At 44.0% G+C, this 60948-nt stretch overlaps 2 protein-coding genes across 5 annotated transcripts; both read right to left on the reverse strand.

Moving 5' to 3' along the window:
• Nucleotides 1-12045: 12045 nt before the first annotated feature.
• LOC144741987 (glycine receptor subunit alpha-2-like) lies at nucleotides 12046-40865 on the reverse strand. 2 transcript variants are annotated; one of them, XM_078624592.1, is made up of 9 exons: nucleotides 40709-40865; nucleotides 37423-37517; nucleotides 33977-34044; nucleotides 31758-31987; nucleotides 29729-29811; nucleotides 29014-29151; nucleotides 20880-21094; nucleotides 15728-15883; nucleotides 12046-14510 (listed from the first exon to the last, which is right to left on the reverse strand). In XM_078624592.1, exons 1-9 carry the CDS (start codon nucleotides 40756-40758, stop codon nucleotides 14367-14369), a joined length of 1179 nt encoding a protein of 392 aa, XP_078480718.1. In that variant the 5' UTR covers nucleotides 40759-40865; the 3' UTR covers nucleotides 12046-14366. The 2 variants fall into 2 exon arrangements, with proteins under 2 accessions (XP_078480718.1, XP_078480643.1); XM_078624517.1 differs by lacking the exon at nucleotides 12046-14510 and having other exon boundaries at nucleotides 15413-15883.
• Nucleotides 40866-41693: 828 nt separating this feature from the next.
• LOC144741742 (NXPE family member 2-like) lies at nucleotides 41694-59957 on the reverse strand. Of its 3 annotated transcripts, none has more exons than XM_078624345.1 (6): nucleotides 59859-59957; nucleotides 53453-53573; nucleotides 49889-50577; nucleotides 47602-47660; nucleotides 42628-42846; nucleotides 41694-42427 (listed from the first exon to the last, which is right to left on the reverse strand). In XM_078624345.1, exons 2-6 carry the CDS (start codon nucleotides 53531-53533, stop codon nucleotides 41874-41876), a joined length of 1602 nt encoding a protein of 533 aa, XP_078480471.1. In that variant the 5' UTR covers nucleotides 53534-53573; nucleotides 59859-59957; the 3' UTR covers nucleotides 41694-41873. The 3 variants fall into 3 exon arrangements, with proteins under 3 accessions (XP_078480471.1, XP_078480403.1, XP_078480540.1); XM_078624277.1 differs by lacking the exon at nucleotides 59859-59957 and adding an exon at nucleotides 54861-55000; XM_078624414.1 differs by lacking the exons at nucleotides 53453-53573; nucleotides 59859-59957 and adding an exon at nucleotides 50845-50932.
• Between the last annotated feature and the right edge of the window lie 991 nt (nucleotides 59958-60948).

The raw sequence follows: 60948 nt of genomic DNA on the forward strand, positions 1-60948 counted from the left end.
CCGACGTCCTGGACGGGCCAGTGGTCAGGGACCCACCGGACCAGCGGTGGGTCAGCCTCCCCTTGGTCTAGCCAGCCGGAGGGCTAGAGAAGTCAGAGTGACTAGGTATGATACCCCAGAGGCTGTACCTCTCCAGGTTGTGGGTGAAAGGGGCCACTACCCCTTTGTGTTAGGGATTAAGTGTACCTTGTTATATTATATATAAACCGTGTTGCCTCTACGACTCCATACAAGAACATTACACATTTATTAAATGACACAACGGGGTAACTCTACCCATTAACGAGACAACAATCTAAGGTGGTGACCACCCTGGCTAACTAAACAGGTTACAAGGTAACTAACAAACTCGGACCAGGACAACCAACACACCGCGTGGTCCGCGTGCCCGAAGATCAAAGAACGTGGACGAAGAGTTTCTTCCCCGGGATGGACAGCCCCGATCCCTTCCGGGACTCGGCTTATATTTCCTGTGGCATGGCCGAGCTCCGCCCCTGGCTACGCCCTCTTTCCAGAACCCTCTCGAGGAACCTCGGTCCTCATCACATGACCCTCGCACCCCCTTCTCGGGGGCCCCCCTGTCATCCCGTCCGGTCACGTGTCCTCTCGGGTCACCCAGGCTTCCATGACCTTACCCGACCTTCTCTTCAGGCCGGCACACACAGACCGTGCTCCTCTAGGGCCGGTACTGTACTACAATATTATGTCACTACACGTGTATAAGTAGCTTTAATTACACAAATTTGGACTTATATCGCACAAAATATGTAGAAACGTGTCGAGCCAGTGTGAACTTGGACATTCTGGTTGCATTACACTGTATGCTGAAATACTATACCTTTGCAAGATAATTTAATTTGAATGCTAAATCTCATGACGAGCTGGTCTATGAAAAAGTGTCTCAGTCAAAGACAATCCACTACTGTATGCAGGCCTCTCAAAGCCATTGCCGTCTCTCACATTCGTGCAATATCATACACATATATAATAGCCAATATCTGTCCTTCTGTGACTGTGATTAACGCCCCCGGATTGGTTGAAGTGCGTCACGTGACCGGGAGCTGCCCACTTCGAGAAACAGCAATTTCATGGCCAAAGCTCTAGAGACGCAGCTACAGAAAGCTGACGGTCGATCCATTCACACACGGCTCACTCATACACACAGCTCACACTCACTCACACACAATCGCATGCAGCTCAGAGGAGACGGGTGAGTCAGAGTGAGGAAGCTGACGGTCGAACTACTCACACACGGCTCACTCATACACACAGCTCACACACAATCGCATGCAGCTCAGAGGAGACGGGTGAGTGAGAGTGAGGCAGAGCCGTGCTCCGTCCACTGCTGCCCTGAGGAACCCCCGTGCTCTCCACTGCTGGCTTTGAGGGAGAGCCGCGCTGTCTCCACTGCTGCCGTGAGGGAGCCAGACGCACTCTCTCCACTGCTGCCCTGAGGGAGAGCCATGCTCACTCCACTGCTGCCCTGAGGGAGAGCCGTGCTCTGTCCACTGCTGCCCTGAGGGAGAGCCGTGCTTGCTCTGCTTCTGCCCTGATGTAGAACCGTGCTCTGTCCACTGCTGCCCTGAGGGAGAGCCGTGCTCTGTCCATTACATTAGTACTCGAGTTTTTTTGGTGCTTAAATCCACTGCTGGATGAAGGCCCACCGCACACTGTGCGAGTGGATCGTAAGGATTTACTTGACCAGTCTGTTGGGGGCCGCCGCACGCTGTGGTTGTTGGGGGGTGCCGCAGGCTGTGGTTGTTCGGGGACGCTGCAGGCTGTGGTTGTGCGGGGGTTCGCCTGCGGCGCACCCCAACAACCTAGTAATTATAATAATACGCGCAGCACCTGCACACAACATGGTTTCATTGCTGTCTCCTCAGTGGTCATCCCCTTACATGTGATACGTTCCTTGGCTGCCACTCCGTCTACCACTCCTATAATTATATCTAATCCACGTGTTCATATTTATGCCTCTCATTGTAATTCCACGCATTAATTTCTCCGTGATTATTTTCTTACTTTAAAATGTTTGTTAACTTTTTTTTGTAATGACCATTTTTTGAATCATATGTCATATCCGACAGTACGCACAAATGAAATGTTTTTTCTTATGAAGGTTGGTATGTTACTTTTCAAAATCAAGTTTAGCATTCCTAAAGCACTCCAACCTATTGTTCACCTCTTTATTTTTATTTGTTCAGTCTACATTCAATAACTGCCAAAGGTACGCATACTGTGCTGTGCTTTCCAACGGAAAGCACAGTTTTTCTGCCTCGGGCCTAACATTTATGTATTGCCAATCATCAACTTTAGTTTTGCTGCATGATGTCTTCACTTAGTTACATGCTGTGGTCTCTTATTTATTTTCTTATTCATAAGTTATTATTCTTAATAGAAGTCAAAGACTCTCACACTGTCCTCTTTGTTCTTTTACTCTATTGCAAACTTCATCATCGGTTGTTTGAGAATAAGGACATTTTGTCTTCTTCATGAAGCGTATAACATTCCATCTTCTTTTAGCTTTTTTGTTCGTGATAAGATCTCTGGGGCACCTCCTTCAATGACATAGAACGCTGATGCACGCAGCAATCTGATCTTGATTACCGTACAGTACTGTAGAACATTTTTTCAAATGACACTCCACAGTATTTGCTCGTTCTCGAAGAAAGAGGCACAAGGAACCACAGATAAGCGGGAAAGGCAGCCAAACTTTTAGTCGGCATAAAGTAGGGGTGTCCAAACTTTTTGCAAAGAGGGCCAAATTTGATAAAGTGAAGATGCCCGGGGGCCAATAGTTCCTTCTGACATTTTTTTAACCACAAAAGTTACGTGAAAATACACACTGTTATAAAACAATTTTCATTGTCACAATTACCTTTATTTTTCAAATGACAATGTCACCAAATATAAGCCACTCAGGCAGACGTGAACAACTCTAAACACACAATTCTGCCTTTTATTCAGTCAGATAACATTGAACAAACTGTAAAGAATACCTTAAATTTCCATGAGTTAAATATCTTTGCCTCATGAACATTTTAAACAGGAGTTATAAGTAATGCAAAGTGGTCTGTTATCATTAAACTTTTAAACGAGTTAATTTTGCACTTCTCTTTTACAAGATTTTTCAGAAAGCAATAGTTTATGTCACATCTACAGGTACATAACATCAACAGTTATAACCAAATCTTATTCAAGAGTTTAATAAAACAAGTGCCATAAGTCCAAGTGCATTAGTGTGCTTTAGGCTTTTCCCTGTTAATAGTGACAGATGTTACCGTTCAAACACTCAATTTCCGATTGATTAAGGAACAGATAACTTGCTGACACTAATGAGAATGGTGATGCTGAGATCTAGATTTCAGTGAAGAGACCAGGTCTGGCTTGAGGGCAGTGGTTGAGATGCGTAAAATGCCACGCAAGTGGGAGTCACTCATCCTTGACCTCAATCGGTTCTTGTTTAAGTTCATGACTGAGAATGTTTGCTCACACAAATATATGGAGCCGAATAAGCTCAGCATTTTCTTAGCGAATGACCGCATTTCTGGAAACCTGCTTTTGTCCAGCTGCCGTTAAAAGTCAACAAGAGAACACTGCTGGTGTTTTCCGCGGCACTCATCATCACACTGCAGCTCAATGAGCTCCAGCTGCAGCTGTGGAGGAGCATCATCAGGGTCCACGCAGAAGAGAGAAGAGAAAAGCAACGTCCTTTTCAATAACTGCAAAGTCCCGAAAGCGTTTGTTAAATTCCACAGAAAGAGATGCGATAGCTGTTGCATAACTCTTCATTTGCGCACCGATGTTGTCCTGTGGGAAACTGTCAATGACCTCTTTCAAAGCTGGGAAGTGCGCGGTGCAGGGCTCTGTTTGGGACAAGTGTCTTTGGAAAAGTTGCAGTTTGGTTCCAAAGGCCTTGATGTGAGCATATAGCTGGCTCACCACTGCATTTTTTCCTTGAAGATTAACATTCAGCGCATTCAGATGCTTCGTTATGTCAATCAAAAAAGCCAGATTTGCCAGCTATACAGGATCGGACAGTTCTTCCATTGGTTGTCCCTTCTCACCCAAAAAATGCCCAATTTCCTCTTTGAGAGAGAAAAATCGCTGCAGTGCGGACCCCCGACTTAGCCACCTCACATCGTTGTGATGTATTACATCACCGTATTCAGCCTGGATGTCACGCAAGAACGGCTGAAACTGTCAGCGTTATAGAGCTTTAGAGCGAATAGAATCGATTGCCTTTGCCACTGGTTTCATAACATCGTCAAATTTGAGATGTTTGGCGCAGAGAGCCTGCTGGTGAATGATACAGTGACGTTTAATAGCGTTACCTGCTTCTTCGCTGACTTTATTGCAGATCAGTGTGGACAATCCACTTCGCTCACCAGCCGTGGCAGGCGCACCATCAGTAATGATCCCAGAAACTTTACTCCATGGTAGTTTAATATCATCAACAGCTTCACAAACAGAAACAAATAAATCTGTTCCTTTGGTTTGCCCTTTAATGCTTTTAAGGTCAAGCAGCTCCTCTGTCACGTTCATGTTGTCATCAACTCCTCTTAAAAAATAAGTAGTTGTGCAGTGTCAGATGCATGGTGCTTTCATCGCAGGCTAATGAGAAATAATCAAAAGCCATTCCCCTGTCCCCCAGTTGTCTCTGAATATCTGACGATATGTCCTCAACTCTCCGTGCCACAGTGTTGCGTGCCAGGCAAACATTCCTAAATTCTTTCTTCTTCTCGGCGTAAATGTTCTCCACCATTTTCATGACAGTCTTTGATAAACGCACCTTCAGTAAAAGGTTTGCCATGTTTAGCTATTAACATGGCCACTTCATAGCTGGCTTTGGTGATGTTTTCCTTTGACTCACAGGCCCGCATGAAGAATCGCTGTTGCGATGCCAGAGCAGCTGGGAGTTGCTTAACTTTTTCAGCGCGGTCACTCCCTGTTAGCTTGTCGTATGTTGTAGCATGTTTAGTCTCGTAGTGTCTCTTTACGTTGAAATCCTTAAACAAAGCAACCGTCTTCCCCTATCTCTGGTTGTAGCCAACGTTTTCATGGAGAAATTTGAGACTGACGCCATCCAGACTGCCACTCTACGCCCGACCTTATGGAAGAGGTATGTAGATGACACTTTTGTCATCTGGCCACATTGCCGGTCTGCTCTAGACCAATTCCTCGACCACATCAATTCCATACACTCAGCCATCAGATTCACCATGGAAGTCGAAAAAGATGGCAAGCTACCATTTTTGGATGCCCTAATTAAAAGGAGACCTGATGGTTCAATGAGCCACTCTGTCTACAGGAAAGCTACCCATACGGATGCTTACCTAAAACCGGTATCCCACCACCATCCATCCCAGAAGAATTCTCTCATCAAGACTCTACACCAGGGGTCTGCAACCTTTAAGACATAAAGAGCCACTTGGACCCGTTTCCGAAGGAAAAAATAAACTGGGAGCCGCAAAACCATTGCAACATTTAAAACAAATATAACACTGCATATATTGTTTCTTACCTTATTGCTATATACAGGATCGTGCAGTCAGCTGTCAATCTGAATAAAAAAAGGACTTTTTCACTTAACAATGTAAAATATATTTTTGCAAATTAATAGCTAAATTACCTGGTTAATGGGATTTTTGCTCCTGAACCTCAGTGCACAGTGTCTGCACATCAGGGCTGTAAGACGTCACCTTCATTTTCACACAGGCTTGCAAGCTGTCATCTGTGAGGCGTGATCGATGTTTGTTTTTAATATAGTTCATGTTGGAGAAGACCTGCTCACATACATATGTGGAGCCGAAGATCGACAGGACTCCAAATGCATACTTTTTCATGTTTATATAAGTGTTGGGGATGGCATTCCATGTTTCGAATACAAGTTTGTCCTGTTTGGGAAGGTTTTCAATATCACTCCATTTATGATTCTGAGCCAGAATGGCCTTCTGACGGGCAACATCCTCAAGAGTAGCGGTCAAGCATTTGAACTTGGACACCCATATATCTTTGTCGGCTATATCGGCCAGTTCCATCTCAAGATCAGGTTGATATTCAATAGGGATGGATCGATCGCCAGGGGAGTGACAGGGAAGGATAATGTCGTTTTTTCCTCTCTGAACTCACAGAATCGTTTCCCAAACGAACTTTGCATTGTGGTGATTGCAGACTTGAAATATTCCAAATTTATCGTATCATGACTTTGTTTGAACTCTCTCAAAGAGGGAAAGTGAGACAGTGTACCTCTCTGTAAATCTTTGACAAACACTGTCAACTTGCGCTCGAATGCCAAAACCTCCTCCAGCATGTGCAGGGATGTGCCTCCTTTCCCCTGAAGGGTTGTATTTAGCGTGTTTAGATGTGCTGTCATGTCTACCATAAAATGTAATTTTTCCAGCCACTCTGGCTGTTCCAGCTCAGCAAAGGTGAGCTCTTTGCTGCCCAGGAAGGTTTTTACTTCTTCCAAACATGTGACAAAGCAACGGCAACGTTATTGCCTGTCACCGGGCGGGCAGTGTGGAGCGGAGCGGCGACCTGTCAGCAGCGGCAACGCCAGAGCAGGTGTCACAGTGCGCCTCCTCCCCTCGCTAGCATCCGCCCCGGAGCCGCGGTCAAGGTTCAAAAGAGCCGCATGCGGCTCCGGAGCCGCAGGTTGCCGACCCCTGCTCTACACCATAGAGCCCAATGCATCTCCGACCAGGAACACATTGCCAGTGAACTCAAGCACGTACACCAAGCTCTTAAGGCTAATAGTTACTCCGATTACACAATCCGCAAAGCCATCACTCCAACCATCAAGAAAGATCCTGTTGAGGAGCCATTCAAAACCATCACCTTACCCTACATTGCGGGGGTCACAAAAAAGATCTCCAAAATCCTGAATAAACACAAGATCCAGGTCCGATTCAACACAGTACATACAATCCGTGATCTGGTCCCGTCTGTAAAAGATGTGGTTCCAGACATACAGTACCCTGGTATCTACAAACTTAGTTGCCTCTGTGGTAGCAGTTACATTGGAGAAACCAAACGACATGTCTCGGACCGCATCCGTGAACATAAAGCAGACCTGAAACACGGTAGGACAAACACCTCAGCCGTGGCAGATCACTGTTATAATTCAGTGGGCTCACATGACATTGACTTCTCCAAGACAGAGGTTCTCTGCAAGCCATCTGGCTACCATGAGAGATTCGTTCATGAGGCGATCCACATATACAAAAACAGACAATTTCAACCGAGAAGATGTATTCTGGCTCAGCAATCATTGGAAGGACGTAATAAACCATTTCGGGTCTTAACTGATTGTGTTCACGTTTACGGTGACTTTCAGACCGCAGTCCACTCACTGGCATTGTATTCTCCGCAGGGAATGGAGTCTTTGCTCCGCTGCAAGTCTCCTGTCACCACTCTCCCATTGCCATATTTCGTTGCTTCCTCTTAGTACCTTTCACGCAATGGTCACTGGTATAGTTTTTAGCAGATTGTATAATAATAAATAGTATTAAAGTGTAATGTTTAATATAATGTATAAGGTAATATATAGTATCGTAATTGTATAGTGAATATACAGCAGTGTGGTATACAGTAGGGTGGGTAGAATAATACATAGTGTAATATTACAATGTATAGTCTAAGTTATAGGGTGGTGTATAGTAATGCAGTGTATAATTTAATGTTGGGTTTCTCTATGGCAGTATATAGTATGGGGTATATCCGTGTGATGTAAGAAAAAAGTTTAGCTGGAGGCATATTATATATTTTTTTGCCACATAGAATTGTAATGTATGACTTACTGTTAGTAGCTCAGCTTATTGGAGAGTATTTTGAGTATATTGATGATATTGATGTAGTTCATATTTTAGTTTTTTACGTGGTGGTTTGGCTGCTGCAGCTCCTTACTATTAAAATTCGTTCCCTTTATTACTGCTAATACTACTTCCTCCCTTTATTACTGCTAATCCTACATAATACACGAGCATAATATGACTTTGAGACCCCCCCCTTCACCTACACATTCCACAAGTAGTGACTAATCCCATATCTGCATTTTCCATAAATATGCTAAATTCCTGTTGATATGCAAATTCCTTTGTCAAGGCTCCCTCCTCCTCTAACCCAGCTTAAATATACGCTGCCAAGCATGGTGGTGTTCATTCAGACGCTGTCTTTCCGACAGCCCTGTTCTTCACCTAAGGACGGCTGCTTGCGTTGTGGCCGAAACGTCGTGAGAATTGTATTTTATTATGTTTTATTTTTATAATTTTATTATTTCCCTTCTACGTGACTTTACCGAAAGAACCAAGAAGAAGTTCTGTGGCATTTTGACGTTCTGGTTAGGAGGGGAGTATCGGACCCAAGGGCTTCCACATTGATCTCCAGAACCAATACCTGTCAACCCATACCGTTTACCCCGTATTCTTGAACAGGGAAATTTTGTTTTAGGTCCGAATAGCAAATAGTTTTTTTGTCTGTTTGTGTTTCTCCCTTGTAATGGGACTTTGTAGGATAAACGTTGAGATTCATAAGGGCACGGGTTTACCAATAAGGTCTGAATTGGTCTGTAATAATGTAGGCACTGATAAGGGGTTGACAGGTATGAGAACCCACAAGTAATATCGCAAATGTGAAGAAAAAAAAACCCAAATACAATCCGATGTTTTCTGACGTATAGTGAGGACTTCCCCCCCAACACCCAGAGGACTGTCCAATACAGCCATGGTGCCCAGTGGAGGATGAGGCAACCTTGTTTGAAATGACTGTAGGTGTGAGTTTTGGCATGTGCTCGGGCGTATGCGTGAGCGAGTTTGTATGTGTGCTCAGGTGTCCTTGAGGGTTTTTTTGGCGAGATGGGGGGGGGGGAAATCCACTTTTCCGCTCGCGATATAAAACTGCACTTCCCGGTGAACTTTTATGGTGATCTATCTAAAAAAATAAAAAAAAACCACCCTGACAAGAGTGCGACTCCACCGATCGTACATACTCAGGTGACCTGGCTATCCAAATGAAATGGTGACGCCTGCGATGTTATCTAAACGGAAGCACCCTTCAAGGTTGGCGTAATGCATGATGAATTACCCTCGGCTACTTGCACAAGGTGAGTACGTTCATACAAATGAAATTCGATACTTCCAAAGACAAACGCACGTTGGAAGGTGCTACAGAATCCATACGTTGGCATGAATTTTCGCATTGTTCGGTGGAAATGAACATGGAGAAACGTAATTGAAGACCTGTTTATACGAGTTCACGGTTACCCTGAGCAGCACATGTTGGAATATTTACTTCTCTCCGATGCCTGTGTGCTTTCACAGCAACGGCGTTATGTCGTATTTTTAGCCACCAATGCCGCAACCTAAACTCCTAAAGTCAACGCTCCAATGTAACAATATCTTGAACCGTAAACACACGCGCACATGGGCGTACATACGATTATGCAGGTACGTGTGAGCGGACATTTGCTCTATGGTTTTGTGGCACAAGTAATGGAAGTCGCCTATTCACATGTTTTATAAAAAATAAATTGCCTCAATTTTAAAAGGTAAAGGTTGCAGCCCTGCAATTATTTGCTCTAGCCACAGCTGGCAGAAGGAGCTCCCACTCGAGGCAGCTCTATAGAGGGCTTCTTTAGCAGTGGTTTTCAACCGGGGGTACGTGGCAATGTATCAGGGGGTACTTGAGGTGATTTTACAATTGTGTGAATTTATACCATACGTGAGTAATCATGTATGAATCTGCCGATATAAAATAACTGGGATCGATTTTAAATCCATGTGGTAACCTAGAATGATATATAAGACCTATCTAAACTCAATGATCTAAATAATGTGATTTGAAGCTTTCGTGACTGCAGGAATTACTCTTTGGTTTTTTCGGTAAAGTCAAGTAGAAAATAAGTAATTTAAATGATAGAATACGACGTTTCGATTGCAACACAAGCAACATAGAGGCGTTGTGTCTCTGTGTGTATATGTGTGTCTCTCTCTGTGTCTCTGTATTGTCTCTCTCTGCTTGTGTGTCTGTCTGTGTCCCCCCGTGTCTGTGTTTTGTCTCTCTCTCAAATTTTGCAATCTTTGGAAGAACATAATCAACCAGGTAGGGTGTTGACTGTTGTGTTAGCCGACTCTGTGTTGTATTGCATTATATTTCTAAGTTTACTTGGTTTGTTTTCGACCTGATGACGATTGCTTGTGTTGCAATCGAAACGTCGGATTCTATTATTTATTTTATTTTCTTTCTACGTGACTTTACCGAAAGAACCAAAGACTAAATAATGTGGTTTCTCAGAGTAACCAGCGAGCACGAACAAAGAACCTTGTGCACGCAGAGCGTCCGTTGAATTTGTATTCGCTTGCAGGTACTCGCTAGTTAGGGATACCTCACAAAATTGAGAATTGGTTAAATTATTGATGCTCATTATTCATACATTTATTTCTCACATTGGGCCAGACTTGGAAAATGTGGCCATATCCACACTTTTATGTCTTCCAAAGGGTTAAATTTAATTTTCCATTCGATATTCTTTTAGCATTTGAGGTTTGTAGTACTTTGCGTCAGTATTGATACTTATCCGATGATCAAGTATTCCAACATGTGATTGCGTACTCTTTCAGTGGCGGCTCGTCAATAGAGGGCGCAGGGGCGCCGCCCCCATCAAGATTATACATATACAAAAATTATATAAAAATACATAAATAAAATATTTTTTTCATACGATGTGCCGGCTGGTAGTAAGAAAAGCATCAGCATTTAATAAAAACTGGCTTTAATCGGTCAACTATTTTCTATGTTTTTCAATGTGTTTCATGCGGGGCGCCGGACAAATGGATGTCTATGTGAGACTTTAAATTTTCGGACAGCATGTGACCTGAAGCTGGTCTCTAATTGGTTTCTTAAAGATTCTCCTCGGGGCGCAAGTCGTTGCGTCCCTGGCCAATCAGAATTGGATACATGTTATTTTATCCAATCAGATTGGTTCTCGTCACCTGTCATTCAAATTTACGCTCTGGGCCACTACTGCGAGTGCGCAGGCGACACTTGCTAGGCTGATCAAATTTTTTGTGTAAACAATGGCAGCAGTTCATCCAAATTCTGTAATTTATTTACAAAAAAACCCTTTCACAAGGCTTTCGCTGGAAGAAATAAAAAAGATAAAGGATCTCGGACCGGACCAGCCCGATTTACAAATCCAGCAGCAGGCCAGTGACAGAGGACGAAGCTACACACGAAGCTTCACCCACGCTTGTTATGAGAAACGGAGGTGGCTGGCTGGATGTGATGTTAGCAATTCTCTTTTTTGTTTTCCCTGTCTTTTATTTCAAAGTGTCGGCACTGACGTTTTGTGGACAACGACGGGGGTAAGAGACCTCAAACATCTCTCTGACAAATGCAAACGTCATGAAAGTAGCCGCAGCCATATTGATAATAGCATGAAACTAACGTTTTTATGTTCAAGTAGGAAACATGCTTTTTGGTACTTTGGTCTGAAATGTATATAAAAGAGAAACATTTATGTTCAAGTAGGAAACATGCTTTTTGGTACTTTGGTCTGAAATGTATATAAAAGAGAAACATTTATGTTCAAGTAGGAAACATGCTTTTTGGTACTTCTTTTGGTCTGAAATGTAAATAAAGAGCATCAAAATTGATATTCAAGTAGTCAAAATGGTTTTTGGTACTGCTTTATATTTATTTGCCCCCCTCAATAAAATAAAAAAAATGCGCCCCCCCCAAAAATAAATATCACCTGCCGCCACTGTACTCTTTGATTCTTTCGGTAAGTCACCTAACCAAATTTTTTCTTGCTGTGGTTGTCCCACCTGATGACGATTGCTTGTGTTGCGATCGAAACGTCGTGATCTATTATTTCTATACCTACATGACTTTACCGAAAGAACCAAAGAGTATGGATTCCTGCAGTCACGAAAGCTTCAAATCAAGATTTGATTGCATGATTCACACAAACATCTAATTAGTCTCATCAATCTACCTGTTACATCATAGCTATTTGCTGATATAACACATGAGTCAGAAAAAGTGTTTATACTTGTATAATAGTTTAATGTAGTAGGTAAACACAAGCTTAAATATGGATATAATAATGTAGAGCAATCCTTCTCAAACTCTAGATCTCACCCTACCATCAGCATTCACACATAAATAAAACATTGAGTGGTTACACATTTCAATCATTTGATGATTGTAAAATATGAAATACTACTTAAATTAAAACGCAGGTAATTCACCAAAAACGATTCTGTCTCTTCAGGGGTAACTTGAAAGTTCAGCGTAGACTGACATTTCACCCAGACTGCCTGAATTATTTGGACAAGTCATTCAAATGGTCTGAAAATGTGGAATTTTGGCAGAATCTTTGTTGTCTTTCAACTGGCTGAATGTTTTTAGTGTCCACGATTTCGAAAACCCATGGAAGAAATTAATAAAATACCATCAAACGTATACACTTTAAATCATGGGAGTTTGTAAAAAAGAATGCTTACAAGTTGATTACATGAGACTAAATACAAGCATTGAGTCTCACAAGTTCACAACTATACACCAACCCTTATATACCCAATTTGGAATAGTCAAATATTTTGATGGGAGTTTTGTAAACTACGTTTAACGAAAACAAAAACATACGATGGAAAGCTAAGTGATTCTTGACTATAACCTACAGTTTATCACAGAACTGGGTCCCCAGGCATGATTTCATCAATCTTAATGAACATTTATATAATCAAGTACCACTGCGTCACTGCCTTAATATTATTCATGTCTGCATGCCAATATTAATGAAGGTAAAATAAAACTGAACATAATGTGTATACCGGAATGTTGTGACCACTTCGACACTTCAAATGGTCCCAAAATGCAATGTCGCCGCCAGGAAGTGGCGAATGGTGTATTTTGTTATGAGACTAGTTTTATTACTTACCAACTGAACACGCAATATTTATCTTTACCGAGGTCCCATTAAGTTAAACACAAACAGCAACAGATGTCAAATAGTAATGGTTATTTTGTTTTTGACATAGTGCCCTCCTATATGCCAAGGCGCCTCGGAATTCTACAACACATCTCACCTCAAACATTTGAAAAGACACCCCCAGTGGCAGCTGTCCCTGTGGGGACAAATGTGACTTGGTGCCTTTGCCTGAAAACGAGCTTAGTCTGCCATTAGGGGTTGATGATTTGGTCTGAAACACGACTAGCTTGTTTTATCAACGGAGCGGAAACAGAACAATGCTGGGAGAACACGTCATTGGCGTTGAACTTCTGCTTTTTACGCATGCCAATATGTTCAGGAGCTAAATGGCAATGTCGAGGTCTACTCGCCACGAAAGGGCCTTAGAAGAGAGTTCGTGTAGTCTTGTTAATTCTTCCGTGGTTTACTATTTGTGCCATCGTTTGGGTCTCATGGCCACAGTTGTAGTGTGGCTTGTTTTTTTTTACTCGAGCGAATGGGTAAAATAGAGATAAGGAACACCTTGATCTTCACTCACAGCAACATGAGCTCTTGGCTTGTTTAATAGCTCACAAAGCAGGCTGCCGTACACGAGCAAACATATCTCATGGCTCTTAACACTATTGTACAGAAACTAGCCTTATACGCAATCGCACACACGTTAACGAAATAATATTTCATCAGGTAATTTCAGAATGTTATATTGTCATGTAAGTCAAGGAAACCAGCGATCATTGTGAAGACATCTGTTGTCAAGTTGCTGTTTGAGACACCTTCGAATATGAATAATGTGTTAATTAAAACTCACGTGGTTTTATTCTCACTTTCTTCCATATGAAAGTTAACAAACACATGTAAATAAAGCTATCTGCTCAACGTTTATTCTATTTTAATAGATAAGTTATGTTTCCAATGCCCCATCTCCACCATGCGTTCTCTTCCCTCCCCCCCTTATTCACCGTGCTTGACGTCATTTCTTTGGTATGTAACGTTATTGTGTGGTCAGGCCAATGGAGCGTAACAAGTCACACGGGAAACATCAACATCAGCCATGTCGGAGTACCTGCATGGAGATATGTGGAGGCAAGGCTGGGTGAGTGGGGGAGTGTTGTTCCCATCGATCATTTTGTTACCACAAACGACGAATGAATGCGTTCATGTTTATGTCATATACATTCAGCCTTAACTGAGTTTTCATAACGTAAAAAACCCAGTGGAAGATGAAATGACCACTTACAGGTGCTAATACCCCCCAACATTTAATTTTATCTTTTTGGTTTAATGGTATTATTTTTTAAAAACATCAGCGATTCACCAGTAACATATGAAACATGCAAGTGCTCTCAAGATTTTCTTGGAAGCTTAGTGATAAGCAAGGTTGGATATGTCTTCTCTAGCGGAACTTGAGCACCACTTTGTAGAAGACCCAATAGAAAATGTTGAGAATGAGGAAGGTGGTAGGGAACACAATGCGGGAGATGCGGTCAATGGTCTGTGCTTGTGTGACGAACGTGTTCTTCAGCTCTTGCTCATCCGGCTAAAGAAGGTGAGGTGGGTAAGGCAGAGGCGTAAAGTTACTGTTTTCGTGCAGCCAGAAAAGCTAAATAATTGGGCATGATTTAACAACTTTGATTCTCTATTTATCTCTATGGAAAACTAACAGTGGTTCTTATGGGGAATAACCCCACCATAGCAATGTGAACTTTCCACCACTGGCTCAAGCTCATCAACAAACATGTCGTGCTTGAGTTGGGAGACATGCGCTGAATCTGTAAGATATTTGACTCTTTTCCTGACTCGTATTCCACAACGAAATTAATTCAATGTCTGTAGACTTTAAATAAATATACATTCAGCTTCACGAACACGTGCATACTCAGTCCAATAAAGATTTTGGATATGGTTGTGGGCATCGAGTAAAACCGAGTTGACTAAGAGAGGCTGCCGCTCTGGCAAAAAAACATGGGAATTAACATCACAATTTCATCACTTCAACAAGAACTTCGCCAAAATATCAAGTGACACCTTAAAGGAAGTGCAGCAAGCAAGGAAAAACCAGTGCAAATGGCAATGGGTTATTTGAGTAGATGAGAGGCAATCCAGCAGGATGGAGGCAAGGGTTGGTGGGTCATGCAGATTTATGAAACTCCCAGGCCTGTAGGCTATTGGGGAACAAAACATTTCAATACAGCAAATATACAGCAACTGGATTCATGGCTTCACAACCCATCGGTATGGAACGTGGAGCATTATCCTCGAACTGTAGTGGGGTTTCTTCAAGTACACTGGTTTCCTCCCACAGGTATATGACGCCTTGAAATAAAATAAAAATATGGTCAAACACCCCAATATCCTTTTGAAATAAAATATTTACACTCAGTAAGGCTTATCTGGAAAAGAGAAAGAACATTTTGAATATATTTGTATTACCCAGGATTGATTCACTGAGTCTCAAGACAATTTTTTCAGGAGGATTCTGCCAAGTTTTTGTACTTGGGGGTGATGTGGCTATATGAAATCCCAAATGAGTTATTTGCAGGTATTTTTTTAAAAACATATTCGGTCATTACCAATAAAATTGTGTTTTTTGTTTCTTACAATGGGAGGAAATTGGAGAACCCAGAGGATACCCATACAGAACAGGATGGAAACATTAACTCCACAAAGAAAGGTTCCCGAGTCTGGAATTAAACACGGGAACTTATTGGTGTGAGGCACAAATGCCATGCCGCCGGTCAAAAATGATATACAAACCATTTCCTTTGAGCCGTCCGATTTCTTCTTCAGCTCCTTCATAGCCCGCTTGTTCTGTCGCGCCATCACATTGACAGCTGCAAATTCCAGTAGTGCGGCAAATGCGAATACCTGGCACATCCCCATCCACACATCTATCGCTTTGATGTAGGAGACCTGAAAACAAAGCACAAAGACAACGACTCATGTTATGAATACTGGAAGTGGGGGGGACAACGACTCATATTATGGGGACAACGACTCATGTTATGAATACTGGAAGTGGGGCGCCACGGTGTCGAGATGTAAACTACCTCGCCTGGTAAACAGGAGTTCATCGGTTTGATCCCGACCCTGACGCCTGTAAATTTTGAGTTTGCATGTTCTCCTCGTGGTCGTGTGGATTTTTCTCTGCCTTCTCCGGTTTTTATCCTCCACATTTAGAAACATGCGTTTAGAGTATTTGGCTGCTATAAATTTCCACATGGTAAGCCACTTCATTGAGCTATCATTTGTAACCAGGTCACTTCTGAAAAAAGAGCTATATAGCTCAGTGGGCCTTACCAGGTAAAATTAAAATTAAGTGGGCCATTATTAAGCCATGGATGGTAGATGACAATGTTGTGGCCAACACCTTACTTGACCACTTTCTTTGTGGGTAATTGGCCTGGGGAACGTTGGAATTGAAGTTCACAGACCACACCTTGATTCCCACAATGTAGATTGTGAAAGGTGGTCCAGATGTCTTATGACCCCAATTAATGGAACCCGAATTTTTTTCCTGTGCATATTCATTTTTGTTTTAAATAAATCTATATTTAAAAAAAGTAAAGTTTTAGAGAATTAAATTGGTGTCACTAGACATCTGGACCATCCTTTAAATTAGCAATTCCTTGTCATTCACCTTAGCTTAGCTATAGCGAGTAAGAAAATCAACACTTGAGCTTATTCAAAATCAGCACCACAGAGACAACGGTGACCAGACATGATACTGACCACACGACCTCGTATGGCATGCGAGGAGCTGTTCTGCAATCCGCTTTATGGATTGCACAATCTGTAAAGCTGTGACCCCAACCGTTGGGAGAGAACCACCTGAGGACCCAATCAAAACCATCACCTTGCCATACATAGCAGGGGTCACCAAAAAGATTTCCAAAAGCATGAGCAAACACAAGATCCAGGTTCTATTCAACACAGGACATAAAATTCGTGATCTTATCCCATCTGTAAAGGATGTGATCCCTGACATGCAACACCCCGGTGTCTACAAACTAAGTTGTGTCTGCGGCAGTAGTTACATTGGAGAAACCAAGCGACATGTCTCAAGACCGTGTTCGTGAACACAAGGCGGATCTGAAACATGGTAGGACCAATACCTCTGCCATGGCTGATCATTGTTTTAATGCTGTGGGCACGCATGAAATTGATTTCTCCAAGACGAAGGCACTCTGCAAACCCACTGGCTATCAACAAAGATTTGTTCATGAAGCCATCCAGATATTTCAACACAGACACAATTTCAACCGAGGAGATGGGTACAAACTGAGCAATCATTGGAAGGATGTTATTAACCAGGTAAAGTCATAACCGGCTGTGATGATTTCATCCTACCTGCCGGTGTTAACAGTTATTTCCGACTCTCTGAGTTATATTACCTTGTTAAATGTCTTTACTTTAACAGACTAAATGTCTCACTAACATAGCCGCTGCTTCCATTATTCTTCAATGTGGCAATGGCTCTCGTTGTTTAATAGGCTGAATGTGTCTCATTAACACAGCCACTGCTGCGGGAGTCATCTCACATTGACATGCTAATCTATAGCAATACAATGGCTTCTTCAGCACCGTAGTCGTGGGGTTACATTAACAGATTGACATGCTACTCTCTAGCAATACAATGGGCGAGGTATATTACTTGTAAATTCCATCTCTAGCCCCGCCCACTTACCCTTGGGTTGTGCCCATCTCAAACCTATATAACCTCTTGCTGCAGTAGTTCTCTCGCTATATTTCTCCTGCCTCAGCAGGTCGCCTGCTGTATTTTTTTCACCTGAAGACGATTGCTTGTGTTTTTTCTATCGACGTGACTTTACCGAAAGACCCAAAGAGTAACTCGTAGAAGGTTGACACAGTGGAAACACTTGTGCCTCCCAACAAAAATCTCCAAGGTTTAAATCCAGATTCAAGCACTTCTCTGTGTGGAGTTGGTATATTCTCTCTGCATGAGTTTCCTCTGGGTACTCTGGTTAAAATTACATAACTGATATTGGCTAAACATCCCAATGCTGAAAATGTACGTGTAAATTATTACATTTGTATTACACAACAGCAACATCGCCTTCTACCGCGAAAACCCGGAAGGAGCCTCCTGAAAAAGAGTTTAGATTCAGTGAGGCTTTCTTGGGTAAACAAGCATAATAGTAAAATAGGGCTTTTTGTGACTGAATGCCACCAGGAATTTAGATTTAAAGCTTTCGTGACTGCAGGGATTCATCTACTTGGTTCTTTCGGTAAAGTCACGTAGAAGGGAAATAATAAAATAATAAAAATAAAACATAATAAAATAATTCTCACGACGTTTCGGCCACAACGCAAGCAGCCGTCCTCAGGTGAAGAACAGGTCTGTCGGAAAGACAGTGTCTGACGCATTCAGCGTCTGACGCATTCAGACGCTGTCTTTCCGACAGACCTGTTCTTCACCTGAGGACGGCTGCTTGCGTTGTGGCCGAAACGTCGTGAGAATTATTTTATTATGTTTTATTTTTATTATTTTATTATTTCCCTTCTACGTGACTTTACCGAAAGAACCAAGAAGATGCCACCAGGAAGTTATGACACTGCCATTAAATGCCTTCAAATATGATGTTCACTTACAAAAATTCAGAACTTTCATTTTTTACAAAAATGAAGATCCCATTTAATGAAAGAGTAAACGTATGATCTCAACACTTGAATTTGTTCTTGTAGACATCTCAATATTGATTGCCTCTCCAAGCTTTCAGACCAATACAGTAATCCCTCACTCTAGAAACATTATTATATTCACAGTCATAACATAGTCTCGATCCAGGCTATCCAAAAAAGACAAGAAGCCGGTTACATTGTTGTTGTATATTCACTTCAGAAATCTTCCCATGCTGGACGAGACTGATACGGACCCTATAAAATAACACCCATGAGGATCACAGCACGCTAATGCAGCTGCTCGAATTTAGTGTTTTCAGACACATTGCACACACCGCTCTTTATTGTAATTTGATGAAACAATTGTACTAATTTTGCAACACCTGCAGCTTTAGTCGCACCTGGCCTTTTCCGGGTGTCAAGTTCTTGCACGTGGGTCTTTAGCGCGGCCCGGGTCAACAATGAATACATACGGAGCGATTGCCATATTTGTTCAGACATGAGCCAGCGCTATGACTGTGTGTTTACCTGCACATGTATCATATATCTCGCTGACGATGTGTATTCAGCAACACAACGCCAATTGTCCAACACCGTTTAGAGCCCCTCGATCTGACGATTACCTCGCAACGACAATTACGCTTCACTTCAGCGTGTCACTACCGCAAGCCTGTTGAGAGTCAGTGTCTCGACATTTGACATTTGTATTGTTAATTTCTTCAAATTTGTATACATGTAGGTATAGCCTATTAGAAGTGTGTGTGTGTATATATTTCCTGTATGTGCAGTAGTTTAGAGGTTAGCCCGCTGCGCTACGAAACCGGTGACGGCCACCACCAGTGAGGATTTTCTGAACCGGTCCTGGGCCTCCCCTAGGGGGACTCAGCCTCAAATAAGTCCCTGGTGCGATGTGTAAACATTTCCACTGGGGAGACAAAGGCGGCTGGGCGTGGTGCTGGCCACCCACCTCCTTGTGTACTGTGCTGGCCTTCATAGGTGCTCGCTAACAGCACTTGTCCCAACAGTCTGTTAAGGCTATGAGGGGGATCTTTGCCTTTGTCATGTCCTGTATATACAGTATATGAGAAGTAGTGGTAGAGGTCATGTTTCATTGTCTGTCCACGGCTAACACACTAGTTGGCATCATAACCTCTCTGTGAACAAAATACATCAGCACTGGGGATACAAAGATGGTCGAGTGTGGTGCTGGTCTTAATAGGTACTTGCTAACAGCACTTTACCCTAACAGTCTATAAGCGTATATATATAGGGGGTCTCATTATGTGTCTCTGTGCATCATTGGGTGCGTTATTATTCATCGCAGACTGCTCGTACTCATGCGAATGGGAGCCAATCATTTTCACCCTGGCACACTTCCCTTGGTTGCTTTCAGCTCTTACTATGCCTCAGCAACCACCGACATACAAGAAAGTTAGTTATATCACGGACTTCATGAATATAAGTATGAATGTGTAATCCTGTCCATTATTATTTCGATTCAATGACCGGGCTGTTTCTTAATTTAAAAAAAAAACGCCCTGGGACAATAAATACAAAACGCTGCTATTCTAGATGCTGAATGTCCGTGCGCTGCAGCAGTGCCCATGAGTTTGTGTGCAAAGTGAATTTGTGACGTGGGTATGCTTGCAGCACAATGAGTGTAGGTATAATAAGCAAACCTGTCAACCCCTTATCAGTGCTTACCTTATTACAGACCAATTCAGAACTTATTGGTCACCCCGTGCCTTTATAAATCTCAACGTCCATCGTACAAAGTCCCATCACAAGGGAGAAACACAAATAAATAGACCAAAACAATGTTGCCCATATTGAAACGGCTGTATGCTCTATGGACCTGAAGACTAAATTTCCCTGTACAAGAATACGGGAAAACTGTATGGGTTGACAGGTATGATTTCCAGTGACATAATATGCCTCTGTATAGTCATCTATAAATGTTCTAGCAGAGAACGACCATTAACTAGATAGGAAACTGCCATATAGTCATTTACATGGTGTTCCACAAAGTCAAATCCAAATACTACAGTCCTTGATTGGCTGGGCTGAGGCAATGGCACTAGTTTACATGATGAGGCCTTTACTTCAAGAGGACATTCAAAATTGAGGCTAAACCTGAAAATCAACCACCTTAGGGGCACAGTGCTCATTACATTGATATACACATTTGCTATGTAAGTCATTAAACCTCCTTAACAGACGTGGGGTTTGCTCTAAATGCACAGGGGACAGAGAGAGCACCACCCACCTTGGGCAGTTGTGCGTTGGCAGCTGAGCTCTGTGTGGTAATCGTGAGGATGGTGGTGATGCCCAGCCCAGCTCTCGCTGGCGCGGCGCTCATGTCGATCCAGAAGGAGAACCAGGAGATTATGACGAGCAGCATGCTGGGGATGTAGATCTGGATCAAATTGTAGCCAATGTCACGCGAAAGCGTGATTTCTAGTGAGATGCAGGAAAATGTGCCTGAAGAAAATGGAGACATGAAAGTTACAATATATCATTCTCACTTCCTGGGCTTTTATTCCAACTTCCTGTATCTTGTTCTGATGATGTTTTGAGTATCTTTAAGTTAAACTGCAAGACACGCTAAGTCTGGACCGGTTTTGACACACACTATCTCATGAGACAAGTCAGACTTGCTTGAATCAACTACCAATATTACAGACCCTCTCTTGATGGTATGTTGTCCTATAGTTTGATGCAAAATTGCACAGCTACTGTTTACATAACTCAAATAATCAAACATTTTGCCAGATCATTGTGGTCTCACCCAAAAATAAATTACGAATCATATGACATTTACCTACAATATAAAAGAGAAATCAGGAAATTATTGTCATGCGTATGTCCGAATATGGTTGTGAGGTTATTTTTATTGTATATAAAAAACATGGTAGATAATACAGGTCAGTAAATTTTCCTCTTCTATTTTATAAAAAGTACAATGTTGCTTATCTTTTTCTTACAGATGTATTTGTAGTCCACCAGACTTTTATCATATTCCCGTGATATATAAAACAGCGGCACTTGGATGTGTAATGCGGGCGTAAGCGACCTTCCGGATGTGACGTCACGGAGAGGTGGAGTTATGTGACGTGGGAGAAAGGTTCGGGTCCTTAAGGGGAGAAACCGGAAGGAGACGGGAGAGAGTGGGAGACTGAGCAAGGGTGAGGCCACGCAGGGCGAAACCAGGGAGGGGTGGCACCGTCGGCCAGCGGTGACCAACCCCGGGAGCAGCCAGCGAGGCTGCGGGAGGAGACAGCAGTGGGGCTGCTGGAGAGGGAGAGCGGTGGAGGAGCTGCAGCGAGTACAGTCAGGGAGGCTGTGTATGGGAGACAGCAGCGAGGCTGCTAGGAGCTACGGGAGCGACAGGGAAACAGCCGCGAGGCTGTCCGAGGCTACGGGAGCGACACGAGGAGGAGCTGCAGCGAGTACAGCCAGGGAGGCTGTGTGAGAGTAACAGCAGCGAGGCTGCTAAGAGGCTACGGGAGCGACAGAGACCAACAGCGGGGCTGTTAGTGGTGACGGGTGTAACAACAGCGTCGGCACCGTGTGGAAGGTCTCAAAGGAGGACAGCCGTGTGGGAGACAGCAAACGAACCGAATAAAGGACACCAAGCCAGATATCGTAGTCGAGTCTTTTATTACATTGGTGTCAGAAGTGCAACGGCATGTCGAAACAAGTAAGAAAGAAAATTATTCCGGCGCCAGCATCGGCTTCTTCGTCCGACGACGACGACCTCCCTCCAACCATGGATTCTGCTGGGGTGGTGGAGGAGAGCCCTGCTGAAGCGAGCACGGGGACTGGAGTTGAAGATGTCGCCGCGGTGGCGGGCCCGCCAACATCATCGGACGCTGATCCACGATGGCAGCAGATGGCGGAGCAACTGGAGACTCTCAAGGTCGTCCTGGCGCAGTTGAGTCATCTCGTCACGCCAAGGACGGCGACGGAGAGAGCAGAGAGTGCTCCACAGGCTGCCACATTGTCTTCGCTTCCGACGCCATCAGCCACGCGGCACGAAGCCGCCATCTTGCGCGCTCCGCGGCGGGAAACCGCCATCTTGACCACGCCGCGGTTCGACGCCATTTTGAACTTACCACCGGAGGAACCATCAAAGGAGGACGGAGTAAAGATAAGTCGGAGTCGCCATCTTACCACAGTCAAGGAATTCGCCATCGGGGGCGATTGGAGCGCTTTTGCCTGCAGATTCTTGGCGGCGGTCCGTTCTGCGAGGTGGACCGATGCTGAGGCCTTCTCTTCTGGAGGACGAATCAGTTAGATTTTTTCGTTCCATAACCGCCGAAAAGAAGAAGACATTACGTGGAGTTTTTAAAGAAATGGCCGACACCTACGAGCCACCTGACGATGCGCATCGGCGATTTGCTCAACGACAACGAGCGCCCGAGGAATCGCCCGTTGCATATAGGGGTGCGGTGCTGGAGTTGGCTATGGCCGCATATCCAGAGACGACACCTGACCTGCTCGAGCCTCTCATCTTGGGTAAGATGCTCGAGCTGTCTCGGGATCTTGGGATTCCCATGCCTGTGTGTGGGCATGAGAAGCTCACTTCCCGGGCGGCAGCAAAATGTCTGGATGCACAGTTCAACCTCCGACGGTGGAAACAAGTCGCGGCGTGGACGGGGGGGCCCGTCGCAGAGGGTGGCGCTCTGGGTTGGGACCCTACGAAGGCGGTCTACGTGCCGGATGGGGGGGGCCCTCAGGAGCTGACGGCCGCCTCCGGTCCATGGTCGGGACGCGGTGGGCCGGGCCCGCGCGCTGCACCACCGGTACGGGGCCGGCGGGATGCAAGGCCTGCGCTTCGGCGCAACGACGTCGACTGCTTCCGCTGCGGGCGGAGGGGCCACTACGCAAAGGACTGCTGGGCCCGCATCCCGGGTCCGCCGCAGCAGGAGGCCTCATCAACGGACAAGCCGACCAAGAAACAGGCAAGTCGGCACGCACCAGACACCCGGCAAGGCTTTGCACCTCACCCATCACCTTCGTTGTGCGATCCAAATGTTGTTGTTAAAGAGAGGCCATCGACGGGGCCTTGTGGCTTGGTGATGCAGTGGCGCAAATTGGCACGGAGGGTCGTCGCGGCCGCTACGGGTTCGTCCACTGTACCGGGGTCTATACAAGGGGTGGACGTGCGCATTTTGGTCGATTCCGGGGCGTCCGCGACTATTATTTCGGATGTCATTTTCCATCTGTTGGGCATCCCACCCGGGGCCGTGCGTCCGGTTTACGGGTCGTGCGTCGCTGCGAACGGGGGTAGCATGGGCATCGTGGGCCAGGTGGACGCTAAAATATCTATCGGGGATGTGTCGGCCTCGGGCATTGTGTTGATTTCAAGATCCTTGGCAGTTCCTTGTTTATTGGGCACTGATTTCCTGGCTAAGATGCCTATTTTGATCAAAATTAATGAGAATTCTATTGAACTGCCGGGTGGCCGTCAAATCTCGTTTCTGCCGTCGCCCTGGGGGCGACCTGCTTCAGCCGCACAAGTGCAGGCGCTGTCTGTGGCATCTGTTGACATCCCACCTGGCTCACAGATGCTTATTCCCTTGCGGTATCGGAAGCCCCTGCCTGATCGGCTAGGAGCGGTTGGGGTCTTGTTGTCACCGTCAGCCTCGATAACGGCCGGGTTGGCGCTGGTTGGGGCACAGACCATCGTCCGGCCGGATCAATTACCGTTTTTACAGGTGCTCAATGCGGGTGCTGAAAACGTCTGTGTCCCGGCTGGTACGGTTGTGGCACATGCCACTACGGCATTTACGGCTCAGGATTGTTCGCATAGCCAGGGGGTGGTTGCTGGTGTTTCCGAGCCTGTGGCTTCGGATAATCGCTGGATTGCTAACTTATGTGACGGAAATTCTTCCCTGTCCGTGGATCAACGTGGTGCGCTTCACAAATTGTTATTGACGTAGTCGGATGTGTTCAGCTCCAATGATTTGGATTTGGGACGCACCTCGTTGCTTTACCATCATATTGATACAGGCGACGCTGCCCCTATTCGGTTGAATTCGCACCGAATGAGTCCCGCCGAGCGAGAACACGTTCGGGGGGCAGTGGAAGATATGTTGGCTGCGGACATTATATCGCCATCTAACAGCCCATGGGGCGCGCCTGTGGTTTTGGTCAAGAAAAAGGATGGCAAATTGCGATTTTGTGTTGATTTTCGCAAATTGAATAAGATATCGGTGGCAGATGCGTATCCCCTGCCGCGTATGGACGACTCCCTCGATGCATTGTCGGGGGCTAAGTTCTTTTCTACACTGGACCTCTCTTCGGGATTTTGGCAGCTTCCCCTTGATGGGCCCTCACGGGAGAAAACCGCATTCCGTACGCCGCAGGGGTTATTTCAACTCAACTGCCTTCCGATGGGGCTGAATGCGGCCCCTGCCACATTTCAAAGGCTGATGGAGCTCGTTTTGACGGGGTTGCAGTGGGAGACATGTCTCATATATTTGGACGATATTATTGTCTTCAGCCGCACATTTGATGAACATTTAAGGCGGCTGGAGACGGTGTTCACGAGGATGCCCTCCGCGAATTTGAAATTCAAACCAAAGAAATGTCACCTACTGCAACGGTCCGTCTGTTATTTGGGGCACATCGTGAGTGCTGAGGGGGTGTCCACGGACCCGGAAAAAATGGCGTGCGTCCGGGATTGGCCAACTCCGGCCACCGTGGGGGATGTACGTCGGTTTTTGGGATTTGCCTCGTATTATCGAAGATTTGTGCCGAATTTTGCGACGATCGCGAGGCCCTTGCACCTCCTTACGGGTAAGGGACGTAAGTTTGCGTGGGGACCGCCGGAAGAGGCGGCCTTTCAGAGTCTGCGCGATCTGTTGGCTACGGCCCCAACATTGGATTATCCCGATTTCGATCACCCATTCATTCTTGATACGGACGCGAGTGACACAGGTATTGGCGCGGTATTATCTCAGTCTAAAGGGGGCGTAGAGCGCGTCGTGGCATATGGTAGCCGGGTCTTGTCTCCCGCGGAAACCCGCTACTGTGTCACTCGCAGGGAACTCCTGGCCGTTGTTTTTTTCCTACGTCAGTTTCGACCGTACCTTTACGGTCGTTCCTTCATCGTGCGTACGGATCATGCGGCCTTGCAATATGCTCTTAAAATGGATCAGCCATCCGGCCAGTTGGCGCGTTGGCTGGACACGCTGCAGGAATTTTCCTTCCAAATTCACCATCGGAAGGGGGTGCGCCATGCGAACGCAGACGCACTTTCCAGATTGCCGCAGCACTCCCCTTGCAAATGTGCGTCGGGGACGCATAGATGTACGCCCAGTCTATCCCCCCCTCAGCCGCTGGCGTTAGCTGTCGAGAAGTCGGATGCTCCGATGGAACCGGGCCCGACTGACGGGGTTTTGAATCTGCCGCGGTCTGTTTGGATTCGGGAGCAGATGATGGATGAGTCGTTATTGTCCTTGCGGAAGCGATCTAAGGTGGAGAATGGGAGTCCGGGTACGGATGGGGTACCGGAAACCGCTCTCCGAGATGGTCTGCTCATGTGGAGGGAAGGACTCCAGGAACGCTGGCGTCTGGTTGTGCCAACGTCCCTGCGATACGAGTTAATTAGAACTCTCCATTGTGACACGCTCTTACATCTGGGTGTGCAGAAGACCTTATTGACGTTGCAACGTCATTATTTTTGGCACGGCATGGCGACAGATGTCGTAGGGCACGTCCGCGCGTGCCCTGATTGTGCCCGACGTAAGCCACCTAAACATCCTTATGTGCCGCCTATACAGTCAATTCAGGTGTCTCGGGTTAATGAATTGGTGGCACTGGACATTTTGGGACCTTTCCCACCATCGGCGAGGGGTAATAAATATTTGCTGGTTGGGGTTGAGTACCTCTCCCGTTGGCCGATGGCCTGGCCGTTGCCCGACCAATCGGCCGTGGCCATTACCGACGCCTTTTTGTTCGGGTACGTTATGGACAAGGGTGCGCCTGAGAGACTCCTCACGGACCAGGGCCGAAATTTCTCTTCTAAATTATTGGCGGAAGTGTGCGTGGGCCTTGGGACTAAGAAAGTACGGACATCCCCATACCATCCGCAAACGGATGGTATGGTCGAGCGGCTAAACCGGACATTGTCTGCCATGCTGTGCCATACGGTGAGTGAACAACAATCAGATTGGGACCTGCACATCCCGGGGGTGCTTTCGGCGTACCGGATGACTCCTCATGCGGCTACAGGTTATTCGCCGTTTTACCTTATGTATGGTCGGGAAAACGTGCCGCCGATGGATGTGCAATTGGGAACCGGTGTGAGGGGACCTCGTAAACCACTCCCAGATTACATTCGGGACACTGTTCGCTGGGTCACGGAGGCGCGGGAGAGTGCCCGCGTGGCTACGGCCAAAGCCCAGGCCCGGAACGAGCGGTATGCTCGACGTTCCAAGGGGGAGTGCCCCTGGAAGGTTGGGGACCTGGCCTGGCTCCATTGCCCGCAGGTGCGGCCGGGAACCTCTCCTAAATTTCACAAACCTTGGCAAGGGCCCGTCCGCCTCATTGAGGTTCCCAACCCTCAGTCGGCGCGTGTTCAGATTGGATCTCGCCGCTGGTTTGTTCACACGTCGCGCTTGAAACCATGTTGCTCCCCTACATGATACGTCATCTCCTAATGTTGCCTTGCCGGGGTCTGTTGCTGCCGACTCTCCCCTGCCTGCGTCCATTGATCTTGCAAGAGCGCCTGTCGTGCCTGTTCCAGACAGACCGGCCGTGACGCCGCAGGTGACGAAGGGCCCTGCTCGGAAGGTGCCTGCCAGGACTGCGGGAACTCCGGGCCCTGCGGCCCTTCCGACCCCGCTGCAGGCACATTCGCGGGACACGTCCGGGGCTAATTCTTCAGGGACACGGGACATTGGTGGACCTCCAACATCGACAGGAGGATTACGCCCTGTCACTCCTCAAACTCCATCACGTTCCCGCTCTGCGGGTGGGCCGCCGACCGTCCGGGACGGGCCGGCGACCCGCACACGTTCTAAATCCCTTACGTTTCGTTGATTGTTATGTTGCATTGTTGTTCTTACTGTTATATTTATTGCCTGCTTCTCGTACGTTCGTTGATTGTTATGTTGTGTTGATTGTTCTTACTGTTATATTGCATGCTTGGTGTCCTTTGGTGTGTCAAGGTCGGTTTCGCCCGCATTACTGTTTGGTATTGTTCAGCCGAGGTCGGCTGGGTTTTTCTCTACGGTGGAGGGTGGTGTAATGCGGGCGTAAGCGACCTTCCGGATGTGACGTCACGGAGAGGTGGAGTTATGTGACGTGGGAGAAAGGTTCGGGTCCTTAAGGGGAGAAACCGGAAGGAGACGGGAGAGAGTGGGAGACTGAGCAAGGGTGAGGCCACGCAGGGCGAAACCAGGGAGGGGTGGCACCGTCGGCCAGCGGTGACCAACCCCGGGAGCAGCCAGCGAGGCTGCGGGAGGAGACAGCAGTGGGGCTGCTGGAGAGGGAGAGCGGTGGAGGAGCTGCAGCGAGTACAGCCAGGGAGGCTGTGTATGGGAGACAGCAGCGAGGCTGCTAGGAGCTACGGGAGCGACAGGGAAACAGCCGCGAGGCTGTCCGAGGCTACGGGAGCGACACGAGGAGGAGCTGCAGCGAGTACAGCCAGGGAGGCTGTGTGAGAGTAACAGCAGCGAGGCTGCTAAGAGGCTACGGGAGCGACAGAGACCAACAGCGGGGCTGTTAGTGGTGACGGGTGTAACAACAGCGTCGGCACCGTGTGGAAGGTCTCAAAGGAGGACAGCCGTGTGGGAGACAGCAAACGAACCGAATAAAGGACACCAAGCCAGATATCGTGGTCGAGTCTTTTATTACAGATGTAAAGCTCTTGCTACCTTGAATGAAGCCAGCTGAACTGATAACAAACGAGTAAGCATGGCGAAACTTAATTTGGAGCTTTTGAGAACTTTGAGAGAGGAAGCATGGCCTTTGTAAACGAAGTATGCTTACTACATAAAAACCAACAAAGAATTGTAAACCTTGCGCTCTATCTTATTAATCGTATTTCGCATGTTGAATTTTCCTACAATTGTGATTTTTTTCTTCTACTTTTAACAAAAATTTGACTCGTCAAAAAATCTGAAAACTTCATCATTAATACTTCCCTATAATGGGAACATGGTTATTTGTTTAGGTTGTGTCACCACTGTCACTATAGTTCCTTGTTTTGTTTATTAAACATTCAAACATGTTCATTATCGGTCAACTGATAACCAGCAACCAATGTCTTGGATTTTTCTTTGCCTTGTCCGGTGGAAGGCAAAATAAGCCGGCGAGTCTTTACTTGCAAACATGTTTGTGCGCGAGCCGGGTTCGAGGGGTTGAGTGAAGTGTCTTGAACTACCCACCAGTCCCATACGTCTGCGTGCAGTCGCCGAGCTTTCCGTCTTCGTACACCGTGAAGGTGGTGACGATGCGACTCGTGTTGAACACGATCGGGTTGGTGTCATTCCACCGTAAAATCACGTCGTGCGTTGTGTATCCATCTGCATGGAGTTATGATTGGGATAGGATAGTGTGCAAGTGTGCGTGGGATCAGTGTTTTTGGCAGAAAAAAAATCCTTGTGAAAAGTAAAGAAAAGAAACACGTTTGTGCAGGCCATTCCTGTAAATTGCACGAACATTTAATACAATTCATGAAAAGATAGGAAAATAATCCATTATGTAACATTTTAATTACAGGATTGGGTTAAACCCCTTTTTACATCGTGTCACTTTACCAAGTTATTGGAGAGACTAAGAGCTACCTTATACAAACAAATCCAGAATATCTAAAATGCTACCTATGGAGATTGAAACTATTGTCGCAGAGTGTGTTCTAAATAAATGTTTGGAGTTTTAAAATACAAATAGTTTCACGTGTTTCATCTCAAATTTGAGCCTTTCTTCCAAATTATCATGACATATACCACTGATAGTGCAATAACAAATGTCAAAATGCCTATTTAGGCGGTACATATAAATAGGGTATACGTACACACGTGTCTCTGGTGGCGCTAAACGTACACAATCTGTTGATGCGAGCACACTGCAGCTGGTGGCCAGTTCTCGTGGAATACTCACAGCTCTCCAGGTTCATGTGGCACTTCTGCGAATCCATGGGGTAGTCATTCAGTGCCATTGCGCACTCAAGTGACATCGTCAACCTGAAATGGCGCACCGGTTATTGCACATCGCTCATCTTTGTTGTTTTGAGTCTCCGTGCAGAGGGGGTCTGTAATGTTAAACGTATTAACTCAATTCTATCAAGCATAACATTTGGTCAACAGATCTGATACATTCCACGAATTCACAACAGTAGCCTTTTATTAGGTTGCTTGCCTTATTGCTGCTGCTTATTGGTCATGGCACTTATATTATTCCTAGATATTGCATTTGAATTACGATGTTTTACAATTGTTATAATTAATATTGTAATTTAGATTGTGCAGTAGTAGTTTCTGCATCAATAATATTGTGCGTGATATTACTACGAGCAATAATTATACGAGTAAGCCACATTGAATTACTGCATGCTAAGGGCATGGTTAGCATGCCCTTAGCATGCCCTTTAAGACCAATATTGTAGATCTTAATAAGTATTGTTTATATTAATTTATTATGACGCTTGTTCACTCACGAGGTGTCTCAACACTTTCTTTCAAGAGGTCTCTGTCGAGTTTTTGCAGGAGGGAGAAAATATTGCAATGCTCATTACCAAATTAAGTCATTTGCGGGTAGTTATTTTGGCATTGGGATGTTTGGGCAAATAGCAGATACATTGTATGTTCTTGGAGCTTTCTTTCTATGATCGGAGGAAACCGAGAACCCCGAAGTAAACTCATGCAGAGCAGAAGGAAAGCATAAAATCTCCAGAAAGAACCCGAGCCGAGAATCAAACCCAGGATATTCTTGCTGCGAGACACAAGTGTTACCATCACTGTGCCACCTGCCGCCTTAAATGAATACAACTTTAGTCGAAAGTGTTGTTGCTATTATGAAAGTAACGTCTTTATAACTGGCCAAAATTTATCAAAGAACTGCAAAAAACTAAAGCGCCAATTTACAATAGTATTGGAACTAATTTCTAGGATAAATAACTATCATTGACGGCACCTAAATATCTAATGTCATCGGTTAATGAAACAAAAGAAAGTTTTGGTATCACAAATAAAATAAAAAATCTACCGCATCGCCATGATTACTGCCTTACAACATCGTTATTCGCAATGATATATCCACTGCTGGCTGTAGGTCTTCCCATAGCGTTCCATGCCGCAATTCGTCTTGCTCTTGGGCATGAGCTATTGTATCCTGCAAATTGGTAGAATACGAGTGAATACCGCCACCACCAACCCAGCCCCGTTTGGCAGAGCCGTTATCCGTGCCCTGTTGTCTCATTGCGGCCCTCGGACACTGATTCCCGAGCGCGTCAGCACTCACGTGATACTCACTTCCAAGGAAAAACGCGTGATGAAAAACTTTACAGAATCCATGGACACGCAATATATATTTTAAACGTCTTCCTTGTTTCAATGCAAGGTTTTAAAATAACTAGTATTACAATACTTGAATAAATTCATTTAGAATGCAATTGAAGGACGGAAAAAGAGTACGTACTTTTAAGTATCATGTTTCTTCGTGTTTTTATCTATTATTCCAAACGCCGGGACTTAATAATAATAATGATTATTTGGTTTTTGATACAGCTCATCTCAAACATTTGAAAGGGCACCCCCAGTGGCAGCGGTTCCTTTATGGGCACAAGGCGACCCGTAACCTGGTCTACAAACGGGCATTAGTCTGCCAGTAGGGGGCGATGATTGCTGTGTAATCCCAGTTGAGTAATTTTCGGCAATTTATGAATCTGGCAAATTTGGAAACTGACGACAGCACAAAATGGCTTACTCTTGCAAATAGTGTCACGGGACCTTTAACGTCTGCTTTGAAGCAGACGGCACGTACTTTAATTACACCCGCAGTATTGATCCAGGTCGGCGTGTTAGATTCAAACCGTGACATCTGCAACAAACGACGAACGCGATATCCGCTGGGCACGTCCCCGCCCATGGAGCCGTCATGAGCGGTGAAGGTTGTGGCGAACTGGATGCACCTCATGGTGTAGAAGACGTCCCCGTTGCTGAAGAGACGCAGCATCTTGTTGTCCGCTATGATTGCGTGTGCGCTCGCCGTCTTCTCGTTTTCAAAGAAGAGGCAGGGCTTCCAGATGCTGTCGATGTAGTTGTTGCCGAGGTCATACGAATTGTTAGAAGTAGAGGTAAAAAGCGACTGCAAACGATTGTCGTTCCACCTCATCTGCAGGATTATGGACGTCTGGTAGTCCTGGGGAGTAAAGGAGAGGAATAAGAGTAAGGCGATCTGACAACATCACTAGCAACAATAATAAACGAAATACTTATCTGTTAAGCACAATGCATCATCATCAACTGCGTAATTTAAGAATGATTACGTAGATGATGGCCTTCTGTTCACATGCAGATTTTCATTGTAATAAAAAAGATGTATGGTGCTTTTCGTTCACAGAGACAATGTGGAGAAAATTGGTCCATTCGACTGAAATCCCACCATAATTTTATTCCTGGTTGCGTTATCTGAGTATGGATGCCCGAGGAGATCTATTTTCACGAGCCTGCATCAGCCAACACACACGAGATTGGTCGGGCGTCGCCTCGTCTTTCGTGTCAGCCTAGTTTGATGTTTATTAACCTTAAAGGCTGATACAACATAAAACGCAAAGATCTCTTTAGCGCTGCTTATGTAATTAAACGTAATCGTCCACTCTCGATGATCAAGAAGATCTCAGGAGGAGGCAGGAAGAACCATAGATAAGCAGAAAGGCAGCCACACGATAAACCGCCGCCAACAATTGCTCAAGCTCTGCATTCCTCTAAATATGAAGCTGTTATATGCCAACTAATGCGTTCTCAGACGTAGGAGTAAACCAACGCGTGCGAGGGGTGGGGGTGACATTATATCACATAGAGACTAAATAGATGGTGGAGTCCAAATTTTTGTTGTACTGCCTTCTCCTGCCAAGCCAGGATATGGCATCTCAATGCCCACGGGAAGGGAGTTTCGCAACATTTATTTGATGCACCATCTCTCGCCTCCACAGTGCTCCATTACAGGCCACATGCGTAGCCTCCACCGCCTGGTTGTGATGTAAAATGTGTGTATGCCATTTTAAACTGCGAACACTCCCATGATGTACGGTGTAAATAGTCGCTCACGAATCCCAAATGGCAGAATCAGGCCATTGTCGCTGACAGGCAATCCATCCCAACGTAAACCAAGAACTGCCATCGTAAAGTGTACGAAAGTCGCGGCTGTTCTTGTCTTGTGCCGTGTCCCGAGGTGTCCCGGCACGAGTTTTAAGTTTTGTTAATGCAGAAAAAAGTATTCAACATTTCATAACTCTGCTTCTTCCCCCCCCGCCCCAACAACGAAGAAGCGGGAGATAATACAATATTTCACATTATCATGGTAAATGTAAACAATATAAATTAAATCATGATTCATTTTTGAAAGCTATTGTCAAGCGTGCCATATAGAAGCAGCACTCTTGCGATGTCACTCGACAGTCATCATCAGCATATTGTGGATAACACGAAATTTTTAAAAGTGATTGCCATTGGCAGTGGTGCATAACCACATTTAACAAAAAACCCGCAACAAACTTGTCAATACCACTGCCCTGAAGGGTATGTATATATATAAAACATAGGTTAGTTTTTGGGTCGTTTCTTCATTAAATATATCTTTAGTCAAAGCGCCACCTATTATAAACGGGGCAAAGCAATTACCCACGTGACAACTTCATTTGCTTGGCTTTGCCGGGTAGTTGAGGGTTATAAAAAAAACAAAGAACATACCTACACGATATAAACCAAAAATAAACGAATTATAAATCATGTTGTCCGTGAAAGCATATGTATACAACTAACGGAGCAGTCTTCTTGACGATAGTGTTGAATCTTCGTTGTCGCTCGTGCGTAAACGGATAAGTGAGATGAGCGGTGGACTCTGTGCTTGAGGGACAATGCTAGTTTCCGCAAAACTGAAAACCTATCATCCGACTGTTACTACGCTCCCACGTGTATTCTGCCCAACTTCACATCAACCCACAATGACTGGTGTGGTGTAGTTGAGTCAAGCAGTCTCCCCACAAAGCGGACGACGTGAAAGAAATGGCCTTCATCGAAGCAGTGATGAATTGATAAAACGGATGCACGTGTGCATGGTAAAAAGGCGTGACAATCGCAAGAGATTCGCGGAATTAGGTTGAAGCGGCTGATGATGTTGAGGTCTCACCATCGAAGTCTCCTGGACGGGTCCAAAGCGCTTGATGATCATGCTGCAATTTACGACAACAGGCTCTCCTGTAATAACCAAAACATGCCAGAGCACATACGAGTAAATACTAGGATTGGCCTGTTGACATTGCTTGGAAAGTGGTATGTTATCCTGATTCGCTGTAAAAGGGTTTTTTTGTCGCAGTGAAGAAGGTTTATAAAGTACAACACAATTTGACGGTATCCAGATGTTAACGTTTATTATATTTAGATGTTTATAAATTAATAAATGGAGAGGAAATGTATGGTACATTTTTTTTTTATATTGCATATGCTTATATATGTAATGAGTTGTAACATCACTACCATGTGGGTCTAATCTAGATTTGAAGTTTTCGTGACTGCAGGGATCCATACTCTTTGGTTCTTTTGGTAAAAGTCACGTAGGTAGAAAATAAATTAAATCACGACGTTTCGGGAGCAACGCAAGCGTCCGTCATCAGGTGGGACAACTACAGCAAGAATCAATTGCTGAAGTGGCTGCTGTAACAAGAGGCTATATAGGTAAGATAGGAGGGAGGAGCAAGGGGGGGGAGATAGAGAGGGGGGGGATAGGGAGAGGGGAGTGCTGCGAAAACGTTTAGAGGACGAGCAGACAAAATGCCGGGGGGGGGGGTGAGGGAAGTTGGCGGGGCTGGGAGTGGGGAGCTGAAACAACAGGAGATGCGGAAATGAAGGTAACACCATAAAGCAATTAAGGTTTTATTTCTAGATTTGAAGCTTTCGTGACTGCAAGGATTCATATTCTTAGGTTTTTCGGTAAAGTCACGTAGGTAAAAAATTAAAATTAATAGCTGTATCAAGTAAGAGGATACAGCTATCGTGCTGTGACGGTTCCACCTGAAGATGGAAGCTTGTGTTGCTTCCGAAACGTCGTGATTTTTTTTACTTTTATTAATTTTAATTTTTTACCTACGTGACTTTACCGAAAAAACCTAAGAATATGAATACAATTAAGGTTTTACCTGGTTAATAACATCCTTCCAATGATTGCTCAATATGTATCCATCTTCTCTAAACAACCCCCTGAGACGCTGATCAAAACCATCACGTTACCATACATAGCAGGCGTTACCAAAAATATTTCCAAAATCTTAAATAAACACAAGATCCAGGTCCGATTCAGTACAGTCCACAAAATCCGTGATCTAATCCCATCTGTGAAGGATGTCATTCCTGACATACAATATCCTGGAGTCTACAAACTAAGTTGCACCTGTAGTGGGAGTTACATTGGGGAAATGAAACGATATATCTCGGACCGTATTCACGAGCACAAGTCAGATCTGAAACACGGCAGAACTAATACTTCCGCCATAGCTGACCATTGCTATAACGCTGTGGGCTCTCATGATATTGTTTTTTCCGAGACCAAGGTACTCTGCAAACCTTCGGGCTACTATCAAAGGTTTGTTCATGAAGCCATCCAGATATATAAACATAGACATAACTTCAACCGAGAAGATGGATACAAATTGAGCAATCATTGGAAGGATACATATCGATTTAAAGCTTTCGTGACTGCAGGGATTCATCTTCTTGGTTCTTTACCGAAAGAACCAAGAAGACATTGGAAGGATGTTATTAACCAGGTAAAACCTTAACTGCTTTATGGTGTTACCTTCATTTCCACATCTCCTGTTGTTTCAGCTCCCCACTCCCAGCCCCGCCCACTTCCCTCACCCCCCCCCCCCCGGCATTTTGCCTGCTCGTCCTCTCAACGTTTTCGCAGCACTCCCCTCCCCCTACCCCACACCCCCCCTCTCTATCTCTCCCCCCTTGCTCCTCCCCCCTCTCTTACCTATATAGCCTCTTGTTACAGCAGCACTTTTGCCCATTTCAGCAAATGTTTCTTGCTGTGGTTGTCCCACCTAATGACGGACGCTTGTGTTGCACCCGAAACGTCGTCGTGATTTATTTTATTTTAGGCCTTCGTGACTTTACCGAAAGAACAAAAGAGTATGCGTGTGGGTCAACACACGCACATGCATGACATCACTATGTGTGGGAACGTCACTACCGTGTGGCTCTACACACACACGCATGACGTCACTACGTGCGGATGCGGGAGTGACGTCACGGCCAGGTCGGGGGGCCTGGAGGCCGTGGGTCAGTGCCGGAGGGGTTGTGTGAGGCCGTGGCACTCCTGGATTAACCCGACCGGACACGTGACCGGATCAAGGTGGGAGCCGGGGGCCCCAGGGGGACCTTGGAGGCCACGAGGCTAGACGCAGAGTCTTCTCGAGGGTTCTCGAAGGTGGGCGTGGTCGGGGTGTGGCCTGGCCACGCCGAGACACATATAAGCGACCTCCGCACCTGTTGTGGGGCCGCTCGGGTCCGGGATGAAGATGCCTCATGAAGACGCCTCATAAAGAGTGAAGCGAAGCCTCAAGCCAGCGTGGCCAAGCAATAACCCACCTTGCTTGGCCACGCAAGTTGCTATCAGAGTGTCAGTGTTAACGAGTGTTAGCGAGGATAGGTCGGTGGTTACCACCCTATGTGTATTGTTAAGAGTTAACGTTGTGTTAATTAATAAATAGTGTTGCCTTCCCATAACAGTATGTGCGCCTCTCTCGAACCATTCCATATATACCACGCAGATATTCCACCCCCATTGATAACTGAGTGTTTAATATTGTTCAGTATGCCCTTGCCCTATGTACTGTCGTTGTGTTTAAAATACGGTCTAGGTCAGGGGTCAGCAACCAAAATAACAAGTCGTTTTTGTAAAAAAAAAACTTCAATATTTCAAGAGCCACAATGCATTTGAATACCAGACGGTGGTTATTAATAAATAACGTCACGAAACAGTCCTTAAAGAGCTGCATGCGGCATGGGAGCCGTAGGTTGCCGATCCCTGGTCTAGGCCAATGAGTCAAAAATATGTTATTTGATGCTGGTTGTAACTACCAGTGAAACATCGTACCCAATCGTTAAATGTTTGCGGATTGTTCAACATACCGGTGTCCTAAAGTATTAATACATTGGCACGTTTGTTCACGTGAAAACTTTATTTATTGGTTGTTGGGTGAATTAGGGTGTATGTATGAGACACATTGTACTCACGCGATCTGACCTCAACATCAATGATGAACTGCAATTGACTTGATTCATTATCATGATTCATTGTGAAATGTTAATAATCCGTGGTAGTGTTTGTGGGGCAAAGATGCGGTGATCGCTTGGTTTGCGTGAGGAACCTTACTAATTGGCTGTATCGGGTGATGGGTTAACGACACTTTTATTTTTACACGATCGAACCCAAAACAATCTTTCATATGATCACTTGGTTGCATAATAGCCAACTATAAACCAGATGTGGATAGAGGAGAGGTGCCCAATGGTGGTGCAAAATAACGTATGATAGGAAATGTGTGAGAGTGTGCGCATTAGAAGGAGACTTACCATTAATATTGGGCCTCAGTCTTCGCTCATATCCTTTGTCCACGTTCAAGCTGTTCATGGTGAGGAATGTTGCATCAACCAGAGTGATAAGAGGGCTGCATCACACACACACACAAAGGTCATATAACTTCCCCCTTCCCGTTTAGTCGTATGCGCGTTATAAATCGTGTTAATGGGAACCTACTGCTTCACTGTGTACGTATCACGCCTGACCACCTTTGTCTCTCGAGCAATGTTGATTATATACCGCATCAGGTACTCTGTTAAGGCTGAGCCACCTACGATGAAATCCATAAAATGTTGAGATACCACTCGCTACTGATGTGCCGAGTCAGAAATCGAACTCGGCTCCCATGATTCGGAGCGCAATGCGCCAACCACCCGCCCCACACACACACACATCATTTGACACAGGCGTTTTGCTGTGCTCGTGGCAACTTCAACTGTTGGCCATGTCATCAAACGCCATTCTGGCCCCTGAGTAGTGGTTTAGACATCTAATTTTTGAGGAGCTAATGCATTATGAAGGCAATGAAGCCCTTTTATTGCACGTGCAGGCTTTGTAAACAATTACCAAAAAATACTGTATATAATTTGGTGAGTATATGAAAACCGTTTTAGTCCCTTAAATGAAAACGCAGCTCAATTGTTATCGTGAAGATGTATGTATGAATGCAGGTTGAACTTCTTTCGCACCGTACGTAGCCAACCATGCTAATCGGAGGTGCGGGATGGATACCAAGGCTGTCTCGGATTGTCCAACGCGAGTTTCCACCTTTGTCAATATGTACTAAAAAGTAGTAAAAGTTGTGTAACTTTAAAGTTGCTTAACTCTAAATATGAGAATGCATTCGTCAGCTTTAAAATATTACTGCAGCAATTAACGTTGACCTTTACCAAAGTCCAGTGCTTTCTTCCATGGCCCAACTTGAGAAGTTAACACTGCGCCGCACTGGTTATGAATTTTGTTTTACATCAATTATAAAGACATTGTATAATGTAGCGACCACAAAAGGGAGCCGTAAAGTATGGTCGGCCAGGTTTATGATAGTTTCACAGGATGGCCCTCTATCTCGAACAGAGGACAGCTGCTCTTAACTACCTCGCCTGGTATACTGGAGGCCGTGGGTTCGATCCCGTACCTGACGCCTGCTGTATATTTGGAGTTGGGATTTTTCCCCGGATCATCCGGTTTTTCCCTCCACATTTAGAATCAATGTGCGTTCAGATTATTTGGCTGCTATAAATGTTCACATGATAAGCCAATTCGTTGAGCTATCATTTGTGGCCAGGTCGCTCGTGAAAAAGAGAAAAAAAACAGTTTTAGTTTAGTTTTACAATAACCGCCAAACCCCCTCCGATCAACACACGACTCAAGTCCGCCTCTGCATTCTCACTGACGGGGGGGGGCAGCTCTTTCATCTTTATGCCTCGGCTCAATAACACTGGTTCGTCTGGTCGGCTGCCCTCTCCGACCTCCTGTGCTCGTGCGCCTTCGTACCCTGACCCGTACCCTGAGCCACACCTTGCGTTACTGTTCTCTCACTCTCTTTCAGATGTGCTTCTGCGCCGTCTGGAACGCTCTTCCTTCCGATATTAGGAAGCTTACTGGAGCTAAACACTTTTAAATATGAATTGCAAACTAATTTCTTTACAATTGCTTTTTGTGTTCAGTTTGTTGCCCATCCCCCGCACCTCCAATTAGCACGGTTGGTTACATACGGTGCGAAAGAAGTTCAATATATACACCTACAGTGCCATCATAATATACTCCCTGTAATTAGTTCACGGCCAGTTCAAGCCTTGGGCCCCCCCCCCGCCAGTATGGATCTCCGCATGCCTTATGTACCCACTCACCCTACGTGTGCCACCACTCGTTTTGGTCCCTACAATAGCAATTTAATCGAACACAAAATAATGTTATAATGGATATAAACGTTATGGTGCGATATTAGTTCGCACACTAGGCCATGGACCCAGTGCGCCCAGTCGCAATTCACGACCACGGCATAAATGTGAGTGGCTCGTGATATCTTGGATCCTCTTCACCAACTTGCGTTCATCACCCCAGGAAGCCAGAACTCTCACACCGCACCCCTCATCAGCGTGACGAAGTATGGTCAAACAATTCCCATTTTCCAAAACGGAGTAGCATGGAGGTATTTCTCCAACAGTGTGGAAAAGAACAGTAGCCCGCAGTTAGTTAACTGCGTGCTACTGTTTTTCCACACTGTTGAAGACCTCCATGCTACTCGGTGTTGGAAAGTGGGAATTGTTTGCCCATACTTGTTTGACCGTACAGTTAGTATAAAAAATATATATATACTAACTGAATCATTGCACTCAGTAAATGAGATTTACAGAAATAATTATTTAATGACTACATAATAATTTACAATGCGTTGCTTGGTCAAGGCATCGTTAACACCGTGTTAGTCATGGGGGGTTGTTTTACTATTCTTCACAACGCTGGTTAGTGGCAGATGGTTAACAGGGGGCAGGAATCGAACTCAAATCGGCGGTTGCTCAGCACAGTTCGCTTCACTCCCAACACAAGTGTATAACAAAACACATTTAATACACTTTAAGGAAATACATACTCAGGATGAGTTCATACTGGAACAGAGAGTGTATAATCATTGTTCATTTAAAAAAATGAATAACACGTTGAAGGCGATTCCAACCTTTTGAGAAAAGGCAGTGTCACTGGAATGAATGGTGGGAATTAATGGATGTGTGAAGTCATACACAGAATTTAAGCTATGTATTTTGGAGAATTTAGAAAATGTTTAGGTGCTACGCAGTTATTAGAAAGATACTCGTTAGGAGTATCATGAGCACGAATCGAGTGGAGAGTTGTATAAGTGATCAAAATAAAAAAAATCAAGTGACACTTACAAGGGTTTACCAGCAGATGAATCAAGGAATTTACAGAATGAGACGATATTGGAAGATTTGTGCGTTTTGTGAATGTGACCTTGTGTAATGTGACATTCTCAATGTGACATTGTGAAATGTGAAGATATGTGATAAATAATCATGCGCAGTGTAATAAAAACACCAGCATTACAACGCTTGTATATTATATTACGTTGCAATAAATAAGGACCATGGGTGAGCTTTGAGCTGCTGCATCAAGGTGGATGATGACGATTGGATGCTGTTTATGTGCAGTGGGCGAAAGTTCCAGATGAATGGTGCACCTCCAGAGAAACTATCCTGTACTTACAAACAATAAACTGTGATATCACAGCGATATCACGATTGACACAAAACACGTAATTACCAGAATATGAGCCACACTACCACCGCGCTGTGCAGTCCACGGGCAGCCATCAGTCGACGAGGACCGCTGTCAGCAGCAGGAGGACTGGACAGGAGCCTCTGGTCAGTTCACAGCGATGCAGCGATCTGGCACTGAACGAGCTGCGCACACTCGGCGCAGAGATCATATGGAGGCTGCACTTTTATACAAACAGTAGCAGCAGCAGGTGACATGACCACTGGGGCATTGTTGCCACATTCGTGGGCATCACGTTTCACTGTTTGACGTTTGAATGTACGGTGTGCTTGTGCGGAACATCGAGACGGATACATGTGTGCACCTGCGTGTGTGGATGAGTGTGCTCAAAAACAACCCCTCCAGGCTCAGTGACATGTGCACTTTTTTTCGTATGTACAACCTGACCAAGAGGACTCCATTTCAACATCGCTTCAGAAATGTCCTGGCTGCTGTATTTTCAGAATGTTTTGCAAGTGCTTAATACGATGGTTTTGTGGTTCTTGAATGACGTACTTTGAAATAAACGATGGTTTACGACATTAAGTTCAACTAGTTCTGCGGCTAAGATTAATGCTTTGAAAAATAAAGTTAAGATTATATTGATCTGTTACACGAACAGTCACCTTCAACCAGTTGGCCGGTTACCTTACCAGAGAGATCCGTGACGCGTGAGCACAGCAACAACGAAATAAAAACGTCCTGGTCAGCTAAACCTGAAGGAACACTTGCGATTCGCTATTTTTCAGAAGCGACCTTACCACAAATGATACCTCAACGAAGTGGCTTATCCTGTGGAAATGTATAGCAGCCAAATACTCTAAACGCACTTTTCTAAATGTGGAGGGGAAAACCGGAGGATCTGGCGAAAAATCCACGCGACCACGGCAGAACATGCAAACTCCAATTATACAAGCACCCACAACCTTCTGTATACCAGTAGAGTAAATACAAAATGAATTCATGTGTGCTTAGAATAACAAAAACATACTTTTCTGTTACATTGAGTATCATTTTATTTCTTATTGATCATTTTACAAAAATCACATGACAATGCAATAATTACATTATATATTTAAGTACACGTTTATGTGAGGTGGTTTTTGTGTTTACATTCTGTTCTTCTTTCAATACGATGCACCCTTGCATACTTATGCCAATGCTGCAACTATTAAACTGTAGCGACATACTCTGAGCAGACAAATGATAAAAATAGATCCAGTTCGACTTTAAGTATGTTGTTATTTGGGTGAATTTTCTTAGAATTAAGTACGGCGGTCACATCCCAAGCATCAACAAATGCGACGTCCATTTGGTGAAACACCTCCAACAGGATTTGATTCATCTTAAATGTGCTCCAGTTATTGAATATTGCTATGGCAACGTTTTCTCTCACGTTGGCTAATTTAACGATGACCTTCGTTTCAGGGCTTCGGATCAATAGTTTTTGCACTGCCGCTTTAATGTTGTGCATTCTCTTTTGAAACACATCCAGAGGGAAGGGCGTGAAATGAGCGCCTAAGGAGATTGCTACGACCGTGTCGCCCCCACCGGTGATGTTGTCAATTCGATTCGCAACGTATTTGAGGTCTTCTGGATAAGTGTTTGCCGACGCTATAAATGGGTAGCTGTGACAAAACCATTGCCACGTGATGTCATTGCTTTCATTTACAGCAATTTTTGGTTGATGCTTTCCAGGTTTGTGATTATCTAAAGGTTTCAGATCTGGGAGAGAAACAGCACACGCACGTTTTCAAATTATACTCTTGCATCAGTAAATTGTGATGTAGCGCCATTGCCCTCAATGTATTGCTCCAATTGAATCTTTATAACGTCTAATTATCTGATGACAATCATAATAGCAACCACTGATAATGAACTACGTGGAATTATTAAACAATTGAATGAAGTAAGTGTGCTCTTACCTTTAACAAAACGGACGATATATTCCCACCATTGTCGTATAGTGGAATCACCAAAGAGAAACACCCGTTTTCCTTTCAAGCAGTTCATAACGGACGTCTCCGATTCAAAATGGATATTCTTGCAATTGGAGGAATGCCATACATTTTTAAAGAAATAGCCGCTTGGCAGTGGATTTCCTAATCCCGTGATACATTTTTGTAAATTGTTTCCAAATGAACCTGTAAAAAAAACGAATTGATAATCATTTCAAGATCATTGGAATCCAACGAGTTATGTATATTTTGTAAGAGGGTATTGCCATACGATTACATTACAGAAAATATAAAAGCACAACACAATTACCGAGATTCTAGATTTGAAGTTTTCGTTCCCCCCCCACCCTCCTCAGCTATATAATCCCTTGTCAGAGCCATCTCTTTGGCATACCTCAGCAACTGTTTTCGCTGTGGTTGTCCCCACCTGATGACGGACGCTTGTGTTGCGCCCGAAACGTCGTTATTGAATTTAGTTATTTTCAATTTTTTCTATAATTTACCGAGATATTTCATAAAAATCCATAATTATGAGAAACAGCAGTCAAAAGCGGGATACACGGTAATATATAAACTAAAGTTTTCACTAAAGTTATTTTCATTTGCAACATATAGGCGAAGTGTCATTCGGCCATAATATGCCATTGTAATTTCTCGACAAGACCCCAGCATGCTTAAGGAACATCTGCCACATGTTACAACATGAAAAGTGCTTCGCAAGAGAACTCTGCATAAAACGTCGTCCCTAAAATTGAACGTCATACTCTAGTTGAATATATTGAATGTATTCTGTGTTGCTGTGATGCCCATTCGATGCTTTGTTGTTAAAATGTATCCCGAAATTATGAAACTGAGACTCGCCTCATCATCATCATTGTTCCTGGGCGTGTTCATCCAGGAAGGCCTCACTGAATCTCGAGACCTCTTCAGCAGGGTAGTTCTTTATTCACATAATTGTTTTTGTATTGAATCTCATATATTCACTTCTTGTTTTGACTCTACCGCATTAGTGCAGTGCTGGTGACATGGCACAGCATTAGCACTTTCACCGCTTGTTTCAAAGGTTTACGGTTCAAATTCAGCGGCGACCCTGGCTATTACTGCAGCTGTATTAACCATAAAAATTCGGGCCGTCTGTTTTACAGTGGATGTTTAAGATCCAGTGACGTCATTCGCAAGAGAAGGTTATTGCGTGCTGGCGTCATGTAGTCCTTGGGCCAGACCAGATATTGGTACCACCCAAGGTGGCAAAACTTCAATGGAGCCATTTTATTTGTTACACCAGCGGAAGTAAAATAATACATAATAACCTTTCCAAATGAGCAGCTGTAAACATTTTCTCGCAGGAAACCTGTTTTTGCACCTATCGCAATCATGTATATTTGCCCGGACGTTACAAATAAAACATTGTAACACCTCTGCTGTATGCACAAAATGGATGTTTGTCCCCAAGGCATGTATTTCATACATATTCTTGCATTTAGTCACGCTTGTTCTTCAATTTTAGTGACTTAGTTAAGTCTGGAATAGATTGGCGCTATCTGTTTTCCTTCTGTTTCTAGCAGATTGTTTGCTCATGATCATTTACTGGCAGGTGAGGCAAGTACTGGTGATTCTGTATTGTTTCTGTTCAGTAAAGATATCCAAAGTTCTAACTTTACCCTCAATGTATTGTTAAAAGTACATGTTAAGATTATTAGTCAAGGCCAGGTACTACAGGCAAAAATTATAATTTTTGTTCAGTTTGTCAATTTTTATGTATTTTTTTATTTTCCATAAATTGTAAAATCATGAAAACTCACTATTTATATTATAGAAATAGTTCGTTTTTACGATTTTATACAAACTTTGCCAAGCAAACAAAGCCTTAAATTAGCGTTTTCTTGCATCTTTCATCGCAATTTGTCTCCGCATTTTAAAAAATAACCTAGTTGAATTGCATATCATTGAAAAGCTTATTCTCTGCAGCCCAGTACGAATCTGCTGTGAATCAGTCAAACAATGAGCTGTTCCTCTTCATCAGGATGGAGCTTTTTGGCAATCTTCAAGCGATGACAATGACTGATCACATTTGAGACGAATTGCTTCAATGAACTCCCTAGGCATTGTCCAAGTCAAGGAATCAACCAAGAAGCTCATAAGGCGAAAGCTGGAGAGTGCGTTTGCTGGAGCGTTGCACATTTTCCCTGATGGGAAAGGAAAATTCCTCCTCTATCAAGATAACGTGTCCATGAGGGAACTTGCCAAAGAAAATCAGTCTCTCAAAAGAGAGCTACAGACCCTAAAAAGTGCCGGTGCTCAAAATGTTATAGCCAAAGCAGCCATCAAATTGAGAGATGACATCAAGAGTCAAGATGTTCCTCAAGCCTGGCCGCCTGAAGTCAAACCAGAAGCAGAATGTCCTACCATTCCACAGTCGCTCATTGTCTTCCTGTGCTATCTACTCACAGGCGCTAATGATCCTGATCATGCATCCCATAGAGTTCAGCGGCTTCTGCAATCGTTTGGCCATGACATAGTTTATGCAGTGACATGTGGAAATACCAAGCCTTCCAGGCACATTGGTATGCCATTCAGTGTCAAGTCATTGTCAGGGAATGTAGAGCTGATAAACATCCTCAACCAACTTGGTCAGAGTGTGTCCTATTCAAAGACGGAAGAGATCGACACTGCCCTGTGTCTTCAGAAACTCTCATCATCAGGGAATGTTACCAACTTATAACGCTGGACAACGGGTGAGGCCATCACAAAGCAAAAGTGCAGATGCCGATACTGTAGCCAATACTCAGCTTGCCAGAGAGAAAAACCTTATTTGGGTCCTAGCACGCATGTCACAACAAGAAGACCAGTCAATCAGCAGCTGGACAGGCTTTAACATCCTGACTCGAGGTGAGATGATGGTCATCCCCGACAATGTAGGCTATCTGCCTACCATCAATGCTCCAGCGACACAAATGTCTACTGACAACGAGGTGCTTAACCAGTCACTGAGCGTCATGCAGTACTTAAGTCTGACAAAGATTGTCTGTATATTTGACAAAGCCCTGTATGCAAAGGCATACAGAAGTGTAGTGCTTCCGTGTGGTGCCTCGTGATACTGTGTGGCACTGCACTATGCCATCCGAATAACACAGTACAGAAAGCTGGTGGTGACAGACAGAGCCATCCCGAGGGAATTGCGAATCGGGGCGACCGCCCTGGGCCCCACGCTTTGACGTCACGGTGTCAGTCGTAATAGTTCTTGGTTGCGTTTCAAGGCGTGGTGGGGGGGCGGGGGCATAGTGGGATTTCCCCCGGGCCCCGCACCTCTCTATAGACGGCCCTGGTGACGTACCAACTATAACAGGACCCTGCGGGGTAGGCTGGTAGGAACGAATAACCAAAGAATATAAACATAATGTATTATTACACTTGTTTAGCCAGGAAAGCTCCACTGAGTCTAAAGGTTTTTGTAGGGTCCTGCCAAGTGTTTGCAGTAGGGGGCGATGTTGCTACACCGAATCGGACGATACGAAGGGAGAGTGTGAGGCCTAGTTCTAGGCTTTAGGCCTAGCTGTAGGCGTTAGGCCGCTGTGAGTTAATTTGTAATTTAAATGTTTTAATTATTTATGTAAAAGCTTTAAATGTAAATTTTTCTATTTAAAAACATCAGGGAATGTAACATTGCAAAACATTAACTCCCTTTCACACACGCGGGGGTACGATACCAAGGGAGAGGTTGAGGCCTAGTTCTAGGCTTTAGGCCTAGCTGTAGGCTTTAGGCCGCCGTGAGTTAATTTTAAAATTAAATGTTTTTATTATTTATGTAAAAGCTTTAAATTTAAATGTTTCTATTTAAAAGCATCAGGGAATGTAACATTGTTAAACATCAACTCACTTGCACACACGCGGGGGTACGATACGAAGGGAGAGTGATAGGCGTAGTTCGAGGCTTTAGGCCTAGCTGTAGGCTTTAGGGCGCTGTGAGTAAAATTTGAATTTAAAAGTTTTAATTATAAAATTTGAATTTAAAAGTTTTAATTAAAAGCTATCTCAGGGAATTATAAGGGAATGTTACACTTGTTTAGCCAGGAAAGCCTCATTAATTTAAATGTTTTAATTAAAAGCTATCTGAGGGAATTATAAGGGAATGTTACACTTGTTTAGCCAGGAAAGCGTCACTGAGTCTAAAGGTTTTTGTAGGGTCATGCCAAGTGTTTGCAGTAGGGGGCGATGTTGCTACACGGTCGGACGGACGGTCGGATGGACGGACGGACGATATAATCTATTGTAGGCTGGTCCACTTCGTTCCTACCAGTATAACGACAATTCCTATATAACAGTGGTTACTGCAACTCTCCCTTTCAAAATACAATGAATCTCAAGTGAGCCACAAGCAATATAACACAATGGGTATGTTCGTGAACAGCACATGTTATCCAGTTTAATAGGGGAGCGTGTATATAAATCTAATCTCCCACTAAATGAATGTATCAATCACCAAAGCCATGGTGCATGTGTAATGTAGGACTCCAGAGACAATAACTGTCGAGGCACCTTCTTTATTTATATTACTCGTACTCACACTATACGACTTACTGAGCCCATAATGTAACGTTGACCGTCAAGCTGACTGGATAGCTGCCTGACTATCCAGCAGTGGCGACGTCGGGTGATGACAAGGACGGCAGCGTCGACGGCGACGACGAGGCCGACTTCCACGGTGAGACGACCCTGATTCCCACTTACAGCCCCGATCACCCTTTTATGCTTTCAGCAGGGCCTGGCCCTGCCCTGGCCACGCCCCCCTTCTTGAACGTTCTAGCTGGATCTGGGAGCTCAAAGATGGATCCCTTCCATGACCCTTGCCCCAGTTCTTCCCCTTGGGTGGGTACACTCGCAATTGCTAATTCTGGCCGCCATTCGGCACTGCTACACTACACATGCATTAATAGCACTCACCATTTCTTGGAGCAACACTGATTTTGTATGGGCATCGTATTGGCGCCCACATGTTATATCTGTAATATAAATTGTCAATTAGTTGTGCTTAAATAATCGTGCCATATGCAAACAATCATTTAGGTCAAAATTACCAAAATGTTGAATTATCAAAATAGACATTTAGATTCAAAAGACAGCTACAAAATCAAACATAGATTGTATAAGTAGTATATTTTATTCTACTCATTGAGTCTCAATATTCTTTGTCAGCAGAGTCCTGCCACGTTTCTTTTATATAAGGGGTAATAATTGCTATGTATAATCCCAGTTTTCAAATTCGGCAAATTTGGACCATGACGCCGACACACAATGACCTACTCATTTTGAATAACGTCAGAGGATATATAACGTCCACTGTAAAACATCCACTGTGACGTGGCGTATTCATATGGTCAATGCAAATGCAGTATTAATCAGGGTGGACGCTGGATTTGAGCCATGAACATTTGCAACAAGCTGCGAACGAAATACCGCTAGGACATATCACTGTAACCATAATAGATAAATTATGCATACTGTGCATTGTTTTAACTAGGGTGGAAGGGTGGTGCAGTGGCAATGATTGTGCCTAACCTCCATAAGGTCCTGGGTACGATTCCCGACTAGGGTGCCTCTCTACGTGGCGATTGTATGTTTTGCCCCTGTTATGCAGTTCTTAAGGGATAGAGCTTCACAAAAGAATATTAAAAATATCCATTCTTTTTTTATACTACTTCTGCAGCACCATTGACTTTAACTTAACAGAATAATATGGAGTAAAGATTTTCGAGGCTGAATATTAAAGTTTTATGTCAAAAAGGGGGCAATATGCTAAGTGTACACGCAGTAAACGTGATGAATAATATCATCACATTGCATAACACTTTCTTAAGGGCTTTCACTGCTGGATGAAGGTCTTCTCATGCCGTGTTGCTCATTAGGGTTTTTGACCAAACTACACCAAGACGACTTCACTTGCTACTGTAATTAGCTGTGGCTGACAATCAAATTTATGTCAGTTTAACACATAGGCTTTCGCGACCAATATAATCCATAATAGAGTTTTTTTGGGTTAGATCACGTAATGTGTCGTTAAAACCCACCCGACACAGCCAACTAGTAAGGGTTGTCACATAATCAGAACATGCCAATTCATCACTAGTACAGCACACCGGTTTGTTGGAGAGCCAAGCCACCACATTTAGTAGTAATTACAACTAGCTTCATCAGGCGACATCCAGATTTGTGGAGAAGTATAACTGTTTCGTTCCTTATATAGAGGCGTAGATATGGTGACTACACTTCTGCGCTCTTGCGCAAATTGAGGTGGGGGGGATTACTGAGTCAACGTACATTATGCATGTGCATTATGCGAACCCTTTGATTTTGTCCTTCCTGTCTATTGTGTGTATTAAAATATCCGTAGCAACAGTAATCCATATTGAAGTATGCTGCCCTTTATAGGCATACATTTAAATAATGTATTATTTGATTATTTGCTTCTACGCAGCACTAAGGCGGTAGCTATCCAAACGGTTAAAATAATTTTTATTTCTTTCAATTTCGATAGATTATCTAATTAGTCTTGGCCAGTAGTAGCTAATTTTTCACGGAACTTCAACATGATCAAAATCAATTGAGTGTCCTTGTTGGCACGCGTGTTCTGCTACTGCTGACAGTTGCATTTGGGAGAATTTAATATTTATCTGATGCTCCTTTAGTCTCGTGCTGATCATTCGTCCTGTTTGCCCAACATAACATTTCCACACGTGCAGTTAATCCTGTACACACCTTCTGTTGATAGCTTCTACAGCTAACTGGAATATAATTGACACAATTACACAGCAATCAGCTGATAATGTATTTAACATAACTAACACGACCAAAATTAACAAATTTGCTAGACTGACTAACAAACAATTCTCAACTGAAAATGAACATTTACTAAACAAAACGGTTATCAACATGACTAAATTATGGTAAGACTTCTCCACAAATCTGACTCTCGTCTGATGAAGTTAGTTGTAATTACTGGCGAAACGTCGTACTCAAATAGTAAATGTTGTGGCTTGGCTCTCCAACACACCGGTGTGCTGTACTAGTGACGAATTGGCATGTTCTGTTTACGTGACAACCCTTACTAGTTGGCTGTGTCGGGTGGTGGCGGGTTTTAATGGCACATTTATATATTTATACGCGATCTAACCCAAAAAACCTCTTATGGGCAAAATTACGTCCCTTGGTTCATGGTAAAATATGTGCTTACCTCTTGAATAAAGTAGTTTGCTCTTGACTAAGTATATTTTTATACTTGTTGTATGATTTGATAGCTAGAAGAGCTGAACAAGGAAGCTTACTTGGCTTTTCACACGTCCATGGTTCATTCAAATGCGTGTCCGTATAATCACAGACCTGCTTCGTTGTGTTGAGAAAAGTGTGGCATGAGGTTACTTCTCTTGACTTCCCACTGACAAAAGTCCCAAGGAAAGTGACTTTATCTGGAATGGTTTCTCGGACTCTGTCCAGCACGCTCACAGCCTCACTGGAGTGCACGAGCGTGAAGGCCAGCCTGCTGTCTCCTGGCCAGAAGAGCGTGAACCTCACATCGTACACACCATTGCTAAGGTCAGTCACCACGCCAGAAGACGCAGCCCCAAGGCGTGGGCTGAAAATCCGAGCGAGGAGGAAATCCCCACCGTAGAGCTTCCTTCTGTTCGTAAAGTCATACATTGCCACTTCAACATGGAGTGTGTCTCCAACGGTGTGAGGTTCTCCTCGGTTTAGTATTGTGATCCGACTGTTCTTGGCAGATGTAGAACAAGTGAGATTTGTTGAAATCCATCGTGCTTGTTTTGTTGTGAGAGAGACATAAGTTCTTGTTTTTTCGGGGGCAAATGGTAATTCATCATTTTGGTAATGAAGTTTTGGCGGGGAATATTTAATGATCCGTGTTGCCTGAAAGAAAGAATGGGTAAGTTAACTTAAAAAAGCTAAAGTGCAAAGTATGCAACTGCAATGTAGATGATTGGATGATTATTTTAACCAAGTCATATATACCCACTTTAGCAGGTGTCCCTTCAATTATATAGTTTATTTTATTATAAAAAATATTTATTCGCATGATTTTTCGATTCTTTATAGATGGAGAGAAATGGCATTAAATGACATTGTATTGCAATGTGGGGTAAAAGGTTATTTTAAAAAAATAAAAAAAGTGCGCACACGTGGCTTGTCTTTTGATGTGCAGACTCCCAGCAGCAGGTGCCTCTCTTGAGGAGGGTGCCACTCTGCACCTCAACCTGATCATGGCTGATGACATCATTATGTCAGCTCCAGGACAAATAAGGCCTTTTGAACCACGTCGGGCTCTGACCCCACTCAATATAAAAGTGTTTGTGTTATTGTAATTTTGGAAAAGTTATTATGATTTCTAATTTGCGTAGTTGTGTAGTGACTGACTCAGAGACACGAAGATTAGGAGGCCTGACTGTAACACTTAGTAACTACGGTTCCCAGTCAGGACAGCTGGTAGACTGCCTGACTGGCGACGCCAAGATGGTGAAGATGGAAACGACGGTGAAGACTTCAGCAGCACGACGGGATCCCACTCCAAACGACAGCCCCGAGGTCCCCTCCTGGGGTCGCTCTTATACTGTCAGCGTGTCCACGCCCCCTTCTGGAACCTACTAGCGGGTTCTCGATGTGCCCCTTCCGTGACCTTTCCCCTAGATCCCTCTCTGGTCTATCACGTGACCTGCTGTCAGTCAGGGCCGCTGTAAGCTGCAGATCTCTTTCCCTGCCAGCAGCCAGCGCTATGCTGCTATGTGACCGATTCTGTCACTACTGTTGTAGCAATTTATTATTGTTATTCGTCAACAGAATAGGGGCCGTCCATAAATGCCGTCACGCGATTTTGGACGATTTTTTACCCCCCCCCCCCTCGTCACACGGCCTCACAAAAAGTCAGACCCCCCTCAAATATGGCGTCACAAAGCTCTGCCCCCCCCTCAAAAAATAAAACATGCTTCAAATCCCTTTACACTATTGTCATTGTAGTGCGTATTTAATGTGGCGCTCCACTCTGATGTTGTAGGAGAAAACATTTATTAAAAATTCTGTTTAATTAAGTAGAACGTGTTGTCTATATTTATTTAAAGTTGCGCATTTTAATGTGACGTCACATTTCTCAAATCCCCCCTCCCCTCGTCACACATCATCACAAATGTCTGACCCCCCCCCCTAGGTGCGTGACGTCATTTATGGACGGCCCCATAACAAAATGTAATATTAATCTTAGAAATTGTTAGGAATTTAACAATAATTTAACAATAACCAGTTGGACATCATATATTGTTTGAGAAGACGATTAACACATTTGCATCCAATGTAATTTAATGCATACCAGCTATATTTGGAGGGAATGCAATGCATTTAGATGCACACCCTGTGTTATTCAGCAATTGGCGAAGCACAACCAGAGGCTACTTTAAACGATTAAACTATTTTATTTTACCAGGTAAGGCCCACTGAGCTATATAGCTCTTCTTCAGAAGCGACCTGGCCACAAATGATAGCTCAACGAAGTGGCTTATCGTGTGGAAATTTATAGCAGCCAAAAGACTCTAATCGCATGTTTTTAAATATGGAGGGGAAAACCAGGGGAACTGGAGAAAAATCCACGTGACCACGGGCAGAGAGAATTTGCAAACTCCAAATATACAGGTATACGGGTCGGGATCGAACCCACAACCTCCTGCATACCAAGCAAGGGATTTAGCATCTCGCCACCGCCGCACCTCGTGCTGACGCGGAGATGCTGAGGAACGTGGAGCGAGGCAAATCTGTAGACTTCTCTCGAGATGTATTTCATACCCAAAGCGGGAACATATCAATGAAGTCAGGTGAGTTAGTCATGATAATGACTTTGAAGTTAATTATGATTACAATAGGACAACAATGGGGGGAAGGGGGGGACATACGCCGAGGCTCGATAGCATCCAGTCATGCTCTATTCAACTTCACAGAGTAAATTTGACTACTACACCACAACTTTCACGTGATAAAAATATTTGTCAAAATAATCGATTTTAGTGTGTATGTACAGCAGTCATAGAACTAACCAAGTGTTTGGTCTGTCCACTTCTATTTGATGTTTGTACTTATAAGTGTGCCATAAAACCAGCGTGAAGTATGTATGGTCACATAACCAACACGGTGTGGAGAGGCCTTCTCCTCGCCCAGTAATGGATTGGCAAGGGACTATTCATTGCATTACATTGTTACGGTAATGTACTCTTATAAACACATTACAGGCGACCCCCCGCACCTACGACCTAAGTTGTTCCTCGAAGACGGTCGCAAGTCCAACCCTCGTTTCTCGTAGATCGAGTTCACAAAGATGCGCACACTCGTCGCCTGATGGCGCCAATCGACTCGGTGTCGGTAGCAGTCGTTAGGTAGTCGTAGATACGAGTTTTGGTCGTTACTGTGGGGGTCTTATTTACTATGAGAAAGGTCGTAAAAGCGGAGGATTGCAAGTCGAGCCGTCCGAAGTCGGGGGTCACCTGTGTACATTTGCCCTATAGGTTCATCGCAACGAACACTCGTGGTATGCACGTTATCAATTAAACTTCGTCCTTCTCCCGCACCTCCGATTAGCACAGTTGGATACGTACGGTGTGAAAGTTCAACATACTGTACATGCATTTGTGTACCTCGTTTAAGGAATTATGTGAGGGTTCTTTTTCAAAAAGGTGCTCGTCTGTACGTGTAGCTTGCACAATTCCACCCGCCATAGGAAGTCACTGCTTCTGGCGTTTGAATAACTTACCTTAAAGTCGTGAGTAGTAAGAAATATCAGTAGCACAAGTAAACTTGTGACAAAAACGGTTCTATGTGTATTAGAAAACATATTTTTGTTTGTTCACAAAGTGCTTTGGCTTCCACTTTTTCTGAAAAGAAAAAAAGATGCGTGTTTTAAACACTGCAGACAGTGCAGTATATAATATTCTTGGACATATTAGCGTTGTATTTTAACAGAAGGTATACAGTATGTTAGTCGAATAAGCATTGCAGATATTGCTGATAATAGCAATAATCGTGGAGAGAGTAAAATGCAGTTGGTGGAACGATTCAAAGCAATCCAGTTTACATTCCATGTTTAACACATGTGAACGTTGAATAGCTTCATGTATGCAGCATGCTACTTAACGCAGGATCTCTTCTCAGTGTAAGACGCTAATTAACATGACGGAGATGGATTAACACAGGCAATATTCACTCTCAACCCATGTGAATTAACTCTACCAATATTCACTCTCCAACCATGTTAATTAACTCTACCAATATTCAATCTCCAACCATGTTAATTAACTCTACCAATATTCAATCTCAAACCATGTTAATTCACTCTACCAATATTCACTCTCAACCCATGTTAATTAACTCGACCAATATTCACTCTCAACCGATGTGGATTAAATCGACCAATATTCACTCACAACTGCTGCAGGTTTGGTTGCCATGAAGACCCCAACGGTGGAGAATGGCCGCACAGAGACTTTGCTTGCCCTGTGTCTAGAACCTGTTCAGCAAGACCTACTGATGGAGATATTCTGGGTTGCTTTTTAAGCCGCGCTCAGGGCCTGGCTTCGCCGGGAGGAACAGCGCAAGGGAAGGATACAATTTGCAGAGATTTTGGGATCTTATTCCAGATTATTTAATGAAGTCGATTACTCTGCCGATTATCGGTTCGAAGGCTGATGCGATGGTGTAGTGACATCTGGCCAGCGGGCAAGGAGGGAGTCGACAGCACGGAAACTTTGAGGTCGATATTGCCACATAAAATACAGATTGATGAACTAATCATATAATTCACTTAAACGATCACTGGTTCGTGACTTTTGGATAGAAGAGCGGTTTACCGGTTACCATTTCACAGCCCTTTACTCAAAACCACCTCACTATGGCACAAGAACCCTCTTCTGTAAATGTTCCCAAGCTGAGTCCTATCGTTATATAGACATGTTCTTTTTCATATATTCTAATTTCGTAATAAGGGCATGGTTTAACGATTTTTTTTTCAAAACAATCTCGCTTGTTCTACATCTGTCAAGGAAAGCGTATTAAACGCAAATCAAACACTCAGTTCAATGGTTCTACATACTCCGTACAATTTGTTTCATACCTTCGTGAACATCGTATATAGTAAACATGTACATAGAAAAAAATCCACTTACCGTTCAGAAGTTGTATTCTTCTTATTGTTATGAAAGTTAACTCGTTTTACTCCAGAGCTAAATAAGATAATATTTAAAGCGAACGATTTTCATCAACACGTTAACCGTTGTGAGCATTAACATTGGCACATACGCGGAAAACGTAAAACAATCAGCACAATGTCACGAAAACCTGTACACGATTCGCTCTGCTCCAATGGAAATCACGTTACATGACTGATTTTAACCCTCCGCAGCCACCTTTGACACGTACATTTATTGTGTACTGTAAACTCTAAAGAGGGTGCGCAGGGTGTGGGTTAAGTTGACATTTATGAGTGTTAGGATTGTTAAAATCGGGGCGGGGGGGGAGTTTTATTGCCGGTAACGACATTGCAAACTTCAGTAAAACACAGCTTCCGTTTGTATGCGCGTACAATAATGTCTAACAATAAGCATAATGTACTACATTATTTTCTATTTAAAGCTTTCGTGACTGCAGGGATTCATCTTCTTGGTTCTTTCGGTAAAGTCACGTAGAATGGATATAATAAAATAATAAAAATAAAACAATCAAATAATTCCCACGACGTTTCGGCCACAACGCAAGCAGCCGTCCTCAGGTGGAGAGCAGGTCTGTCGAATAGACTCTGTCTACTCGTAAAGTCACGTAGAATGGAAATAATAAAATAATAAAAATAAAACATAATAAAATAATTCTCACGACGTTTCGGCCACAACGCAAGCAGCCGTCCTCAGGTGGAGAGCAGGTCTGTCTACTCGACAGACCTGCTCGACAGACCTGCTCGACAGACCTGCTCGACAGACCTGCTCGACAGACCTGCTCGACAGACCTGCTCGACAGACCTGCTCGACAGACCTGCTCGACAGACCTGCTCGACAGACCTGCTCGACAGACCTGCTCGACAGACCTGCTCGACAGACCTGCTCGACAGACCTGCTCTCCACCTGACGGCTGCTTGCGTTGTGGCCGAAACGTCGTGAGAATTATTTTATTATGTTTTAGTTTAATTATTTTATTATTTCCATTCTACGTGACTTTACCGAAAGATCCAAGAAGATGCATTATTTTCATAACCCTCTACCTCCCGACAAGATTGTCACGTTTACAAATATATGTATTCGTGCCAATATACTGATCAAATTATGATCACTAAATATATTTGCCAGTGGGATGGGGATTTTTATTTTCAAGTGATCAAAAGTCTAAATCGACCATGAATTATATTGATCAAACTCTAATCAAAACATAGACCACGTATAACTGCTATCTCTGTAAACGTGACAGTCGTACCGAGTCGTGGATGGTTCACAAAATATATATTTTTTCGTAAACGTACAACCCCGTGTGTTTGTGTGTCTTCGTGCTTGTCATCATAGACGTGTTGTAATTGGGAGTGGCAGTGTAGTGGTTAGCGCGCTGCGAACCCGGCGTCCAGAGTTCGATTCCCGCTCAGGGCATCACCAGTGTTGTATGAGAAAACATTCATAAAAAAGTCTATTTAATTAATTAGAATGTATTGTCTGTTTATTTAAAGTTGCGCATTTTGATGTGACGTCACATTTCTCACCCCCCCCCTTCGTCACACATCGTTACAAATGTCTGACCCCCCCCCTAGGTGCGTGACGTCATTTATGGACGGCCCCTAATAGCACTTGCCCCAAAAGTCTGTCAAGCCCATAAGGGTTTACAATGGCCAGCAATATCGAGAGTATTTTTTGTGCCAGAGGTCAGGAACTTTAGATTTGAAGTTTTCGTGACTGTAGGGATCAATACTCTTTGGTTCTTTTGGTAAAGTCACCGAAAAAAAGGTACCTACGTGGCTTTACCGAAATAACCAAAGAGTAAAGGTCAGGAAGTTTCCAAGACCTCCACTGACACATCGGAGATTGACCGCGGGCGCATCGTTCAGCTAAGAATGTTCCTCCACTCTGTACACACACTACTCAGGTATAATTGAGTGAGTGGCTAATAACATAAGGTCCTACCACACGCTTCAGGTTAAGAAAGTTTATCAAACGCCCTCGAGAGTGAACACACTATGTAACACGATTTTTGTTCTGGGTAATACGTGTTATTTTCTCATTGCTTATGCCTCAAAGGTATAGAAAATGGCTATTATTCCCCACAAACTTTGCATACATGGTTAACCTGTTGGGACACACCTGTTGACTGCACCCGCACATAATTTAGCCTTCACCCGATAGAAATTCCTCTGCGTCAGCTTTAAAACATGCACCTATACCAACAGGCCAGCCAATCATCCATACTGGATTTATCTTGCATTGTTCGAGGATGCATTGGGTACCCGCATTAAAGGAGCCGGGACTGGACATGCTAACAACCGGTACCACGGAGTGTCAAGATTGGTCTCTGTGGCAGAGGCTTGTGATGGACGCTTCTGGGCAGTTAGAGGCAGCTGCCCTCCAAAATAGAGGGCAGGAGGAGTAATGCTGACAATAGGCAGAGAGCCCTGGGCAGCTAGACCACAAAGTCGGCGCAAAGGGGAATCCGGTTAGGTCACTTGGTTCATACCAGTGTGAACTCTTGCACCACTACACCAACACAATTAAAAAAGTGGTAGAAATATTTAGTGGTTGTTTCAAAATGTATTCTTAAAATAGCAATTGTGTTTATATTCGAGGTTTTGAAATAAAGAATGGGCCACGTTTATTCTTGGATTTTAAAACTTCAATATCTGATTACACCTTACATTTGCATTATAATTGAGGTAGATGGATTTAAACACCAAGACGGTCTTTAGTACGTGCAGATGTTACTTTGTCTTGGGATATGTTCAACATGTCATCTGAGATGCCGTTCGGAGCTTTCAGAGGGGGCAATTATTCCTCTTTTAATTGAAATCCGGTGCATTTCTGTTTAAATGGCAGTGATCACCCCTCCGCTGAATGTTGCACGGGAAATGCATTGTGTAAGCAATATTTACCAGAAGGACCCTTGCAATCATCCCGGGTTCGTAGCGCAGCACGGTAACCACTGCACATTAAAGCCCCCTTAACAATGCCAGAAAGCTGTATGGAGTAGGGCTGAACGATTTGGGGGAAATATCTAATTGTGATTTTTGTGACAGATATTGCGATTGCGATTTGACTTGCTATTACATTTTTTAAAGTCAAGCTTCAGTTCAATATTCACTGTGTAATAGATTTAAAACGTGTGATAGAGCATTACCACATAATATCATCAAAATATGAACTGCTCTATATATTGTAATGCAAGGATGGGAACTAAAAAATATATGAATTGCTTCCAACATGTATTTATTAAAATGTTTTAATTGAAATAGAACAATCAAACATAGAACAATTCTTAAGTTAAATAATTAAAGTTATATTAATAAAAACATTATTCCAATAAGTAATAGGACTTTTAAAATCGCAAAAAATCGCAGCCTTTGCAATTTGTTAATCGCATTGTTTCAAATTGCGATTTCGATTTGAAATCGATTAATCGTTCAGCCCTAGTATGGATTCACAGCATACCATTGTGGAAACATTGATTTGCCATACACACTGTAACCAAGTTATTTTGATGTTGCAGTTTGAGAAAGATTCACGGAAGATTACGTAGTGTGATCCATAAAAATTAAAATTTTGCTTTTCCAACCTTCCATTTTATACTGTACATAAAAATGACTTTATTTCAAGAAAATATAAAGGGCAAAAAGCTAACACAGCAGTGCGTCTTCTGTATTGAATTAAAATTGATCAATTATTGCATTCCTACGTGTGGCAATGTTGAGGGGGCCAAATGCCAATGTTGAGGACTGAGAGCCACGAGGGTTTCGTGAAAGTTGGGTGTAGTTTTGCCGTTCCTCCATCGAAGGAGTGCAGACTACACCGGTTCCCTGTATGGGACATAGTTTGTGTTACATGGCCAGTCGCCTTGTCTTGAATGTTCTGTTCATGTATTAAGTGTGCAGCAGCCTGTTGGTATTCAGGTGGATTTAATGTGGTGCGATATTTGTGTGTGTAATGAATGATCTCTGATATACTCTGATATACCACCGTTTCACTCTACGGTGATATTAAAAAGACAGGTCTGATATATAGCATATTGAAATTTGAGTACATCTTAGTAAGATACTGTATGCATTGGTATTCAGTGTAAAGACTTGAGAAATATCGCACGGTGCACGAGTGTATTCGTTCGATAATTAATGCTACTTATTTTCTTCGCTCGCAAAGCATTAGGCAATGTTACAATCCTGCCGGTCATAACCTCGGGTTCAGTTTCCACAATTCGATATGTCGCTATTCCCTTTCAACGGTCTACATGTTTCCATGTATTGGTCAATAGGCCAATGTAAAGAACCACATTACCGTGATACAGCCATTGGTGTCAAGAGGGGGACACTTGCAACACGAGAACACGTGGCCCGTATTAAAGCACCCCATTGACATTAAAGTTTGATTATATTAGGTGAAAATAATAATTGGCATCACACCCAAACAATGACAAACACACGCAGTCTTTAACCTACTGGACATCTGTGAAAGAGCTTCATGGCTCATCGGATTCCTCCAGCCTCAATAAAGATTTGGATTAACCCGTCCACTTCGTCCAACAGTGCGCTTTGAAGGGGTCAATGCCTCAAAAACATCACTTCAATCTCCTTTAAAAAGGCAGTGTTATTTGACAAATGGTGTCGAGTACTCTTTATACACACACACACACACGAGACCATTACGGAGGAAGTCTTACCCAAGTACAGGAACCGCTCCAATGTGACAGCAACCATCGTTACGCGTTCGTCACGGCTCCCAACCTTGCTACCGGGAATCATCCGTCCGATTGCCACTGATTTGGTTACACTTTGCCAAATTTATTGAAAAAATAAAACAAACCTTTTGGTTGGGCCAAGCTGACGATTCCACGACGCAGCAACCGTTGCCTATACATGGCGAGAGTTTGCTTGGGGGTTTGTTAAAACCCCAGCTACTCGACATATTCGCGAAACACATTGCCACACCAACCTGCTTGCTGTAACGTTGTCTTGTTGACGCGAGATCAATAAAATGTCCCATGCACGGTCTCGTCCAAGCTGCTTACAACCTCCGCCCTTCTGGGGGTTGTTCGTGGCGTCTTACCCTTTTGGTAATGCAATACAAAAGAAACTGGTTTGACAACAAAAAGTGTGTACAATTTTCAGACAGTTATAAATAGCATTTTCACCCATGTATACGTAACCAGAAATCAATCTGAACACTTCAAGGGAGCTTACAAATTAATTTGGCAAATCTAAAATTAAAAGAACAGTTTGGGACTTTACCTTTTAGCCGAAACATCACCTAGTCTCTGTAACAGAACATTAAATCGTCACGTTAAGACTTTGGTGGCGTTAAAAAAAAGAAAGCACTCCAAGAGGAATGGGGGGGGGGGCATAGTAGTCGCTCATTAAGTATAGTTTAACAGTAGGTGTGTAATGTTGTGAAGTCAGCATGGACAAGAAAACTCATTTGGCAAGCTTCTGCAGAGCCAATTGCAGGTTTTTTTAAAATCCATTCTGCAAGTGCAACAAATCTGGTGTGAACAAGATGCGAAATTACAATTTCTGTAAGCGTGCGCTGGAGATGGTGAAAACATGTCAAGTTCTTTAAAATCACTTTCATCATTCCCAACATTTGAATTTGGTTCCTCTGCACGGTTCCTCTGCACGCAAGGGTTTTAAAAATTGGGGATCTTTAAACTCTTTTCGTAGTCACGGCTGTCTCGGCTTCGCTGTGCGCTACGTTGCACCGCTAGCTGAGTAGTTAACCTCGCGTTCAATAAACCCTCGGAGCCAGGATGAACGTTCGACTCCAAACGTCATTTATTGAGTTTAACGAGATAAAACTGGTGAGAAAACACATATACAACATCTGTTATAACCCGGAAACACCAACACAATGAATGAATACCACAGCATCATAACATTGTCTTAGATAACATATTTCTAAACAATAGATCCTGGAGGGGGCAGGCACCTACATTACCACTGAATAGCTATACAAGAGCATAAGCTGCTGTGTTACATAAGGCACACCGTGTTATCATCATACTGCACCCCAGATGTACAGTACTACA

The sequence above is a fragment of the Lampetra planeri genome, chromosome 1, assembly GCF_965212315.1.
Source record: "Lampetra planeri chromosome 1, kcLamPlan1.2.h2, whole genome shotgun sequence".
Taxonomy (NCBI): Eukaryota; Metazoa; Chordata; class Hyperoartia; order Petromyzontiformes; family Petromyzontidae; genus Lampetra; species Lampetra planeri.

Bases quoted from the DNA above. Each gene is read 5' to 3' on its own strand.
- LOC144741987 (XM_078624517.1), bottom strand. From the start codon at position 40,758: ATGGCTGCCCGTGGACTGCACAGCGCGGTGGTAGTGTGGCTCATATTC. The intron at 34,045-37,422 runs GTAAGTCTCCTT...TGGTTATTACAG, and splicing joins ACTGAGGCCCAATATTAATG to GAGAGCCTGTTGTCGTAAAT. The intron at 31,988-33,976 runs GTGAGACCTCAA...TTTACTCCCCAG, and splicing joins CCGTCCAGGAGACTTCGATG to GACTACCAGACGTCCATAAT.
- LOC144741742 (XM_078624345.1), bottom strand. From the start codon at position 53,533: ATGTTTTCTAATACACATAGAACCGTTTTTGTCACAAGTTTACTTGTG. The intron at 42,847-47,601 runs GTGAGTGCTATT...TTTTTTTTACAG, and splicing joins CAGTGTTGCTCCAAGAAATG to GTTCATTTGGAAACAATTTA. The intron at 42,428-42,627 runs GTAAGAGCACAC...TTTCTCTCCCAG, and splicing joins TATCGTCCGTTTTGTTAAAG to ATCTGAAACCTTTAGATAAT.